Below are 65,101 nucleotides of genomic sequence, written 5' to 3'. Positions count from 1 at the left end.
AACTAAGATGCAATATTCAATTTCCTGAATTCTATTTCTAACACACACTTTCACTGCTTTCTGGTGTATTCCAGAACCAGAATATCTGAGTCTTTTGGAAATGGTTACTGTTTCTCCTTAATAACAACACTGTACATCTTAAGCCTACAACACTTTTATCCAGTATGAAAATATGACATGAATAACAAGTGCTGGGTGATCAGTAACTTAGTAAGTTAAATTCCTTTTGTTTTCTTTCTTTATTTAATGAGTGAACACAAACACGAGTTATGTGACTACAAAAAATTGACCAACAGGAACTTGAGGTATTGTGTAGGGCTGGGTGGCGATATTACATGGATTTTCCCCGGATATTGTCACTAATATAGCCAGTTTCATACACCGTTTCTCGTGATAACGTTTGTTTGTTTGTTTGTTTGTTTTTGAATTTCGCACAAAGCTACTCTAGGGCTATCTGTGCTATCCGTCCCTAATTTAGCAGTGTAAGACTAGAGGGAATGGCAGCTAGTCATCACCACCCACCGCCAACTCTTGAGATAATCTTTTATCAACGAATAGTGGGATTGATCGTCACATTATAACGCCCCCACGGCTGAAAGGACGAGCATGTTTGGCGCGACAGGGATGCGAGCCCGCGACCCTCAGATTACGAGTCGCACGCCTTAACACGCTTGGCCATGCCGGGCCTTTTTCCTGATAACAGCCACAATTCTGAAATCATCATCTCTATCTAGGAGGTGAGCTTCTGTAATGTTTCCACATATTAAATCCATCACACAAACTAGAATGAGTAACTTTAAACTGTTCTCTGTAAAATTTTAACAGAAACCGTTACTTGGTATAAAAATAATCCACAGTGAAACTTTACAGTGAAAATATCAAGGAGTTATAATTGTAGTAATGTGTTTGTAAGTGACGGTTTTGCGTGTGATGATAGTTTATTCAACTTCTTGTTGACTATAAGTGTCAATCATAAATCACGAGTGAATTAATTTATGGATCATGTTGGCGAAGCATGATTATAATTTATGTACTCGTCATCAGATATGAATGTTAAACCTACCATACTTATAATACTATATTATATAGCCAGTCCTTTGGAAAGTTTCAACAATTAGAAGGATACATAATAATAGTATTCAAATCACACTAATTCGGTCGTATCTATTGGACACAACGCGTTTCACTCAGTCCAGAGCTCATCAATAAAGTGCATTATTAAAAGATACAATATGACTAATATTAGTATATGATAATTGGATTTATTCGATTGTTACGAAAGCTACAGAATGGCCAGTTGTGTTCTTCATCTCAAGATCATCGAAACCTGGTTTCTAATGTCATGAGAATGAATACTTATTACTGAGCCACCAGTGGTGAGAGTGAAAGATGTTTTTTGTTTTTTATAGAAAGTGATGAAAATGATGTTCAACATAAGACAGTGTTTAAAATGATAGGATAAATACATTGAATAACGTGTCTTAAAACATAGACAATTGACAAATGAAGGTTTAATATCTTCTAGTTAATTATATCTACGGTGTTTTGAGTTTTTTTGTTGTTTTGGCTCAACACAGTAAATGTATATTAGTGTACGTTTTTAATCTATATATATATATATTTATAATGATAAAGTTCATGTTTATTTGCAATCAAACTTCTCAGAGCAAACTGTTGAACCAATGTCAACTAAAATTTGTATTTCAACATTATGATCTGACTGATTGAGCGTTGTATTGGTTTCTTTCTTCTCTTCGCTTATTTCTTTCTTACTTTTATGTATTCTGATAATGTACTTTGTCATGCAGTTTACTTCAAAGAAATACTTATGTATATATATGTATTTATATATTGCAAGGCCTAAAGCTGATATGCCATCGTTTGAATATTATCTTACTTCCATAAGGAACAAAATAATGAATTAGCCTTGCTGTAAGTAATAAAGTGACCCATGGTGGTTATGATGACGATGTCTGGAACGAATGTTTTGTGGTATTCATTTCGTCATCATCCAGACTAGCTGTGCTCCACACATTGGACACGTGTTTTCATTATAAGAGTGAAGGTGAAATCCTACTATTTGGTCTGACAAGAAATGGAACAGGGTGGCAATGTGAACTATCTGCCTCCGCTCTAGTCTGTTTCTTCAGATTTAGCGCATATTGCATTGATGTGGCTTTTTCAAAATCCAACAAATAAACAACAAGCAAGGTGGCATATTTTAAACGTGTTAATTACTTGTGTTAACAACATGTACCTCAACCACATCTGACAACTTTCTTTTTATATATTTTGTTACATTTGTTGGTTTTTGACTGTCAGAAGTTGGTTCAGAAAGGATAGAAAAGGATCACACGATTTTTCTTCGGTTTTTTTAAAAATATATTTATGTTCCATATAAAAAAATTCTAGTTCTTCTTTATTTGTAGTTATGCCCACCACATGTATTCTAGCGTTGGAAATTCGCAGTCATATCTTTGTGCCACTAGGAAGCAAGATAACTTTCTAAAGATATATTAATTTTTGTTAATTTTTAATATAAAATCCATGCCTTGTACCAGAAATACATAACTGTATGTTGTAAAAAGTTATATCCGGGTGTTAATGCTGGAAAAGAAGTTTGACGTTTTTATCTCTAAATATTATTTTGTTTCTTTGTTTGGAAATTCTCACAAAGTTACAAAAGGGATATCGGTGTATAGTTGCTCTTAATGTTGAACCTATAGATCTGGTTTACTTGTTTCTATTGTTACTCCTTTAATATATCGATGGTCCCAAAGTGTTACAAGCATTTTTGTAAGAACTCTGGTGAACAAACGCACATTTCCGTTTTATGAACCCTGAATATATTTTCTCAAAAACCGCAATACATATAAAACAAAATTATGCTAAAACTAAACATAAAAGCGCGTACTTTACAGATCAAAATCGGTAAAAACTCAATGTGTGATTCCGAGTTAACTACATTAACTTGCGTTTTTTCATGAGTACTGTTATACGTGTAAAATATAGAATATTGGCTTATTGTTAGGCTTTTAGTGCTAAACAATAGTTTGTCTCTGTTCTGTTGCTTTATAAAAGTGACAGTTAATTCCTTTATTCGCTCAAATGCTCAAACAAATATTTGGTAACGACGGATGATTTAGGCTAACTGCTCTCACTATGATCAAGTCTGAAATAGACGCAAACCCTACCGGTGTCTTAACTGGCCTCTGACTTTCCTACTTAACTATATGTAACGAGGCGTCCTGTTTTTAATGTGGATATCCTTCTGAGGTAAATTTTGTCAAATATACATCACATTTTTAAATTTACACAATTCTTTACTTATTTAAATATCGATTATAAATGAACTAAAATATTTTTTGTGTATTTTCATCCGAACTGTTACATTAGCGTTATCTCTTGCATAAAATGATTATATATATGACATTTTATTAATAAAAACATATTTTAGTCTTGAAAAAAATTCTTGTAATTTTAGATCAACGTTAAGCCGAAGTTCAATACTAAATGATGCCATTTACTATAAACAGTTTTATAATACTGTTGATTAATTATGACGTTGACATTTCTTTTCTATGTGGTTTTTCGCTAGTTTGCATAATAAAAATATTTTCTCACACATTTGCACACACACGTGGATACGTAATACCTTGGTGCACATCTTCAGTGTGGATACAACATTTCGGTGTCTACATTCTTTTTTCTTGGTGCTTACTCTTCTTTACTTTGTAGTTTTTCACTATATTTCTCATTGAAAAGATGTGCACACACGTAGATAGGTAATAATACCTCATGAGCCATTTAGCACGTGTGCAAAATTTTAAGTTTCTAGGTTCTTCGCTCTTGTAGTTATGGGGTGTCACACACAAACCCAAAGCCTCGGCCTTTTATTATTGTGGATCAGTTTGTTACCACATGATAACACTTTAATATATATGTTTTACACTTCATGAATCAAACACATGATTAATTAATTCATCAAAATCGATAATTTTACAACACATTCATACATATATTCAGTAAAACAAAATTAGCTCAAAGACAGTAAGATAGCAAATTAAAATATGAATGCCATGACAAGTTCTTTTACGCCCAGCGTGTGGACGACAAATCTTATAGGACTTGAGAAGTCCTAAAACATAATTAGAGGCGCTCACGCGCAAACTTGTCAGATATTCTTGGAATAAAAACAAGAAACAGCGAGATTGATGAACTGATGACGTAAGATAGAGAAATCGTAGAGTACTTTTCTAGTTTTTCTGTCACTCATAATTACGACTAATTATTAACAATTGTACTTTTATCGGAAACTTTAGCAATTGTTCATGAAGAAACTATTGCATAATATATATAAATTTAAAATATCATCACATTTTACATATTCTTCCAGAAATTAGCGTACACTGTGAAGATATAAATAATTTATTTTGTTTTTCAATTTTGTGCATAGATACAGACTAAGGGGAGGGCAGCTAGTTACCACCATCCACTGCCAACTGTTGATTTACTGTTTTAACAATACATAGTGAGCTTAACCGTCACATTATAACGGCCCAACGGATGAAAGGTAGAGCATGTTTGGTGTGACGAGCATTCGAACCCGAGGCCCTCGGATTACGAGTCGAGTGTCTTAACCATTTGGCCATGCAGGGCCGTCATGTAAGTGGAACTGCTTAACCTAAAGAATATTGTTATATTCTATTTACCAGACTGTGGAAAAGGAGTAAACATTTTTACAAAAAATAAAATATTTTTCCATACCCTCAATTAGTTCTCCTAAAATTATTCTAGTTTTTTTTCTATTCTAACCGTTTCGACAGCTTCAGCGATAATGGTCAATATACAGTTTCATTTTTACCATTTTCTACTCCCTTATTTCTTTCTCAATTCTTCTAGTTTTACTTCTCAGTATTTTCCCTTTTTCATTTTTTCTGACTCACAAGTTTTCCCAAATTTCTAAAGTATAAAAATTATTTCCATCCCTTTTGCACACTTATTATGAAGAATACTGATTGTGAACCTAAAGGATTTTGTTACTTATTGTAAGTTGTCTCTACTCTCTGCACCTTTGTGGTGTTAATACACTTCTAGCTCAATATGTAACTTACTTACTTTATATTCATGTGAATTACAAAGTTTCAAGTCAGTCATTGACACAGCGGTATTCCTGTTAAATTAATACTCAAGAAACCTGGTTTCGAAACGTATAGTGGGTAGTTATGTGCTTAACAACGAAGAAACAAAAGTTTTAGTTTTGTTGTGATCTTATTCGTGCGTAAGCCAAGAGAAGTGTTAACCTATCTTTACTTGCTTCTACTACATTTATACTTAGTCTACTTTTTAACGCTTTGAGAAACCCTTAATGGATAAAACGGTGCCACTTGTTTTTCCCCCAAAGCTTTTCATGGTTTACTTCAACATTCAATTCTTCCTTCTAGGTGTAAATTATGGTATTATTTTAAGCACTCACTACACTTTCCTTCCAATTTTGATTGATTGAAGTTGTTTTTCTAGCAATAAAGACTGAAGTAAAACATTTTAATGTTTTTTGTTGTTCTTGTTTTCTTTAAATTTTGAACTTTTTTCTGTTGAAAATTATCTTCATCCACATAGAAAACTCACCCTAACTTATATTTCATGACGTAAACTTTGTAAGATAATACTGTGGTCCAATACGCCCAGACACCCTTTTCAATTTTTTTAGGCCTTTTAAGAATTTTAAGGGATCCAAGGTCAAACAACCCAAAAACATATATTTTGGGCTCGTTCGCGGTCGTATTTACGGCACTAAAAATAAAAATTTACAATAATATAAATTTTGGTACGCCCAATGCATTGATATAGACAAAAAATTGGGTTTTTGATTTTGAGTCTTTTAAGGGTTAGAGCTCAAAAAAGGAATATGAAGTTTTTGTTCAGTTATCGGAAATATTTTGACAAGTTTGTGTGTGTGTGTGTGTGCTTTCTTATAGCAGAGCCACATTGGGACTATCTGCTGAGTCCAACAAGGAGGAATCGAATACCTGATTTTTGCGTTGTAAATCCGTAGACCTAGCGCTATGTCAGTGGAGGACTTTTTACAAGTTTTCCGTGAGATTTGATAAAATGATACTTTTCTACTGGTTCCACATAGTTACAAACAAAAATGGTGGATTTACTTATTTTTACCTATTGTAGGGGGTCAAAATGCCACAAAGAACATAATTTTAGAGTTGTTTGACGATTATTCCACCGTATTTTGGTCAACGTAAATGATATTTGGTACACATTTAATTTTCTAAAGTTCTAAACAGAAGTATTGGCAGCTTTCGACGTTACTGTTTTTCACGATTTTCCTGATCCTAAAACTGGCCAAGTTAGGTTTGCTCACGAAAGTTGACCTCTTTAAATTTATTTTTTTTCACACATGTAGAGTTCTCTCTTCACTTATTGTCCGTTTATAGTTACAACTTTAATGAGATAAAAGAAAGTTATTATCACCAAAAATTCTCCGTCGAGCGGTTTGGATGAAGTTCTTTGTATGATGTACTGAAATCCAGAACTCCGACTTGAGGCAGAACCGGAGCTATGTTCGTTCCTGGAGACGTTCAGAACGTTGAGGAGATCAACGTTAATAAACCTGGGGTTAAAAACTATCACTTAACACTCGCAAGTAAAGCAAGTTTAGCCACGTTCCTGTGACTTTACACATGCAGTGGTTCTCGAGACTTTCAACTGCAGCTTGATGTATTTTTTTTAAATTTGTTTTTGTGAGTTTTAATATATGCAAGCACATCATTAATGAAATATTAACAATCAAATCTTGAAAATAAACAGTTTGAACTGACTTGATTATTCTAGAAGAAGGATATTAAAAATACCGAGTTTTAATTAAGCGTTTAAAATGATTCACATGAACGCTCTCAGAGAAGTTGATGTTTACTTGAAAATTTACTATAGAAATACAACAAGGAAATTTTATATTGAAGTACAAAGAATTAATTTCGCGATCTTCCTACTCTCATATTAGTACTGATAGTCATATGAAATATGAGTGTATATTCTGATGACGATCCAAATCTACCAATAACATATTCTAATATATATTCTAATAACGATACATATTTATCAACGCTAGTATTGTAATGATGTTCATATGAAGTACAAGTGTATATTCTAATAACGATACATATCTACTAACGCTAGTATTGTAATGATGTTCATATGAAATACAAGTGTATATTCTGATGACGATTCAAATCTACCAATAACATATTCTAATGTATATTATAATAACGATACTTATCTATCAACGCTAGTATTGTAATGCTGTTCATATGAAGGACAAGTGTATATTCTAATAACGATACACATATATCAACGCTGGTATTGTAATGATGTTCATATGAAGTACAAGTGTATATTCTAATGAAGATCCAAATGTACCAATATAATATCATAATAACGATCTACGTAAAGTACCCATAATAATATTTTAGTGATGATCCAGCTGAAGTACTAATTTTGATATTTTAATAAAAATTTGGTTGAAGTTCTCTTGCTGGTCATTGGAGGAACCACTCTGAATACACGAGCTCCGTTCCACCCGCAAAGACCCATCAGGACATTATTTTGTAACGTATTACCGTTTGTAGGCAATGAATTACCTGCTCGCATTTCACATTGACTTTAATTGTAATTAAGCTCAAACTTAGTTTATATTGAATAGGTAAAACTCAGGTTGTGCAAAGGAGGCGATGATTACAAAATATAGAACCCGACTCTTCTGACACTTCCACAAGCTCATGGCTAACACAATATTCAAACACATGATAATGTCAACCAATCATTTAAGATAATGACAATATTTCCTTCTGTATAAATAAAGGCAAAGGAAGGCCTAGATGCACAGATACATTAACTAATTTCACCATGATGATATGCAGAAGTGGCTTAAATTAAAACCAAAAGCAGGTATATAAGCATCCTTAGCTTATTCTAGATGCTCAGAGTCATAAATCTCAAGTAAGACACCAACCTGTTGAAATTAGTGTAAGAGAGTATCAATGTAGCTAGGCAACAGGTATCATCCTTGAGATATGAACTGATGGCTTTATCATATCCTTATCCCAGCCCTTGAAAGATCACTATTGCTTTAAAAGTAATCAAAACATCGTCCTACAAAAGATCATTGCTAATATTCCAGAGAGGGCTGTAGCTGGATTGTCCTTTCAGATTGAATTATTTTTAGTCTCATTATTAAATGATTATAGCAACAGAAGAGAATTTGAAAATGATACATAGGAAGACTTGAAGTATGGTCTAGAAGATGCTTACAATAAATTCCAGCTGCCCATTTTGCTGATAAAATATTCAAAAATGTATCATGCAGCACATTTAAGATTGGTCGTTGTTGCACTATATACCAGAATATGTACCCTGAAACATGAAATCTGGACTGAGATCACTATCAGTGCCAGTATGCTTCAAAGATCACTAATATTGTCAGTCCTCTTCAACATCTGAACTATGGATCTAAAATTTGCTGACGACATTCTGGAATACAGCAGAGCCTCTAGCAAAGTTAGAATAGAACACTCGATACAACAATCTATTAGTAAGGTGAGCAAATGGTTCAGTGGCCCAGGAATAGTCACCAATCCTTCAAAAGTCACAGTTATGTTTTGGACACTCAGTAACAGACATACTGCTAAAGATAAACCATTAGCAACCATTGAAAGCAGTGGCATCCCTCTGAAAGAAACACTGAAGTACTTTAGAAAGAGTACTGATTGACTCTTTGACAGACAACTCATTTTCATCAGTAATATTAACACTGTGGTAACCAGAACTATTAAATTCATCAATGACTGAAAGATGCATCAGAAAACGGGAATGAAGAACATCAATAATTATTCTCTTCGTAGGTCCTATCTCTACTATGAATAATTAACATGAGTGCCACGCAGCTGAATAATGTTGAAAAGATAAAAGAAACGTCCGTTTAACAATGGTAATGTGATAATACTTCAACCACTCCCATCAGAACCTGATTATATCTCAAAAGCCTCAGCACCTACTTTAAGACGATTATCTTTAATTATAACCACATACTCCATATTCACTAACAACGTGAAAAATGGAAAACTAATGTGTATATTTTAATAATAATCTAACTTCGTTACAAGTGGGCCCGGCATGGCCAAGCGTGTTAAGGCGTGCGACTCGTAATCTGCGGGTCGCGCCAAACATGCTCGCTCTTTCAGCCGTGGGGGCGTTATAATGTGACGGTCAATCCCACTATTCGTTGGTAAAAGAGTAGCTCAAGAGTTGGCGGTGGGTGGTGGTGACTAGCTGCCTTCCCTCTAGCCTTACACTACTAAATTAGGGACGGCTAGCACAGATAACCCTCGAGTAGCTTTGTACGAAATTCAAAAACAAACAAACAAACAAATCGTTACAAGTGTGTATTTTCATAAGACATTCCTTTGGTATTAATGTATAGTTTTTAGTACATTTTATTTACTATCTAACTTCAGTACCAATGTGTATATTTCCATATAGACATTTCTTCAGTAATAAAGAATATATCTTAGTATATTCTTTAAAGATCTTACTGAATGCTTGTTTTACTATTCAGTGCATTACTTCTTAATGGAGAATAACAAGTAACAAACGTCGCAAGTTTGTCGTGGTTTGGTTAGTGTTCTCGTACACTGATTAATATTTAACAGAAAAAAAGTTTCTATAAAACGCAAGTACAGGATTGTTAAGTCAGGAATGGAGGAAGAGGTAAACAAACAAATGCAAGTGTGAGTGCAAACACAAAATTATTTATTTATCACATAAATACTGTGGTAGTTACCCAAACTGGCTAGGCCTTTTTTTGAAGGGGTGGGTGGGTGAGTGATGAAGCGCCAAATAATGGGCCGAAAACAAAAAAACAAAGACGCTGAAGTAATTTTAATTCTAGACAAATAAAAAGCCAATAAAAGTTGTGATATTTTATTAATTATATGATATAGCATGTTGAAATGAAATGTTATTGTTTTTATTACGGCTTTGGACGATTGTACTTCTTGTAATATTGTCATATGCTTTATATTACTGTCCCTCCAGTGGTACAGTGGGAGGTCTGCGGATTTACGACGCTAGAGAGCGGTTTTCGATACACGTGGTGAGCAGATTACAGATAGTTCATTGTGTAGCTTTGTGCTTAATTCAAAATAACTATAACGGAACAGTAAATTCATAAACGACAAAGTTCCAAATGCTTGGTCCGATGCATAATGGTGATTTAGGCACGAGCACTAACATTATTCAAATACCTAAATTATTTTAGGTTACTTTATTGGTGATTGAAGGGAACTTAACCTCCCGTCCCTCCATTAATGTCGTACATTTATTTTAGTGCCTACGCTTGTTTCCACATAGTTTACTTTTTATTAACTATGTATTGCTCAAATTCCGCCTGTTCTTGAACCCTGCAGCGAATTCTCTAAAATGAAAAGCAACAATATTTGTTTGAAGAAGGGTCGTGTGAACAAAGTCGAAATTTTTAGAAACGTGTGATTCTTTTTAAAAGTTACAGTCAGTGTGCTGCAGGCGTGTCTCTGGATGATGAGAAACCCACTTGAAATAAAATTGTATCTCAGAACGGCTGGTATTGGTATTAACACGTTTATTGATAAGCAGATAACTTCTATTAATCGGAAAACTACAGAATTGGACCAGCAACGTTAATTGGTTTCGAGCGTACCAACCGTTACAACCTTAAACGTTATTATACCTATGGGGACATTAATTATCTTTGCCGAAAGAAACGAATTAGTAAAGGTATGAGACCAGTTAAGACAAACGGTAACAATATCAACACAGAATAAATTTGTTCAGCGCGTGCTTGGATCGTCGATACAATATTCAGTTCGAAACCGGATATGCGACTCATTATTCTCTGTAAGTTTGTAACACTGTTGTACATAAACCATCTTTTGTAATAACTGTTAGTAATAACCGTAATTATAAAATGTATAATTTTGGTGTTTGTATATTAAAATATATTTACGTAAAGAAAATAAAAACGGAAATTGTGTGTATCAATTTTGTTTGCAAATAAAAGTTAATACATGTTAACTACTAAATTCAAATCGAGTTTGTGGTTTCTTATAGCAAAGCCACATCGGGCTATCTGCTGAGCCCACCGAGGGGAATTGAATCCCTAATTTTAGCATTGTAAATCCGAAGACATACCGCTGTACTAGCGGGGGGAGATTTCAAATCGAACCTCCTGTCATTTGAGAATGTAATAGAAACGTACATAATATAATAAATCGGAGAGGTTGGTTGGATGGTTGATTTGACGTTTTAAGGGGCAAGGCATCTAGGCTATCTGCACAAAACAACTTGTAAAAAAAATTCTTAAAATTCGTAAAAACTAGTCATTTTAAAACAAAACAAAGTCTAATTTTTTCATTGAAAACCTAAATAGCGTTAATTCCAATTTTTACAACTAGTTTACAGCAGTAAGAGAGAAAATAAAGTCATATAAATTTTAAAAGACATTCTGTAGCATAATTTTAATTATTATAACTTGCTAGGGTGACTAACAGGTTCAAACATCAGTGTTACTCATCTGAATTTGGCCTTTCCAGTCCTGGTGTCGAGTTATTTAACGACATGGCCATTTTCTAATTTTGTATGGAACTAATTTTACTTTAATTCGTAAAAAGGAATCATATTAAAACAAAACGGTCTAATTTTTGAATTAAATACTTAAAAACATTTGCAAGGTGGACAGTGTCACTTGACACTTTCCGGCATCAGGGATAAACCTCGGGACAAAAATGGTACCGCGATGAGTCATCCGAAATAAAATTATGATACGTAAGAATGCAAACTCTGGCATTGTTCTATTTTTTGTTGCTGTATCTACGTTACATTAGGTTTTCATAGATACATTATTGTTTCATTTCAAAACGTTCCTTAGGTTTGTTTCTATCATGAATAAGAACGGTTACTCAGAGCGTCGCCGTGACTGAAAAATGTAATAAAAACGTTTTATTGTATATAAGAGGATTTACACATCAATAAAAGAAATAATAAAAAAATTAAGGTTATTTTAAATTTCTCACAAAATCTGAACCATTGGTTAATAAATATCTCCAGTTCAACAACCACCACACGTGCAATATTATGTTTCATAGCAACGTAACGGAAATTCGAAAAAGAACACAATAATTCGAATAGTGGGAAACGTTTAAACCTCAAAAGTGTTAGCACAAGAAATTATCGATATTATATTAAGTGGAAGTAAACACAAAATAAACAAAATCATTTTAAAGTTTTTCGTTAAATACAAAATGGTTGTTATCTAAGTTGTGATATAATTAAGCCATGAATAAGACTCACTCCTCTTGAAAGAGTTTTTCCAAACAAATTTCGACGATTTAATCCAATGAAATGTTTGTGAATAAATAACTTCTATCAAAACTAACCACTAAACATTCATTACGAGGATGTATACCTTTAACAAATGAAAATGAGTCCAGGACAGTTAATTCATTAAATGTTAATGGATTAAAACAGCTACAAGGAATTTAGCTGTTTTATAACTACGGGTTCTGATTGCAAAAGGTGTAGGGCGTAAGGGATGATTCTGTTTATGAACATTAGGGAGGCCATACATTATACAAGATCGTGAGACATTGGTTGAACGCAGTGTCTGTAATTTTTTGTTATTTTGTTTTTTAAGTCATTTTGGAAGCGTTAAAGTTAAAGATTAACATCAGTATATTTTTCCTGTTAGTAACTTTACAAAGCTTCATAATTTTCGTATTTTGTACATGCTCATGACGAGCAGTTTACCATTCTTACATCTAAATATTAAACACACTAAATATATAAAGTTTAACCAGGTAACGATGTTCTTTAAATCAGTCTTTCTCCTGTTAAACTTTGGCGTGATACGACATTTTGTCAATGTATCTACTCGAGTCCTTCCAGCAAGCGTTTTTGACATTGATTGTAATTTGTAATATTACAGTTTAAAATTAAGGGATTTGGTATAAAAGTTTTAGTTTTACAAGTAGGTAGAAGACATATCTACATCCACGTTCTTAAGTTTGAAATCAGATTTCTTTAGTGAATGGAAAGATAACAATCTGAGAATTAATATACCACCCACAGATTTTCTGGTGAGAAAACGTAGTTTTATAAGAAAAAATTATAATTCTTGTAACCACAAAAACTAATAATACTTCATTGTTTCTAACTTGTAAAATGTTCATCACAGAGCTATACACACGGATATACATATATATAAAGACCATGCAACGTTTCCTTCTTGTATTTAGGTCGTCATGATCCTTTCAGTTTTATCTTTGGTGAAATTGGAAGAAAAATCTGTAACATGTGTATGTAATCATTGACGTAAAATATCTGAATATTGTCTTTTTGACATCATGATCTTATTGCTATTAGGTTTGTTCAAAGTCTTAATTACTTTGAGGTGAAAGGTACCGGCAGTTTAGGCAATAATAATGTTTATTGACAGATACGTATCATACATGTTTTTGTAATGTGTTTCGCGTGCACATATATGTACAAATACATTCCTTTATCAATAATATAAGCATGATATCCACAGAAGCAGTTAAACTTCAAAACTATTCCAAATACAAATCATAAAATTATCAAGTTACCAGAGAAATCAACATTTATTAATTTTTGTGGTGACACCTCATAATTTATTTTATACAAATATAAATCTCACAAATGTTTTCCTAACTTACATAGGATTATAGTACAACAAAAAGCACTGCGTATGAGAGGTCCTGCTTCTTAATATTATGGACAAAAGACATCAGATGTATAAAAACTTTTTATGTATATCTAAAGAGACGAAGACAAGTCACTAAGTGTTAACCTCCCGCTTATCGTTTCCTACATGATTAAAGTTGTAAATAATCTTTGGATTGTGATGAGGAAAATTAACTACTTAAATTATTTGAATATTTCTACAAGACCCTGGTGTGTCTACTAGATGTATTTGTGTGGTTTATTGAATTCTATAAAAACTCTTATATAAAATAGTTATGTAGTAAATAATTACTTTCTGTAAAATATTTAGGTCATGCAAACCTATCTTAATTTTATGTGTGTGATATTAACATTAACTCTCAGCTATGAAATTTTCAAAACATTTCATCGTAATGATTTTAAGAAACAATTAAATATACGTGTCTTTGTTGTAGATTTTAAATACTGATTTTATTTCTTCCTAAATAGTTTTCAATCGTTTCGATGATTGCATATTTTTAGAACTACAATTTTTTTTGTTTTCATTCGAAAAACAAAGGATACATTTTGACTCTAGACTATGCCATTCGGGGATACATGGTTTTAAGAAAGGAAAAGCATTGATGGCCAATTGAAACTTCGTATGGTCGAAAGTGAAATGACTTATCTAACAATACATCATCTTGTTCCATAAAAAAATATGTATTCTCCCATCATAATTCAGTCTCGTAATTCAAATAACATACAAAATGATAAATCATTATTTTCGAAATTTAAAAAAGTTTTGTAGTTGCTGCAGAAATTGTTCATAAATATCTTTTCTTCTAATATTGTATCATGGAGTGAGCTTGTACATCTCAGTGTAGTGCATATACCTGATAATATTGTATCATGGAGTGAGCTAGTACATCTCAGTGTAGTGCATATACCTGATAATATTGTAGCATAGAGTGAACTAGTACATCTCAGTGTAGTGCATATACCTGATAATATTGTATCATGGAGTGAGCTAGTACATCTCAGTGTAGTGCATATACCTGATAATATTGTATCATGGAGTGAGCTTGTACATCTCAGTGTAGTGCATATACCTGATAATATTGTATCATGGAGTGAGCTAGTACATCTCAGTGTAGTGCATATACCTGATAATATTGTATCATGGAGTGAGCTTGTACATCTCAGTGTAGTGCATATACCTGATAATATTGTATCATGGAGTGAGCTTGTACATCTCAGTGTAGTGCATACGAGGGCTGTTCAAAAAATACGCGGACTGACGTCATAAAATAAAATGTACTTTATTTAGAAGTTACAGGTCTGGGACCCCTTCAAAGTACTCTCCTCCCCAACGCACACACTTATCCCAACGGTGTGTCTACTTGTTGAAACAGTCCTGGTACGCTTCTTTTGTAATGTCCTCCAGCTCCTTCGTCGCATTTGCCTTAATCTCGGGAATCGTCTCAAATCTTCTTCCTTTCAAGGGTCTTTTGAGTTTGGGGAACAAGAAAATATCTCAAGGAGCAAGGTCAGGTGAGTAGGAGGGGTAGGGAAGAACAGTGATCGAGTGTTTGGCCAAAAACTCACGAGTTCTGAGGCACAAATTTCGCAGCAACGCGGTGCATCTTCAATTTTTCGGTCAAAATCTCGTAACAAGATCCAACTGATATCCCACACTCTTCAGCAAGCTCCTGACAGTCAGACGTCGATTTGCCCGCACCAGGGTGTTGATTTTGTCGACGTGTGGGTCGTCAGTTGACGTGGAAGGACGTCCAGGACGCTCATCATCTTCAATGGACTGTTGACCATTCTTAAAACGTTCATGCCACTTGAAACATGCCATACGCTTCATAGCAACATCACCGTAAGCCGTGTTAAGCATAGCAAAAGTTTCAGTCGCAGATTTTCCAAGTTTAACACAAAATTTCACAGCGAGTCGTTGCTCCTTCAGGTCATTCATTCTGAAATCCGTCAAACGAAAAAATCGCACTTCACTTAAAACCGCGTAGCTAATACACAAATGAAGATATCTGCAATCGGGAAATGGCGTCGTAATCAGCTGATCTGTGCAAACCTAGCGACACCAAGCGGATTCCCCTGGAACCAACTGGAGCCGCGCAATTCAAATAGTCCGCGTATTTGTTGAACAGACCTCGTATACCTGAAATCATATCCTTATTGAAATAAAACCCTCTATGATTTGAACAGGTAGAAAGAAAGAATGGAAAACTTACATGATGCGTTTTCATCAGTAGACTATGAAATTTGGAAGTTAAAGTATAGGCAATGGTATACATCACTACAACCGAGTTTGGGAAACAGGGATTGGCTAAAATCAATAAACACGCTCTTTTACTCAAGTTACAAGAGCAAATTGTGGCCATTTTATTTCAAACTATTGTGTTTTTCCTGCTCTGTGATTGAGGGTGCCATACAACACTCAAATAAATAAATAATGTACAACCATTACTAATTACGTTGGAATTGTACCTTAAATCAGAAGTAAAATAAAAATTCGTGACTTAAAAATTAGATGTTCAAACTGGAATAAAGTAAAAATAATTTAATAAATAAATATTAATATGAAGTTTTTAATGTTTGGAAATACAAATTAAAGTTTATTTTCCACGTTATTTCAATTCAGTAGTACAATTTTCCCCTCGAGGCTGTTTCTAGTTCTTAGGGCGTGAAAGAAATATATATTAATTTCTTATATGAGTATAAACAATACACAATCTATGGTAACTACACAAGGATGAATGTCTAGCTACTGCATCTTCTTTAACTACTGGAGGTGTTACTCATAAACCGCTCTTTCTATGCAGCACACTTTACCTTCCAATGTTTGACAAACATGTACAGATAACGACTTTAGAGGGTTCGTTCCAGCTATTCATTAATACAGAAGTTCACGAGAGATATCTGCAATTTAATTTCAATTTGTGAATACATGTTATAAAGGCCCTCTCGTGTTCATTTAAACGTGGGCTGAATGTGTTGTCTTGGTGAAACCATACCTTGTTTGGCATGCAGTGCATACAGACATGGTAGTTACTTATCATTGTTACTGTAACTTTCACCCATCATATATTACAAGAACATAAGTTTGCGACTTGTATCAAACCTGAAACATATTAACGGCAATAAAATTATGAAATGTGTGAACCTTGCTGTCGATACATATTTTCATTTGGTATGTGTCCCTTATTGTAGAACGTATAGCCCTTCCACGCTAATTTTCTCGTTTTTCTCGACATTTCAGTCGTTGATGCTTTAAACTGAGAAAAGATGATCGGATATATAGACTGTTACCATGATTTTAAAATAAAAATCCTTTGTTTAAAGGTACTTAAACAACAAAGATTAAAATAATTTTCCATCACTCATGGAAATATTGAATAAAAATTCCAATATCCAAAGTTTATTCTTGTTAGCTTGGTACATTCCAAATGTTTAATTAAATGTCACGAAGCGTATATGGTAGAGGTAAATAGTAAACATATTTAACACATTCAAAACAGGAGATAAATACTTGCACATCACCAGGAGATCTGCTCAAAGTTGTTGTTGTTGTCGATACTGAACGAAGATTTCCAGCTACTCGAGGGCTATCTGCGCTAACCGTTTCTATTCTAGTAGCGTAAGACTAGTCGTCGCCACCCACCGCCAACTCTTGGGCTATTCTTTTACCAACGAATAGTGCGATTGACCGTAGCATTATAACGCCCCCACGAATAAAAGGGGCGAGCATGTTTGGTGCGACCGGGATGCGAACACACGACCCTCAGATTACGAGTCGCACGCCTTAACCCACCTGGCCATGCCGGGCCATTAATACAAGCTATTCACTGGTTGGCTTAACTTTCAAACAGTATTTCAACAGAAATTATAAATTTAATATACCCTAACTTACGAATAAACTTACTTGCAGATTTATTTGCTGATTAGTCAATAGCACACTGACTGAAACTAAAAGGTTGAAGAATTGCTAAATTTTATACATTTGTATTTTAAAAGAAAGATGACGTTTTGAGCTCGCGAGCTTCGTTAGATCATACAGTTTTCAACAATGACGCATATAGTATTTGGAATGTCGGCGATTGTTCGATCTTTTATTTAATATATTTTGTTCGGCTTTCACTATACTTGTCTTTCAACTATTCTTACGTAATAGTTTCGATTTCAGTTGAATTTTCGAGTTTTTTTTCTCGAATTTGTAAATTGTAATATATTTTTGCAAGTTCAGAGCAGATCTACATATTGTTGTTACGGCTATTAAAATACAAAAATACAGCAACTATCTCTCTTCTAACAACAATTATTCATCTGATATTGTAGGCACGTCACGTTATTAAGGGTAAAGCCTTGGAAACAATAATTCTAATCAATCTGATGTACAAACGGCGTATTTGATAGTTTATGAATTAATATCGTATGAAAATGGTTTCATTTTTCAAAATACCTTCTGACAACATTTTTATTAAGACAAACCTGTGCTCAGTAGTTGTCATACAAAGTGTTATTACTATTATTTGTTACAATATTTTCTACATAGACGAATTTGGGTAAGTCAAGAATTGTATTTAAAAAATTAGTTTGATTACTTCACGTGAAAAGTATTTAATTGTGAGAAACAAGGAATTAAAGCAACAAAGATGATTATATTGTCTCTTTATTTGAATTGAATCCGTAATTCTGTACTAATATCCTTAAATTTGTTTGGCGATGGGTGGTGATGACTAGCTGCCTTTCCTCTAGTTTTACACTGCTAAATTAGGGACGGCTAGCACAGATAGCCCTCGAGTAGTTTTGCGCGAAATTCAAAAACTAACAATATTTTCCATTGTTTACATTTATCAGTATAGATTAACTTTTTTATCGATAGCTGGCAGCAAATTGTACCGTTTATTAAAATTTTAAAACAAAATTAAGAAAAATAAATAAAATAGCAAATTTACTAAAGACCTTTTAACATTGAAATATAATTGTTAAAGTGCAATTTATGGCTACTCATTTAGTTTTAGGCATATGTTAATTATTAATTGTATATTGCTTTACTTCGATAGAATATTTTAAATTTTCAATAGAATAAAAGGAACATTACACATAGCTTGTATTATTACATATGTAATAGGTTTAAAAAGCTTTCCAGTGGCACAGTAGAATATTTGCGTACTTACAACACAGGAAAACGGCTTTTGATACTCGTGGTGGATAGAACATAGCACAATGTGAAGCTTTGTGCGTAACTACAAACAAACAAACTGAAATTTACAAATGTGTCCACAACACTCTGTTAATAATTTTGTACACTTTATCGGAATTGTAGAGTATAGGACTTAGTTATTCATTCATCTATGACGTAATCTAATTCAAATTAAATTTACTCCTTTTCAGTTGATAAACGAAGCCCAAGAGCTGTTGCTAAGTGTTGTTCACAAGCTGCAGTATTCTTGTCAATCACTTGAAAAAACAACAACAATGGCTCATCCAATTAGCACTCTAACAGCTTTGCACGATATTAAAAAAGTATGCAAAAATATGACATGTTTCTTACTCTTGTTTTGTTCAAAACATAAAGTGTGCCCTTTCTGAGAAGTGAAAAATATATTTAGTGTTTAGTAAATGTATGTCATTATATTATTAACAGTTTAAAGTCTTCTTCATCGTAGTATAGTTATATATGATAAAAGACGATAAATTACAAAATTCCTGTGGTTCACTTTCTCTATCTAACATTTCACTGTTTTACTTGAGGTTACGTGCATAGCATATTTAAAGTACTTTAAACTATTTCATGTTAACATGAATGAAACTTATTCAACAACGTTTATACGTGATCAGAAAACATACAACGCCAAGGTTTTAATCAGTTCTCAAAAGAAAATGTAAAAAATTCCTTAATAGATTTAACAATAGCCCGTCTATTTATTACGCACATCTCAAATGAAAAACCATTCTCTACTAGATTACTCATGTGTCAAACGAGGGATTGAACATATATCTTTAATTTTATAATTCTACAAAGTTAAAGGTGACATACTAAGGTGTTAAAGCTTCGTATGAACTAATTTCCTGAAATAAGAATGGTTGCATTTAAGAACATATAATAATGTTGGAAAAAAACCGTGATTCATTAAATCAAATATTACAGTTGTTTCTCCTTCTTGAAAAGAAGTTTTTTAATAATGAGAGGATGATTCTGTAATTTTGTATTCCAAACAAATAATAATCTGTGTTTAAACTAATATTTTACAAACAAACAAAGTATAGCAGTACTTAAACTATAAGAACACAGAAATATTCCTAATAAAAACAAATCAATAATTTTATTTACACGAAATCGGAATCACTTTTTACCAGAAATTTGCGATTCTTATTAACCACTAGCTGCGAATGAAATATTATAAGAGGACAGGAGCAAATTTTTCTGACCACGAGGGGAGAACAAACCAAAACATTGGCTTAAGGGAATCTTTCATAAAACAAGAAAATACAGATTTCGACGCCAAACTATTGTGAAGGTGAAATACACTAAATCTCAATAATCATCCTTCTCATACTAGCAGTATTAACTCTGTATAGATAGTACTTTAAGGTATTCATATAAAACAACAATCGGAAATAATATTGATAGTGAGCTTAGTCTAAGCAATATAATGTTTTATTTGATAGAATAGATTAAATATTTAAAGATAATTTCAGAGAACTTACTCAGAGTTACAAATTGTTTCATCAGTAGTAGCGTATTCTTTTATGACATTTTATCACATTGTAACCCTGTACTTGTAGGAATTTGTTGGTTTTATATACTTTATACTACCAACTTATTTTTATGCATTACTCCATTCTACAGTATGTTTAAAATATTAATTATGACCCAATAAGTGTTTTGATTCACTACACGTTATTTAAATATACTATTTTTACTTAATTCCAAATATCATCAGTATATTATCACAAACATTGTAAAATGTTAGGAGTGGTCCACATATAGTGTCGTAGTGTCTATTATATGCGTGGTGTGTTTAAACATTTCTCTCCTACACTAACCAATTATCTGAGTGAAAATTTACGTATATGCATATATCATCATGCTAGTTAATTCTTGTGTATTAATAAGAAAGATAAACTGTCCAACATTACAAGAAATAAACGTGTAGTCCAGTCTATCATCTAGCTTAACTCTTTCCACGGAGTTCTGATTCTTTCAGAATATTTCAGCTATCGTTATTGATTTCAGATAATATGTAAATGTTTTACTGTTTTTTTAGAAAAAAAAATAACGTCTTCATTTTTTATCTCTTCGTCAGAGTAACAGTTTCGATTGAGTTCTCTGTGTAAATCGCTGGATAGGGAACCACTCGGCAACAATAACGCCAGCTGCTATACAAGAATGTATTATAAAGAATCCACTACCTTGGCTGACAGGTTGCGAATGTCTAAATCGGCGATTTTAAATATAACAACTAGACCATGCCATGACTTTGTTAATTTGCACAGAGCTTATTTGTGTACTTTTTAAAAATTACATTGATTTTTTTAAACTTTTGTTTTATTTAGATTATCTATTTTATTGGCAAACTGGATAATAACTTTTTGTTTTTATTTTCTTTTAATTAATTACTGTAGTATCTCACATTAATTCCCGTTTGGTGTTAGTAAGGTTTCGTGAGATCTACAAGGCCTAAACTTGGAGGTGTCCTTGCAGGTATACTTATCAATATTGTTTGTCCTCCTACCTATTTCTATTTTTCGCAATATAAGAAAATAGATGCTTCTTGGTTATTGTGTAACCAGCTATTCTTAATGCATATGTAATTTTAAATCAAAGAGCCCGACATTCTTTCTGACAGGAATTCTCTAGAAACTAAGACTTCGCAATTTTTTTCTCAACAAACAGCATTTTCTTGATGACAGAATGATGAATCGAAAAGTTGGTTGCTACGATCTATATTGAACAGATTCTGTTCATAATAGAGACTGAACCAAAATACTGATTACCATTAGCGATATCGGACAGGTTAACTTCATAACTGAAGACCAAACCAAAATATTGATCATATAGTAATGTTAAATCTCTTCATGACCTAGTTTATATAAACTACAATAATGAATGAGACCCAAACTAAAATACACATTAAAAAAAATTATACAGAATGTAACTTAGAAAAAATGTTTTATTTGATATCTGTCACTACAAAATATTTTTACAAACCTTTTCAGTTACCAATACCCGTCGCACCAAACATGCTCTCCCTTTCAGCCGTGGGGGCGTTATAATGTGACGATCAATCCTAATATTTGTTAGTAAAAGAGTAGCCTAAGAGTTAGCGTTGGGTGGTGATGACCGGGATGCGAACCTGCAACCCGCACATTACGAGTCGCACGCCTTAACACGCTTGGCCATGCCAGGCCGGAAGTTAGAAAGGGTAGTATTAGGGTTAAGAGTGGTGAAATTAATTGTAAAGTCCGTATTGACCAACACATTCAACTCCCTGGCTTATGTAAAAGAGGAACTATTTTGAGGGAAGAAAAGGAATAGGAAGTATTTGAATTATGAACTTAAATATGTTATAGGTGATTCCTTGACGCGGCAAGTGCATAGAATAATCTGTGGAATAAATAAGGAGAAAAAGAGTTAACTTATGCCACCCTGGGTCACAGGAGTAAGACATAACTGCCAGAACACGAGAGGACTGGCAATGATGCACTCTTTGTTTTATGCGTAGGGACTAACAACATGAGAAGTGCAAATAGTTGATAAGAGCATTTAAATATATTAAAATATCAGTCCTGTCGATCGTACAAACTCCAGATAGAAGCTTTATTTCAGCACTGAAACATTATACTATCGATAAATGTCGTACTTATTTTCTTCTGAGGAACAGGACAATGAAATTTACATCTTACCTGTTGTCGAAAAGGCCGTATTGTAAGTAATATAAATAATAAATATATGATATGCTAAATAAATCTCTTGAGTCACTATTTATTTTGGAATGATACCACTAACAGGGGACTTTCCCATATATGATAAGTAAATTTTGATTTAAAAAAACAAACGAACCCTTCAGAGAAGGCTTCATATCATGTTATTGTACGAGTGGTGTGAAGAAAGGTTTTATACTTCTTCACCAACACAATATCAGTATAGGAAATTTATGGATATGTGTGTATGAGCAACGGAATAGTGTATTATTTATATACATAAGGTATGCCACTGTCCAAGAAATAAACGTATGGACCGTTTAGACGTCCAGTTTACAGCTTTACGCCGAGATGTGCTTGTTTCGGAATTGATCAACTTTCGTTACTGATCTCGTAGAATATGTGAGATATATATATCTACTTATGTATAACAGTCGTTCTTAACCTGGGGGTCGTTTGAAGTTTCTTGGGGTGTCACAGAAGGTTTGGGAATTATTGGGAAATCACAGAGCAGTTTGTAGTTTTTGTGGCAAGTGAAAAACACGCTGAAGTACGGCAGTTGAATCGCGTCGAGATGCTTGTTGCGCAACCACCTGTCTAATTTTGAGTACAAATTTTCATATATTAGAACATTTTGAATTGCCTGTATTTGTTAACTATATAATATTAATACATCGAACTTAAAATTTAAATATCAAAATTTCCATCGTATTTGGTATGTTTTCTCATTATATACATATATATACTTAAAGCGTAAAATGTTTGGAAAGATAATTTGGCTTCTGAACCATTCGGTCTCAAGGGAATTCGTCCTCAAGATAATTAGGTCTTGAGATAATTGAATCTCAGGATATTTCTGCATTAATTCACTTGACCACCAAAAATTTGCCTGATAAACCTCAGCAATTAAAAAGAGAATTAATTTGTCCACAAGACTTGTATTAAATTACAAAGACAGATAAAATTTTACCATATTATATATATAATGTATATATATTGACTGACTTTTTATTTAATTTATAAAAATAAAAAAATATTTCGTAAATATATATATATATATTTCAAAAGTCTTTGACTGATTAGTGAAATATCGACTCCAACTCCTATAAAATTGTCTTGACTCCATGACTCCGACTCCGAAGCACAAACTTTTACTTCTGTGAAGTCAACTTTCACTTCAATATTTTATTAAATGCCACTTGTATATTTTTGACGTCACGACCTTTTTCTCATTGTTTTATATTTTTTATCTGAAACGAAATTTTATTTTCTTTGCAGATACACTTCTGATTTCTGTTCGCAATATGTCTGCAAAGAAGCGTACATACAATGAAGCCTTTCTCAAGATAGGTTTCACAAGTATATTTCAAAACTCTGTGGTCAAGCCGCAATGCGTCGTTTGCGGAAATGTTTTGAATCATGGAAGTATGAAACCAAGCAAACTGAAGGTGCATTTTGAGTCTCTTCACAGCCAACTGGTGGACAAAAGATTGGAATATTTCAAGCGAAAAGAAACTTCTCTAAAGACCATTCGCATGGCCTCCACTGGTCACTTCGCTAGTCAGAACAAAGCAGCGTTGGAGGCTTCATACAGAATTGCTCCAGAAATGGCGCAGACCAAGAAGCCTCATTCCATTGGTGAAGATCTGACTTAAGTCTTGCATTCTGGAAGTAACGAAGGCAATTCTTGGAGAACAGCAGGCACTTCAGTTGAGGGCAATTTCTCTATCGATTGATACAGTCAAAAGTCGGATCTCGGACATGAGTGAGGATATTCTGCTGCAAGTTGTGACTGCTGTGAAAAGTAGTCCTGTGTATTCATTGCAACTGGATGTGTCGATAGATGTTGCCTCGTGTTCCCAACTGATTGTTTATGTTCATTATCGTGACAGAGAAGTTATGAAGGAGGGGTACTTGTTCTCTGAGCCAGTGACCACAACAACTCGTGGAGAAGACATTTTCAAAATTCTAGAAACCTTTCTTCTTAAACATGAGCTGAGGTGGGAAGAACTTGTTGGTCTGTGTACAGATGGGGCTTCTTCTATGATTGGTTGCAAATCCGGCTTCAAAGCCTTCGTGAAGAATGTCGCTCCGCATGTCATGTTCACTCATTACATGATTCTTCGTTATGCTTTGGCGATGAAGACTCTCCCACTTGGACTTCAAGAAGTGCTCACAGACGTTGTGAAGGTTGTGGACTATATCCGAGGGAGTGCAATAACTTCAAGAGTTTTTAAAGTGCTTTGTGAAGAAATGGGCGCTGACTTCTCTGTTCTTCTGTTTCACACGGAGGTACGTGGCAAGGTTCTGAATCGGTGCTACAACTTCGAGAGGAAATAACAATGCTGTTGGAACAAGGTCGTATCTCGAAAGAGAATCTTCTTCATGAAAAGATGCAAGATGACCATTTCGTAACAAAGGTTGTCTACCTGGCTGATTTCTTCTTTGAGGTGAATTCCTTGAACATTTCACTCCAAGGAAATCTTGCAATGCTGCACACGGTTCGTGACAAAGTGGCAGCGTTCAAGTTTAAGATTCAACTTTATCAGAAACGAATTCAGGACGGTGACACAACGTCCTTCCCTCAGATGACAACTATCCTGGCTTCTATGCCAGAAGCTGAATGCAGTTTCCGTGAAGAGATCTCAGCTCATCTTCTGGCGGTGAATAACGCCACCGAAGGTTACTTCCCAGGATTTGATGACTGCTGTACTGAGGTGTGGATCTTCAGACCATTTTCAGTGAAGGAGAGTACCATCAGTGATACTGATGTTGCTGCCAAGGTAGAATTTCTTCAAATTCGTGAGGATACTCAGATGAAAGTCGATTTTTCTGAACAAGAGCTTCCTATATTTTGGGCAAAACTGAAGCACGACTATCCTCTTCTTTCGATGCGTGTACTGACTATGCTGATCCAGTCCCTCTCGATCTATCGCTACGAAGCTGGATTCTCAGCAATGATGGCTCTGAAAACAACGGCATGCAATTGTCGGCTTGTGATTGACGCCGACATGAGATGTTGTCTGTCGAGCACTGCTCCTCGCTTTGATGTACTTATAGCTGCGAAACAATATCAATCCTCACACTGAGTGAATAATTAGGTTTTGTATGATGTTCAGTAATTCCATGGATTTTGCATTTGTTTTGCACTTGTAACATTTCTCAAGGTCATTTATTTGTAACATTTTCAATAAATTAGGATCTTTATATAGTTTTTGTTTTATTCTACCTTCATGCAAAATTCATCATTAAAAAATTATTATAGGGGTCACGGTAATACCCTGGAGAGTCTCAGTGGGTAAAATGGTGAAAAAAGATTAAGAACCACTGATGTATGAAATAAAATACACACAGGATGTCATATTTCTCTTACTTACATGTTGTTTTTGAATCAGATTTTGTTTAAATATCTGTAATTCTTTTAAATAATCTTCTCTGTATCATTTTAATTTGAGTTGGTTTCAAAATGGTATATCTTTATAAAAAGTACTGCTGTTTATAGCTTACGTTATTCGTGAATTTAAGGATTTTTAACAGTAGGTGAAAATGATCGTTAAAATTTACCTCGTAACGACAGTTCGATCTTCACAAGTAAAGATGATGTAAATTGTATAGATAACCAAACTTACTGTTGAAAATAACTTTAATATAAAAATTTAATTTCTACCATTCGTACAAACGACAAGTCGAAATGAAATGCTCATGTCAAGTACTTGGACATCAAACCATTCCTAAATCTCAAACTAGTTTTCCACAATGAAATGGTGCAATGAACGTTACACGCTCAAGAAACTTGAGTTAATGTTGACACAAGTTTAACAACGCAAAGAGAAGGCCTCATTAACTGTTAGAGTAATTGCGTGATTAAACTTTTTTATGCTTATAAACGCATAATTTGCAGCACACCAGCCTATCGTTACGTTGAAAACGGTTTACACATCACGTGAACAAATCTACCCTTGTTGTGATAATGGTATAATATTTCAACCTTTCATATAACAATCCTTTTATTACTGACGCCCAATGTATGTCGATCTTTTTCCAGTTTCAGATGTTCACAATAACTGAAAATTCAAATGGTCGTGCACCCCTTAAATGAATGTACATAGTTCAAAGCTCACAAAGAGACCACGTGGTACGATGAAACTGAAATAAAAGTAGAAGCTTTACGCCACAAAAAACAGTACATGAGAAACAGCTGTTTTTAATTTTCACAACGTTTCGGGCTGTCTTTCCTGATAACGTTAATCTTTTTTTTTTTAAGACAAACAACTTTAGGAATTCGTGTTTGTTTAAAATTACTGAAAGAAAAACTTTTAGGCGCGAATCGTTCTAAACACTAAAGATATCTGTTTATTATCAGCCAGTATACATAGAACGTATTTAATAAATTTACTTTCACCTTCGTGACAAAGTTTACGTAAATACATAACATAAACTGTGTTTGTGTGTTTTTCTTATAGCAAAGCCACATCGGACTATCTGCTCAGCCCACCGAGGGGAATCGAACCCTTGATTTTAGTGTTGTAAATCCGGAAACATACCGCTGCACTAGCGGGTGGGCCAAACATAAAAAAATTAAGTTTTCTTAGGTTCTAATAAAAAGTTAACTAGCAAGCTAAACTCTGCAATAAACTTTTGAAAAAGAACCAAATTTAATTTAACAGTTATAAATATAAAATTTACAAACGAATAAAACATTTAATTGTATAAATAAAACAAGCCCTAAAACATATGTACTTCGATGTAATACTTGAATTATGTATATATATATATGTATATATAACACGTTTTTAAACTGTAGGACATAAAATCACATACGAAAGCCATTTCAGTATGTTGTAGTAATTAGAAAATTTGAACACTACGATAAGGCTTTAGAATGGAAAGTTAAATAGCTTAGAACTCGATTTGTCGTTTTTGCTGGTAAAGGAAAACGAAAATTCACCATTATCTTTGTGTGCTTGTGAAGAGACAAGTGAAGCGTTTCCACTTCCAAACAAATCCAGCACCAAGGATGACTGGTTTGAGGAACCAAAAATATCAAACTTCTTGGTTGTTTCTGAACTTCCGAAATAAAAAAAACAAAGATGGGTTTGGTGAAGATGGGAAAAAGGAAGTCGAAGGTGTGTCTTCATAGTTCTGGTGTCGAAACATCGCAGCTCTGAATTTATCTGGCTCATTAGGCGACTCAGCATCATTCCAGGTCTGTTTTGTTGAGAAGATATTGGTGACTCTGTTACAGCGCTGCTTCGTTTTTGTGGAAAGGTGGCTTTATTTGTAACAAAAAGGGTTTCTTTTGCAGTAGTTTGGTTTAATGATTGACAATCAGTGACGAAGTGCGATCCTGAAAGTTTCTTCTTGTGCTGTTGAAACACTTCCTAATTTATCGGAGGAACGTTGGTAACTTTATTCAAACCTATCAGATGGTTTGAAATCCAACTGACGAACTTCTGTTTGAAACTGGTTAATTCCAGCTAAACTGTTAAAAAATGAAGATGGAACTTTTTGAATGTTTTGTGTTTTACATTTTTCATCCTGTTGAACCATGTTTCTACTCTTGTATACAAAACCTGGTGACTTTTTCAACTGATTCAAGATTTCCTGGCGTTTCATAAAATTTAAAGAAGAGTGAGGACTCGATGTCATGTCTCCTTTTGCTTTACTAACTTGTTCTTCATTATCTTGAGTTTCATGTATCATATCAGCTGTATTCTTTGTACATTTAGGTGTTTCAAAATTGTTAGAATTTAAAAATGGTGTGAGGTAGGTGTTGATTATTTTAGAAATGTTATCTTTATTTTCACACGATTCACTTAATCTGACTTCATCTTCATCCACCTTGGAGCTTGAGAACCTCCCATCAGAAACTTCCTTGAACTCCTGTTCTTGTGGAAGGCTTTTTATGGAATAGGTTTTCGTCTTGGACTCCTGTAATAGAGGTAACTGTGGAATAAATAGCTGAAAAATGTTATCTTTAGTAAGCTTTGGTTTGTTTACACGTGGAGTGTATGACAACGACTGACACTGTTTTGTTGCTGTTGTATCAATACATTTCCCGTTGTCGATGAAGATTGCCCTATCTCTTTCTCTTCATTTATGGCCTTTAATTCGCAGTCTTTAGCGAATTCCATTTGGCCAATTAAATTGTCTTTAACTATTTCCATATGAAAGGGTTCGTTATTTGTAACGATTTTCATTCGGGAAGATGGTCTTAGAACCTTATAATTTTCTCGAGTGTGTTTATGTGAATTAATGACCTTAGTAATATTTCCAACTTCCTGTTTAGTTAATGCAATGTCAGCCAAACACTTGTTTGTTTCTACTTTAATTGAAGCTAACGTTAAAACAAAATTTTCAAGATGTTGGAAAACGTTTTCACTGTTTCTTTTAGCTCGTTCGCATTTCATACGAAAAAGATCGGCCTGACTTTGTCTCAGCTCAGATTGGTAGATTTTAAGTTGCTCTTCCACTTTCGCTAATTCCTTTTTTTCTCAGCTAATTTTTGTGCCAGTGGGTGTCTTTCATATCTCACATAATACTCATTCCATTTCAGCCGATAATGATCCACATTTGTTTTCATGTTTGCAGTCTCTTCAACGTATTTCGATTTTTGTCTTTCAAGTTTATCTTTTAAACTGTTAACGTGGTTCCCGAAGAAATTCGTTTGATCTTCGAAATGCTTCGCAAGTTTCTCTTGATTGATAAAAGTTTTGCGTTTGTCGTATCTTCATATAGTTGAGAGATGGACTGTTGTAGTTCCGCTGTTTCGTGGTTTAGTTTTCGTATTCTTTTCTTAATATTTCTTGTTTCTGTATTTCCTGTTGAAGTTTCATTCTTATTTGTCTAGTAGAATCGGTAACAGCCGTTTCAAACGACGAAAGACATGTCTCAATGTCGGTAGACATTTTTTATATCTTTACAAGATAGCCTATATGGTTAACACTAGAGGAAACTGAAAAATAATAGAGTAAAATATCTTATTCTTTTCAAACCAGAATAATTAACAAGATACAATTTTTGTTTTTACATGACAATATTGAATTACCAGAGGAATGGTGCAAGTTTAAATATCACTAGCACATTTACTGTACAAGTAACCTCATTACTTCACTGGCACGACTTTTAACATTTTGTACAAATGCAAGAATACATAGTTTTCTTACTTTTAAATTTAGAAACTTTATGATTGTTTATTCATCAGTTGTTTTCAATTGTCTTTGTTTTCTGATTAATTGTTGTATTTATCAATGTAGTCTTGTCTCTTGTGAGGTGAACTTACCAAAACAGTAAATGAAGTTTCTACCTGTCAGATATTGAATTATTTAATATTATTTAAAATATAAATAATTCATTATAGTCTTCATTTAAGTAAAACTACTTTCTTATTGTTTCGATTCAGAATTAATAAAGTGACTAAAGAGTCTCTGTGTGTGCGTTTTCTTATAACAAAGCCACATTGGGCTATCTGCTAAGCCCTTTCTTACAACAAAGCTACATTGGGCTATCTGCTGAGCCCTTTCTTATAACAAATTGTAAATCCGTACACATGCAGCTGTACTAACGGGAGGCGAGAGTCTAGGATAAAACTAAGTATCATTGTATTTCCTACAGTTTACTTAATATATATGGTGACACAAACTATCAAAAATTGTTCCTCAAGGTACAAGTAATTTGAACATTTCTGTAGAAAAACAATAAAAAATACATTTTCAGAGCATATAAACCAACTTTGTATGATGAAAAAAAGTTTATTTTGTTTGAATTTATATGAAAGATGTGTTAGTACGTCTTAATAAGACCCATTCACTGAAATTGTTTGATTCTGTGGTACAAAAGTAAGAAAAAAGACTGTAAACAGTTAAATATTACTAATGCAATTCAATAATGGTATAATAACTTGAATTAGCTATGTGTGGGGTTAAGTCATAGTTTTGACAATGTGATCAATATTTTTATCCTAACACCATACACCAAAACTTAATTTTCGTTGTTTTCTTCCTGAGTAGCCAAAGTACTGTTTTACAGTATTATACAAAGTGAACTAAAAGTTGGGTTGTTGCAACTTTTCTAAGTTTCCAAGCTTGGTTGAATGGCATCTTCCTCGGATATTGACAAACGTGGCCCTCAGAAATGGGTTCCCAAATCTTCAGATTTGATTTCTATGAATTTATTTTAGGGGGTGTGGACAGCGTAAAAATAGGAGATCAGGGACACACAACACCTGAAACAAAAAATTCATGACGAGTGTCGGACTGCTGACAATGACAACATTCAATAGAGAATTGAAATACCGTCTACAAACTTGTTTCGAATTATAAAGACAGCATGTGGAACACATTCTGTAAATTTGATTGAAATGTTCATGGTTCCAGACTTGTTAGACACTATATATATACAGTTTAATCCTATTTAAAAAGTTAACTCGTGATAATAAGGTTGTAAAATATTTAAGTATTAGTATTATGCAACCAGTTAAATCATGATAACAAGGGTGTAAAATACGTAACTTCAATTACAAGCATTATATAAGCAGTTAAATCATGATGACAGGATTGAAAAAAATGCGACTTCGGTTAAAAGCTTTATATAAACAGTTAAATAATTATAAAAAAGGATTAAAATTTGTGACTTCAAGTAACAAAATATGTAACACGTGGATATTATGTTTAATAGTTTTTAGATATTCAAAGTATTACTCAATGTTTTACCTGAACTGGGCGTGGTAGCGGATAAAATATAACATCAAACAATCAGTTGTTAATAGTCACTAAGGGATCCGATGTCGATGTGTATGTAGTTTGATCTTATTAAAAAATATATGTTGAACATTCTAATAAATGATTTTTTCTTTAGTATCTTTGTGGATGAATGTATGTATAGAGTAACTACCTTTTCTTACTGTCATGCAACTAAGAAAACTCAGTGAAAATTTCTAATTCGTGCATTTTGGTTCAGATAGTTTATTGTACAGCTTAACGCTTAACAACAAAAACATGCATAATTAGTTGGAACTTTTGTTCTTCAATACACAGATGGCCCCTTTTAATCGAAATTATCTAATGTTTGATCATTCGAGGCATTTAATGTAACACAAACCAACCTAACGTAAAGCGTTTGAGATAATATGATATATAGTAATTCCCTCTTAATGTCAATATATGTATTAAATTAGCTCGTATTCGTTCTGTTGTTTTTAAATATAGGGCGAGCATGGATACAATTTCATTTTTGATTGCCATTTCTCACAACAGCGTTTGGATGCTAGGTTTCAGGGGCGTAGATTTTTTAACCCTATGGGGGGATGATTTTTGGAACCACTTATGTGGACTGTTCAATTTGCAAAATGGTAATCTCTGATTACGTGAACCTGAAAGCTGTAAACATGCAGTCACAGAGTAATCTTGTTGCCACGATACTTGCATATATACTTCGGTGTACTGACTGATACGAACGATCGCTTAGATCGAAAAGCTTAGAAGCACGCCTATATTAAAGATGTACATTTCGGCTACTGAAAAAGCCTACATCTAGGACTAATTATGTAATTCCCATGGTAAGAACATGGGAATCACAAGAACAAACACACAATTTGTAGGCCTGTGATGCAATAAAAGAAATCAACAGACCAAACTGTAGGGGGGGGGGATGATTGTATGCACCATACCTCCCACTTAAAATGAAGGGGGTGTATACCCCATCCCCCAGGATCTATGCCCCTGGTAGGATAGGATTTGGCGGTAAATCGTCACATTATTAACAGTCAAAACTCAAAGTAGACCTAGTTTATACTTATATATATATTTAATCGTAAAACTATGCATATTCCTTCTCTTATCATAATTTGCATAAAATCATAATTCTAACTAATTAAAAAAAGCTAATGTTATATTGCTACTGCTAGCATTGGTTACAATGTAGCCTAATGATCTGGGAACCTTTTTTCGTTAATTCGCTGAAACTTTCTTTTAATACTAAGTATATATATATATATACTCTTCAAAAAAGAAACGCAAAAGGCAAAATATGAGACAAATTGTTAACAAGTTTATTCCGGGTAGTTCTAAATGACATGTGTGAAACTTTGCACATTCACTGCTGAACACCCAAAGTCTGCAAAGGCGAAGTCCACGCTCACTAGTTGAAGTTTAACGTCACTCAACGTCAATAATGAGTATGCCCCCTGTGAGCATCAGTAACTGCTTGGCATCTCCTGCCCATGGAAGCGATGAGATGACGAATCACATCCTGTGAAATGGCTGTCCATTCAGCCTGCAAAGCTGCTGCAAGCTGAGGTAGCGTCTGCGGTTGAGGTTGTCGCCGTCGCAGACGTCGGTCCAACTCGTCCTAAAGATGTTCGATGGGGTTTAAATCTGGTGATCTGGAGGGCCAGGGAAGAACGTTGATGTTGTGGTGTCTCAAGAATACAGTGGTGAGTCGGGCTGTGTGAGGACGGGCGTTGTCATTTTGAAAAACGTCGTTGACGTTCACCATGATAGGTTGCACATGGGGCCGAAGAATCTCGTCGACGTATCGTTGAGTCGTAAGATTCCCTCGAATGTGCAAAAGGTCTGTTCTGGCATTGTAGGCGATGGCAGCCCACATCATGACGCTGCTACCACCAAATCTGTCAACATCCTGCACACGAGGTCTGCCAGATCGTGGACGGTCACGAGTTGATCCATGTTGTTGGTGACGATTCCATAGCCTTGTGATGGTGCTTGGGTGGACATTCACAGCTCTGGCAACATCTGATCGAGATTCGCCTGATTCCAAGCGACCAATGGCGTTGTTGCGTTGTGCTTCAGTCAGTCTTGGCGTAACTGTATTGTGTGTCGGTGGCTTAACACTGAGCTACGGAAACCGAGAACCCGTCACTTTTATAGGAATTTTGCACATGTTGCACTTGCAGAACATGCAGATCTCTCAAACAACTTTATTGGACACGCATGCGTTTTGGCGAAAAATCCGATGTTTTCCTCCGTTTTCAAAGTGCACAACTTTTATTGTCATTTTGGTCTGACAATCAGTGCCTTAACACGTGTAACATCATATACTCTGAGCTTGTAACGTTATTACATATATTTCTCTTTAAAATAAAAAAAATATCCCTTTTGCGTTTCTTGTTTTGAAGAGTATATATATATATATATATATTCACTTTAACGTAACCTTTATTGTAATAAATTTAGGCTATTTACTTCTAGTCTTCAGGCGTAACCTAAACCATAACATAATGTAATTGAGCATACTTTAGCCTTTTTATGCCTAGTACAATAAACATACCGTTGTATATTTAGAACCATGAAATACACCATTAGAGTTATTTTTCATAGCCATTATGTTTAGAAATATTTCTTAAGTTAGATTTCAGGATATTTCATAAATATATTTCTTAAAATTAAGTTGCAAACGTGTATGAATAATATGCATACTACCTTACTAAGAGTCGAAGCCAAAGCCTACTAAATATATTTCCAAATGTGAATGTCACATAAATTTGTATAGAAATATATATATATATTCTTGAAGTGTTTTGTTTTCTTGTGTTTTGTTAACTCTGAATACCAAGCAATCGTCATGATCATTTTTAGTCGTTTGGTAAAATGTGATACCTAAAATTCGAAGGATTTTGAGTTGATTTAATCTAAATACGTCAACTGTATTATGATGTTTTTTATTAACTTGTTGCTGAAAATCAAAGTGATCAAAAGTACTATTTCCATAGCAAAATATTTTTTCACCGAAAAATGACATTTAAAGTAAATTACGTTTTGATTTGTTTGTTTTTTTTAATTTCGCGCAAAGCTACTCGAGGGCTATTTGCGCTAATCGTCCCTAATTTAGCAGACTAGAGGGAAGACAGCTAGTCATCACCACCCATCGCCACCTCTCGAACTACTATTTTACCAACGAATAGTCGGATTGACCGTCACATTATACTTCTCCACGACTGAAAGGGTGAGCATGTTTAGTGTAACGGTGATTTGAACCCGTGACCCTCAAATTACAAGTTGAGTACCTTAACCTACCATAAGAAGAATAATTAGAACTTCTCTATGTTTTGGTTGAAATATTTTAAACATGTTCTACGCTTATTTTCTATATTATATAAAAATATCATGATCGACTACCTCAATTATTTAATAATCAGATAAAAGGAAGAGAAACAAAATAACATGACGAACACCACATTGAACTTTCAGCTGTCTAAGGTTTTTTATAGCTTGAATAATAGAAATCCTGCCCCCCCCCCCCTATTGGAAAGAAACCCGTGCAGAACTGTTCGAGAAATGGCACAAGGATTGGGTGCTGGCATTTCCATAATTTTTAATCAGCTATTTGGTACATTGGATCTTTTACGATAACAGAAAGCGATTTACACAATAACTCAACAATGACGAGGCTCCAAAACACATCCCAAAGTCAAAGTTGCACCAACAGAAGATTATGGTCACTGTATGGTGGTCCGTAGCCGGTATTATTACACCTTGCTTAACCATGGCCAGAATATCACTGCAGTAGTTTACTGTCAAGAATTGGAAGAAATGCATCGAAAGTTGCATGAAAAAAATGCCAGCATTAGTCAATCGAAGAGGACCAACCTTGCTTCATGATAATGCTCGGCCACACGTTGCTCAAATGACGCTGCAACTGCTCCAGAAAATGGGCTGCGAAACATTGCCTATCCTCCTTATTTCACTGATGTGTCGTCCACCGGTTCCCACTTTTTTGAAGCATTTGGACAACTTTTTACAGGGAAAGATTCAAGAACAGAACATCATCAGAAAATGGCTGTGAAGAATGTTTTAGTTCTAGGATTTCAGTGTTTTATCGTCATGGCATAAATAACCGTGTTTCTTGTTGGCAAGTGTGTATAGATTCACTATGTTCCAATTTTAATTAATAACATTGCTATACAGTTAAAATTTTAAATCTGCGATTATTTTCAAATACCCTAATACAAACACAGAAACATATTCTCGTTCAACTTGCCGGAATATCTGAACCATGTGGAACTCAACGAAATTATTAAAAATTCTAATTGTAAACCGGTAATTAACGAAATATATCGAGTGAACGATTTATATGCCCAAATTTATTGATTATTTGTAATTAAGCACAAAGCTACATAATGTGATATCTCTGCTCTACCCATCACGTATATCGAAAGATGGTTTCTAGCAGTGTGAATCCGCAAGGATACTTCCGTGCCACTAAAGTGTGGGTACGTTTTCTTCGAAGGCGAAAGAACTACATATTGTTTCATTCACGACACTATTACCCTAAGTATTTAATTTTCAGACATTATGAATAAAAATTTAATTTAAATTTCCTTATATATAAAAAACAACAAAAACAAAGTGGGTAAAAATGAGGAATTTCTATGTAGTAAAATTGTTTAAGTAAACTGTTACTTATCTACAATGCTCACTGTCATGTTTACGTTATTACATTTTGTGGCAGCTTAAGAAATTACATGAACCAAAAGTTTAAAAATGTATATTTCAATGTATTTCTCAAAATAACCTTAAAATAGATAGCCCTTTGTGGCTTTGCTATACGAAAAACACACAAACACACTTAACATAGATATTTTTATCATTTGTTTTTGTTTTTTATCTTCTTGAAGTCTTAATTAAATTATTTATAGTTTACTTTTGATTACCCATATAGGTTTCCACATAAATATTATTATTATTACGACGTATAGACCTAAAAGTACCAATCGAGGTTTAAAGTCTCAACTTTATTTTTGAGCAGTTACAAATTCTCGTGACTTATCACATGAAAGTGGAACACCCACCTAACGATTAGTCTTAAAATTAATAGCAGGATGCTTGACGTAATATTTCTAAAAAAGAAACAACAAAAATGTTCATTGAATAAATTAGCTTAAACATCTAAATGATTCATGTTTAGGTAATAATGAAACTTACCTGAATTAGATTTTCTAGTTTTAATAATTCTATTTTCTAACAATTTTGTAAATACAAAAGTCAAATATTTTTAAAGATACAGATTGTAAAACTATTAATTATTTCCAGTATTAATAATATATATTTTATATTATATTGTGTTTTGTTTTACAGTTTTCAACTTCCGTAAGTAAAATAAAACTAAGTATTGAATAAGTAGCCGAGATCAAGCTTTCTTTAGATAACAAGTGATATTTTGATATGAACAGTTACACTAGTTGATGTATAAATATATATTTATATATATTGCCAATTTATTCGGTCTTATATAACTAATGTTTTGAAGCTGCCAAATGTTATTGTACAGAAAATTAGTTTTATGAAATACAGGCAAGTAGTGGTTGCAAAGCTAGAAACAATAACTCCAAACACTGATGTTTCTTCTAATTTTAAAGTAAGATTCCAGTGTGAGAATACGTTTTAAAACTATAGATTAGACTTCTTTTCATACATTAAATTAACCATCAACTAACCGTCATGATCCATGTTTGGATCCATATTGATCCATATTGTCTCTCTGACGCCTCTCTTCATTCTCGATCCTAACATCATGTCATCATCATCATCATTATAATTGCTATCCATAGTGTTATGCCAAAGCTGTAGACATGGAAGATATTACAACGTAACACAAGCATCACCAAATAAATATTTAACGTGTATCTTATGGAAAAACAAAATTTGAAAGAGCCTCTATATAGAATAACAAAATCAACACGACACAGACTTATTGTAGAAAGAGTAAAGATTAACGTGACTTACTAATAATAAGCTAGGACTAACGTGACTTACTAATAATGAGCTAGGACTAACAAGACTTATTAATAATGAGTTAGGAATGACGTAACTTACTAATATTAAGCTAGGATTACGTAACTTACTAATGATAAGCTAGGACTAAGAGACTTACTAATAAGATTTTTCCTTTTAGTGAAACATGTTTTTGGAAAAATTATGTGAAGTTTTTAATCAACACGAAGTTTGATAAAATTTAGCTTTGTTTTGAAACCTCAAAGTAAGAGAATCGTGTAACAGAGAAAGAAAAATAGTGTAATTAAGAGTAGTGGATAATGTGATAGAAATTATAAAGTTTGATGTGTTCTGTGGCAAAGTAAGTGTGGAATATTAGACTTTAGTGTAATGCGAAACTAACCATGGTTTGATGGAAATTTCGCGCAAAGCTACATAAAGGTTATCTGTGCTAGCAGTCCGTTATTTACAACTGATAGCCTGAAAGAAAGGCAGCTAGTCAATAGTAAGAAGCACAAGTTATTTGGCAGCTCTAACCTAATAGCAGGATATGACCATCACTCTTATAAACCATAGAATTTCCCAAAGTGCAAAGCTCCTTTTTACGACACTGACCCTTAAATTCATAGTACAGCACGCTAACCATCGACGCACGATCAGCCCACGGACTCAGAGGAAAGTCTGCTTGCGTACGAGGGTAAAAATGGAGTTTCGATACTTGTGGTGGACAGAGCACTCATAGCCCAGTACGTAGCTATGTGCTTAACTACAAGAAACAACAATGCTGAAACTATAGATAGTAAATAACGTTATTCTCCGAAAATTACGAATTTCATTTTTCACATTTCTTTTATGTTTATAAATTTGAACTATAAGTGAATTTTCGTTGCATAAAGTACAAGACAGTTTACTATAAAAATAAACATTAGGTACAAAAACTTCAACAAGTATAAATTTCTAAGCTAAAATAAAATATTGTTCTTACCATGTTAAGGATCATGCACTTCTTAAACTGTAAAAAATAAGGAAATAAAAAATATGAGAATAATGCATACAAATACCAAAATATACATTTTATAGTAATATTTCATATTGTTTTGGAAGTTACATATAATTAACATTAAGATAACATATTTCTTTGTTTTTTTCTAAATTATCTTTGTAATTGAACAACAATTTTATGACAATAGTTTCTACCTTCCAACTCTTGTCGAAGTACTGATTAATGTGTGAAATTTAGGCTTAAGTAAACATTTTTTTTTGCTCTCTCACTCTTTAAACAAGTTGTACATGTTTTGTACTATCAGTTTCGAAACCATTCTGGGAAGGATGATTAGAGACATAAGCTTAAACAGAATGTCATCATCCAGTAGAGTTTATGTGAAAACTAAAATATTTATATGAGCATATTATATATTACTCTTAAAGTAGTATAAACCTCATCAAGCGTTGAAATATAAATATATTTTACTATATTTTGAAATTTGCCTTTAAATCCCATTAGTTTTTTAAACTGAGTTTTGTAAACAGTACAAAACAAGTTGGTAATTTAAGAATTCATACCAGCTTATTATTGGTTAGGAAAACGTCATTCCAGGTCGTCTTTGTTAATTTGTTGTATAAACCTCAACCCTTATTTGATAGTTCATTCCTCCAAAAAATAATTTAAATAATGACAGTGATTGACAGTGATAGTTTTGTTTCTTTATGTAGCAAAATAAAAAAGGAGTATTAACTTTGAGGACATAGTTTATTGTATTTTTAAAGAGTCAGGTTTATTTTTAAGTTGAAAGAAAAGCTAAATAAGGCATTTGTATGCGCACAAAGTCAAACAAATCCACTTAACAGTTTGACTTAACAAGTCATCGAAAAGTTCCAAAATAGTTCCAGCACGAACAAAGTTCCAAAGTATAGGCTATTCGAATTACAAAACCAGTTCAACATGAAAATAAGTTTGTGCAATCACCTACCCGGTTGCCCCACGCTAGTACAGCGGTATGTCTCCAGATTTACAACCCTAAAATCAGGGGTTCGATTCCCCTTGGTGGGCTCCGAAGATAGTCCGATATGGCTTTGCTATAAGGAAACACACACACTTACCTAGCGGTTTAAAAAACACAACAGATCAGCTTCTAAAATTATGAGACTTATAAGTACTATGATGAGCGTTTTAAAGCCTTCTTGTTCATACGGTCCTAACAGTTAGCAAGAATTTTTTTATTTCTAGGCTTACTGTTTTTAATCAAGTTTAACTTGAGAGCATTAACATTTAGAAAACCTTCCCAGCATAACAACATATATTTACAAAATAACGCATTACACAGTAAATTGTCAAAAAGACAGTATAACTTGCTTGCCTTTTACTCCTTCTGACAATCCGTACAGACGCTGTTCAGAAATTGCAGGTCATCCATCTGGGGGAAGATTTCCTCCCGACACATATTCTTTATGTTTTTTACCTAAAGAAGAGAATAACGAATATTCTAAAAGTTGTTGGTAATTAGAACATTTCTTTCATGTGAATGTTTTGAATTATGTGTCACAAGACGCTCTTTAACTGAAAAGACATTGTGTAGGCAAACAATAGAGTATTGTATGATACTGTTTTACTGGAAGAGTGTATGTGAACATGTGTGGAAAAAACACACCTAATATTTAATATCTGAATCCCCTTTTTGTTTAATAAAGCATTTATGATATTTGAGGAAAATAACACGTATGTTCAACATTTGAAAGTTCATATGACTTATGTAATCCTCTCTTAAATGATAAATTAGTTGTGATGTACAGAAAAACACCGGATAAATAAATGGGAATAGAAATAAATTAAATTTAAAAATAACTTCTGCAACGATAAAACTAAACAAACCATTTCAGATGTGCTATTCATAATACATTGATGTCTGTTGAGGTTTATATTGTCTGCAACACCAGGGCCTGAAATTAAAAAAAACAAAACAAAATATAACGGATAACTTACACAAAATGCACAGTACTTTCGTTCCAATACAGTCTCTAAGCCTTATATAAAATAAGCAAAGAACACCAGAGAATGAATAATAAATTTGTTAAGGGAAAAGCTACACAATGTGGTAGCTGTTCTGAAATCATCACTGATACAGTTGCTTGGTTTTTAGCATTATAAATTTTCAAACTTATCGCTGGACCACAAGGGTGAATAAAACAGTTTGTATCGAGTTTGAGTTCATTGTTCTTAATTTAGCAATTGATATAAAACAGCACGAAAACAGTCAACAATAACAACAACAAAAGCTAGACTGCCAGTTTTATTGTTGATTAATATCTTATCTTAAAAGCAAATGAACGACTTGGGTTGTGTATGTGTTTTCTTACAGCAAAGCGACATCGGGCTATCTGCTGAGTCCACCGAGGGCGACTTGGGAAGAAAAGTGTAAAAGAAAAATCCCCGCATGAAATTGACTTACAAAAAAAAGCTCTAAAGAGAACCAACGACAGTTCAGAATAATTATATTTAAGAAAATTTAGTCTTTAAATAGATTAGTTATTCATAAAACCGCCATTTCAGTTATTCTACACGTACTTTCTTACTGAATTATTTTGAGTTTTAAACAAAGTGTCGTTAATCGTAAAATTGTCATTTTGTCTACTTACATCTACTTTTTTATCCGGATAATTGTGATCTGTAAAAACAGTTTCGTTAATCGGTTAAACTCTTACATCATCTCTTACCACACATTCCTTCCTCGAACATAACATAACCTCTTGTATTATATGCGGAAAGGTGTAAACTCCGCTGTGAAGTGAGAAGACGAAAGCTAAAAGAATGTAGTTTATCATCATCTTGATTGTTATTTGTAGTGTTTCAAATACGCTTCGAGTCGTTATATATAACTGAACGTAGCCTCGTTTTCATTCAAGTGTGCTTTCTGAGTGGCTTAGTTTGATACACCTTCCATGAATAGATTTCCTACACTTAGTTTTCAACTTCATCCAAGGTCACCTCTCAAACACATCCCACCTATAGAATCACAAAGTCGAGTAGAATCATGAAAGTTACACTGGTTTCAATGGAAAATTAGCTTCGACAAAGGACGTATGCCTCTGTTGGCTTTCTCAATGAATGTAAACATTATGATAGAAATCTAAAAGAAACTAAATTTCGATCTCATAAAGTATTGCGTCATGTCATAGTTTTTACTATGAATATCAATACAGTTCTGGTCCAGTAATCATGATAAAGAATAGGTTCCGTCACACAAATTCTCAGCTTTCTTATTTTTCTACCTGCGATAAAACGCAGTTTTCTGTCAGAAACCTGGTAAACTAAAATATTCCTTGAAGAATTGGGATGGATACCATAAAAAAAAAAGGTTACCCAATTAAAATTTTCACGAACGTGAAATTCACTTATTACTTTGTTTTACAAATAACTGATATCACTTTAAAGATAACTCGAATTGGCCCGGCATGGCCAGGTGGGTTAAGGCGTGCGACTCGTAATCTGAGGGTCGTGGGTTCGCATCCCCGTCGCACCAAACATGCTCGCCTATTCAGCCGTGGGGGCGTTATAATGTGACGGTCAATCCCACTCTTCGTTGGTAAAAGAATAGCCCAAGAGTTGGCGGTGGATGGTGATGACTAGCTGCCTTCCCTTTAGTCTTACACTGTTATATTAGGGACGGCTAGCGCAGATAGCCCTCGAGTAGCTTTGCGCGAAATTCTAAAACAAAAATAACTCGAACTTCTCACTTACAAATATCTAGCTTTATTATTTTCATTAGTTTTAATAATTAAAGTGTTTCAATTGCTCTAAGGATTTTGCAAGTTAGAAATTTAACTTTTGGACATCTTTCAAGTCTGAACTAATGAAACTTTTTTAAAGTAAGTTTTTGTGGAGGCTTCTACTAAAGGAAAGTTTAAAGTTGTGGTTAAATTAGATACAGAATTACACATTTGTAAATGCTGCCACTTGGAGATATAAATATGTACTCATCTCTTTTGTATTATGTTGCAAAGACACTTAATATACTTTTGTGAATTAGGCCATACTAAGTGTTTTAGTTGTTATTTCTCCCCAGTCTTACTCTCGTAGGGCCCGGCATGGCCAAGCGCGTAAGGTGCGCGACTCATAATCCGTGGGTCGCGGGTTCGCGCCCGCGTCGCGCTAAACATGCTCGCCCTCCCAGCCGTGGGGGCGTTATAATTTGACGGTCAATCCCACTTTTCGTTGGTAAAAGAGTAGCCCAAGAGTTGGCGGTGGGTGGTGATGACTAGCTGCCTTCCCTCTAGTCTTACACTGCTAAATTAGGGACGGCTAGCACAGATAGCCCTCGAGTAGCTTTGTGCGAAATTCCAAAAAAACAAAACTTATCTATGCAATTTTTTTCTAAACCAGATCGTCCAATTATTCAAACACGTAATAAAATTTTACTTCAAAAGCTGAGTTAAAAAAAATTTATTAACATTCTGTGAACATTGATAACTACTTTGATGCACTCAGGACTTTTTCAAGCTAACTTTATTTTATTAGCTGTAACGTTAAAATATTTGAAGGCGATTTGTATGTTTTATGTTTTAAACAGAATCACGTCTTTACAAGCGAATAAAACCTTATGAAAGATCAGACTAGGTCGCAATGTTTACTTCACTTCCAGATTAAAAAAAAAAAAAATCATCTTTACAAAGTTTGTCAGTGTTTCGTTTATTCCATACATCTAAAAACTAAGACTCTCGAGTGTCAAATATGTGCTGTGTCACAACCGTGAGCGAATCCCTCAAGCATGTGGATGGCAAACCAAGGGAGAAATGTTTAGTTTTATTACCTAATTTAATGCAGATATGGTTGCTAATTTAGAATATTTATATTATTTCAAGTAAAAACTTCAAACGAACGATACCTTGCTTCCATTAGAATGATTCGCAAACTTTGAATAAGTTTTCGTTTGATTTTTAATTTCGTGCAAAACTCCAAGAGAGATATCTGAGCTAGCAGTTCATAATTTAGTAGTGTAAGACTAAATGGAAGGCAGCTAGTCATCACCACCCATCGCTAACTCTTGGCCTACTCTTTTACCAACAAATAGTGGGATTGACCACCGCTTTAGAATGCCCCACGCCTGAAAGGGCGAACATGTTTGGTGCGACGGGGATTCGAACCCGCGACCCTCAGATGACCAGTCGAGCGCCTTAACCACCTGGCCATATGTTTCCGTAATTGTGACTAGAAAATAAATTAAAGCAGTGGTGTAGGTTAATCAGTTATTTAATAATGAAGTAGATCACCTAGAAATTAAATAAACAAAAAAAGAGAGAAAGAAATACGTAAGAAACTGAAACGTTTCCAATAAGTACATTTGAGTAATACTCTTTAGACCAAGAAGGAAGCACTGTCTTGTGAGAACAGTGATTTTATTAAACATTTACAGTAAATAAGGTGTTTTAGAAACTTGAGTACGTTTCTATAATTACGAGAAGAAAATAGATACAAAAATAGTTGTTTAAATTAATTTTTTAAAGAAGGACGAAATGAGTTGTTTCATAATGTAAAAAAACTGAAATACACGAAACAGTGGAAAGAAATCCGTATCGTCATTGTAAGTTAAGTTGACAGTTGATATCAAAATTATCTTTTTGGTATAGATACTACTTTAAAATATCTAAATAACGTAATTTTAGCAAATATTTAAGCCCGCAGAATGTTTACAGAATTCTTTGTTTGTTTGGAAGTAAGAGCAAAGCTACACCATGGACTATTTGTGATCTACCTATTACGGGTATTGAAAACCGGTTTTTAGTGTCGTAAGTCCGCAGACATGCCGCTGAGCAACTGGGGGACATTTTGTTATGGTAAGCTATTTCAGCATATTCTTCTTCACCCCTCATTACATCAGTTCTACTGTTCTAGAGGTGAGAGTCCGCAGACATACCGCAGTAAATATAATGTTAGTAAACTGACTTAGAGTTTAAAAATCATCTTGATAGTACAAGTACGTTGTTTTTAAATGTATGTTATTTCCCCGGTAATCCTACATTTATACAGAAATGTAAATAATATGTATCATTAATGTTACTAATTCATTTCTGTGAATCATTTAGTCAACCAAGCTGTTTAAAATATTAAGTAAAGTATCCGAAACCAAGTGATTTATCAACAGTCACCTAGAAATATCTGTTTCAATGAAATCCAAACCTCATCAATAAATTGTGACCATTAAAAAAGATAAAAGAAAACAAGAGTTGTGGTGAATATTTTATGGATGGTGTTTTTGATCATATAACTATATTTTTATTGAAATTTCTAGAATATTTAAAATTGGTGCCATTCACTTATTGTTGCGAATTATTCATCCAACAAGCTGTTTAAAATGATAAAAACTTGAAACCTAATTTACCACTTGTCATTGAGTTACACTAATTACAAAGAATTCCACTTATCATTATCAAAGTTGTATGTTTAATTACATTTTTCTTTAAATTCTTTTTACTTTTGTGTAATTTGAGCTTGTATGGGTTTTAAAATGGATTCATGCTATCAAATGAGTAATTGTTACATGATGCTACAAGCCATATCCTTAAACAATCTTGGTATTTTCAAAAACAGAGATTAAAAATTTCTGAGAAATATTTTCTCTATCGTGACTCTGGAAACTTTTAAAAGTAAAGATATCGTAACTTCTAGAAGTGGGGTGAATGATTCTCGTGTTATCAATTTGTACCTAATTCTTCTGCTTTTTGATTAGTATTCTTCTTCTGTTTGTTTCTACTGTCCTCTCACGGGTGTTGATACATAATCGACGTAGGCAATGTCTTTCCTAGCTGTGTTGAATTTCGTTTACTATTTTTTTAATGGCTTTAGTGAATTCATTGATAACTGTTTTTCTGATTTCTTCCTAGTTAACAACAGCTAACTTCATACTTCAAAGTATTAATAGCGATTGTTTGAAGCATGGCCAGGTGGTTAAGGCACTCAACTCGTAATCTGAGGGTCGAGGATTCGAATCCCCTTCACACCAAACATGGTCGCTCTTTCAGCTCTGGGGGCGTTATAATGTTACCGTCAACTCAACTATTCGTTGGTAAAAGAGTAGCGCAAGAGTTAGTGGTAATGACTAGTCTTACACAGAGAAATAATAAAAACAACAAAAGTTTGGTCGTGGCCTCCGATAATGTTTTCGTGCATTTGGAAATTGGATATGCGAGGTATTAATTCATAGAGAAAACATTTTCAAGTCTGGTATAAAGTAATGTATTATAATTATAAATGAGCGTGAAATGTTACTGTTAGATTTACACTGAATTTATTTTTTGTTTTAATCATGTAAGATGGAGGATTTTATTAGTACTTATTTGAATGATGGCCGTTTCAGGGTAGTGGAAGATAATTAATATAAGCAGCATAGAAAAAATGGCTATTCCTCTTTTTGTTTGGAGACAATGTTGAAGTTAGGATACTATTATCGTTTAGTAATGTTTCACTAAACTTTTATTTTGGTCACTTGTATTTTTATTACAGCAGGTTAAATCTTTTCTATTTATATTAATGTCAGGTTATCATTTGCATTTAACTTCGTATAAGTGATGATAACGAGCAACTTCAATTCTAGTTAATTTTTAAGGGTTTCTATTTAATTTCTTTAGCTTTGGAAGATGTTTTTAATGGAGGGATACACCCACCTGATAAGAGCTTTTATCTCGCTCTTACCAGTTTCACACAAACTGTTAAAATAGTTATCTTTGGTTTGCGTTTTGGCATTATAATTGTGCTTGTTTTGTTTTGTTTTTTACAAATGCACAACTTCATGCTCTATTGAAAATTACGTTATTAAATTAAAGAAAGCTGCGTTCTTAAGATAGCATGTCATCTGTAAATTTAAAATACTAATACATATTTTTTTTGCAATATGCTTCACTTTACACTGATCTTTCCCACATAAAGTGAGTAACCCAGTACAGTAGTTGGCTAGGACGATATGAACCTATTGGATCACTTCACCGACATTCAAGAAATCAATCTTCAATCTCAGTTATTAAGTTATATGAAGTATTGACGGTACTTGTGAAAATATCTGAATTTCAACTGTAAATATAAAGTACTAGATGTACTTCATTCTATTACTGTGCTCTACAGCTGACGAGTTAGATGGTGGTGTAATTATTAAAAAAACACCTACTCTTGTCATATTGAGAATATTAATGAACAATTCAAAATGAGAAATATATTTTTGGTTTGCAGTTTTAATACTTTCGTATTAGAGGATTTGTAAAGGAAAAATAATAAATTTGTTTACAATGTATAATTTCAAATATTTGCTGAAGATTATGTATTTAACATTTCTTGTACGCTTATGTGTTCGTCATAACATGTGATATATTTTAACACCATTAAAACAACGTAAAATCAAGAATAATTGGCCTTAAAATTATTATATGAAAGAAACAAGCTATTTTTATTATAAGACTAAATAAGACAGGATAAAGAATCATGATGAGAGTAAACAGATTATGTGGGGAAAGTGACAAATTATTATAAAATAACTAAAGTAAATCTGTAAGAAGATGAAAAGAATGGAGAAGATTATCAGAACTATTACAAACAAAACACAGTTAACAAAAAAGAAACCTGAGAAATATTCAGAAATAAGGACAGGCTTAAGAAGAACATGAGAGATGTCGATAAGTGAGGAAACGTGCAACAGGAATCTGAGACAAGTAGCAGGGAAAGAGTAAGGGTAATACGTATAAATAAAAATATACAAAACTGAAAATTCAGGTCAGGCCGAGAACCAATTTTTCAAAGTAATTTTATTTAAAAACTGAGAAATTCCCTCACTCTACACTTTTATAAAGTCAAATATTACACTTTAAAAATACACAATCTGTTTTACCAATATCAGCATGAATTTTAAAAAACCATTTAAACCCTAATAAGTGAGACATCTTTAAGGTGTCCCCATTCTAAACACTATTCACATGAAATATGTACATACACAATAAAATCAAAACCAAGGTTCCTTGTTTCTCATATTAAGTTCACGTTTTCAAGTGCCACACTCAAGGCTTACAAAGGACTTCTGGAGACTGTAGGTGGAGAAGAATCAAAGGAGTTGAACTGTCTTCTACCTTATCTGTCTTTTGTTTTCTCACAGTTTGGTTCAACAGAGGGAATATCACTGACATCAAGAGGATTTTGAAAGGTTTTGTGGCTAATCACACCAGAAGGTGTGCTAATTGCCCTCTTCAAAACTGAAGAAATAACACTTTTCTTTGGAGTATGATGGTTTGGAGTTTGAGAGCGTTCTTCAATTCTGCTCCTATTCCTTACTTCACACTAATTTCTTGTAGTTTTGTTTGAGCTGCCTCAACATCCATTCTGTCTAACAAAACAACTGGAAAACTGGCCAGCTTTACTCTGTTTAGTGCATTTTCTTGTCTACCACATAGATTTGGAGAATCGTTTTCATCACATGTGTTTCTTGAACATTTTGCTCTTGATAACCGTCTTTGGGAAGAAACTAGCTTTGCTGCTTCCACAGCTTTCTTAACCAAATTCATTAAGTTACTTTTTGGTGTGTGAATTCTGGAAACAGTGTATGAGGTGGCTACCTCGGCAGGATTAATGACTTGCTGAGGTGTGTTACCTTTCTCAGATGCTCTCTTCGAGTTTCTCTGCCTTAAAGCATTTTCAATGTTCCTTTTTTCTTGTTTTTCCTCCTCTTGCTGTTGTTCAAAGCAACGAAGATCGAATTCAATCTTCAGTGTTAACTTCGACAGCAGTGCTCCACCATGTAGTACCATCTGATTTGACTTGAAATACACAATCAGAGAAGCCTTTCTCAAACGCCAACATCTTGTATCAATATTTTTTGACATTGAGAAGGCCTATGACACAACATGGAGGTATGGCGTTTTGTGAGACCTCCATACATATGGGTTACATGGCCATTTACCCATGTTTATTTAAAAAATTTTAATGGACAGGAGATTCCAAGTTCGTGTGGGTTCGACACTTTCCCATTCTTTTATACAAGAACTTGGTGTCCCTCAAGGCTGTGTTTTGAGTGTCACACTTTTCAGTATAAAGATAAATACCATCACTGAACAACTCCCTCTCACTATTGCGAATGGGCTGTATGTCGACGACTTTCACATCTCATGTCAGTCGTCGAACATGAGATATATTGAGCGGCAACTACAAACTGCCCTCAATCGTGTACTGAAGTGGACTATGGCGAACGGCTTTAATTTCTCTCTCTCTAAAACCGTATGCATGCACTATTGCCGCCAACAGGGTATTCACCCTGATCCTGAACTTCATATCGGTGAAGTTTCGTTGCCGGTGGTCCCTCAGACCAAGTTCTTGGGGCTTATCTTTGACCGTAAGCTGACCTTTATACCACACTTAAAGCAGCTACGGGTCAAATGCACAAGAGCACTGAACATCCTCCGTGTCCTCTCTTCTACCAGTTGGGGAGCAGATTGGTGTTCAATGTTAAAGGTATATCGTGCTTTTATTCGATCAAAACTCGACTATGGATCAATGGTCTATGGCTCTGCCAGACCCTCGGTCTTAAAGATGCTGTTCCCCATTCATCACCAAGGACTTCGACTCTGCACTGAGGCCTTCCGTACCTCTCCAGTTCAAAGCTTATACGTTGAATCTCATGAACTTTCTCTGCACCTTCGCCGTTTGCAACTATCTTTACAATATTCTTCGAAACTTCGTTCCTTAACAAAGCATCCCACCTGGAGATGTGTTTTCCTTCCTCGGTGGGCCGTACTTTTTCAGAACAGACGATCTGCCATTGCTCCGTTTGGCCTTCGCATCCGGGCGCAATTGGATGAATTGGGTCTGTCCTTGGATAACATTGCAGATTCCACAGGTCAGCCCATCCCACCATGGCTTATTACAGCTCCCAAATGTGACCTTTCTTTCAGTCACCTGAAAAAGGCAGATACTCCAGATTGGAAGTACCGTCTTTTATTTTATGAACATCTTTCAAACAATCATTCCGTTCCCATTTATACAGATGGTTCCAAATCAGGTAATTCAGTGGGCTCTGCTATGGTTTGCTGTGGTTCGGTAGTTGCGCGCAAAATCCCCGCTACAGCTTCTGTGTTCACTGCTGAACTGTATGCCATATCTCTTGCCCTGGATCATATTGCAGCTAAGCAGTACTCCAACTGCACTCTTTATGCTGACTCACTTAGTTCTCTACTGGCCCTGGAATCGCTACACGTTGGCTCACACCCTGTTCTCACTGATATTCAAAACCGACTGGCCCATTTCTCATCAACTGCTACTTCTATTCAGTTTTTTCTGGATACCAGGCCACGTTGGTATTCGTAGGAACGAGCTTGCAGACATGGCAGCTAAATCTATCTGCTCCGTCACTATCACCACTGTCTTGTATTCAAGGCTCGGCTCCGTGCCAGCTGGCAGTCCAATTGGAGTGAGCAACGCGACAACAAGCTTTTTCAAATAAAACCCCATATTGGGCGTTGGCCATCTAGCTTTCGTAAAGTTCGGAGGGAGGAAGTTGTTCTAACTAGACTATGCATTAGTCACAGTTTTTTAACTCATCGTTTTTTTTTATCTGGAACTGATGCACCAATGTGTAGTTTGTGTAACACTCAAATCACTATCAGCCACATTTTACTTTCTTGCCATCGTTACACTTCTCAACGACGGCAATATTTTAAACATGTTTTTTCCCAGGGTTTATCTGTAACATTGGACAATGTTATTGGTGATGGTGACACTGTCCACCTTGATAAAGTTTTTCGTTTTTTAATGGTCATTAATCTTTTTAATCTCATTTAAGTGTTGCATATTTATTCATTACACCTTTTTAATTGTGGCTCCTTTTTTACAGTTTCATTCTCTCCAGTTCAATTTGACATTGGAAAATGACCAGAACATTAAATAACTCGACACCAGAACTGGAAGGGCCAACTTCAGATGACTAACGCTGCTGTTTGAACTATCCGTTTGAACTACTCGTTAGTCGTCCTGGCGAGTTATTATTGCACTTTTTGCTGCATGTCATTTAACACTTTTACTACTTTACCTTTTAGTACTGGCCATAATGACTCATAACTCGGAACCAGGACTGGAAAGACCAACTTCAGGTGACTGACGGTGGTTCTTATACTTACCTGTTAGTCTTCCTGGCGGGTTATGATCATTAACATTCTGCTACAGGAAATCCTTTACAACTTTGTAGTCGTTATTACACTTTTGCTGCATGTCATTTAACACTTTTATTACTTTACCTTTTCGTACTAGCCATCATAGCACATGACCCGGAACCAGGACTGGAAAGGCCAACTTCAGGTGACTGACAGTGGTTCTTGTACTTACCTGTTAGTCTTCCTGGCGGGTTATGATCATTACCATTATGCTGGAGTAAGTACTTTACAACTTCTCTTACTCTGCTTTCTCTCTTAACATTGGTTTTATACTTTTTCTGTTTTTCAATGATGTTTTGTTTTACCTTCATTTCCTTTTATGTATTTTACTACATTTGCTTTATTTTTACCTTTTAACCGGACGTTTGACGCAGATAGCCTAGCTGCTTTGTGCCATAAAACACTAAATCAATCAATCAATTAAACTAATCTTAATAATGACTCTAATCTTTAATAATAAAGTGTCGTTTAATTTCATAAACTAAAACCTAAAGTCTGTCAAAGTGAAGCAGTGTTACAATAACATTTAAGCTTTTTTGCTATCTTCCTACTAGTGGTGGTGCTAGTGCATTTCTAATGTCAAAACACAACAAACATATTACCCATTTCTTATATTACAGCTCAACATATTACCTGTTTCTAGTATTACAGCCTAACAAACACATTACCTCTTTCTAATGTGACAGCTCAACACATTACATGTTTCTTATGTCACAACACATTGCTTGTTTCTTATATCGTAGATTAACACATTGTTTGTTTCTAATATCCCAGCTTAGCACATCGCCTGTTTCTTATGAAAGAACTCAGCACATTGTTTCTAATATCACAACTTAACATGTTGCTTGTCTCTAATATCAGATGCTGACAGATTACTGTTTTGGTTAGTATAATGACAGACTAGTCTTCCGATTATAACAGTGACTCATTAGTGTTCTGGTTAGTACATTGACAAAATACTGTTCTGGTTACCACACAGACACCCCACGAAGTGGTGAGGGGACTTCCCAGAGAAGGTTCTGTACTTTCAATTTACCTCCTCTGGGATCTAAACATCCACCAAGGTGTTCACAGTGTGTGACAACCTGTGAAAAGGAGGAGAGGATCCTGGTGGTTGAGGGTCCAACTTCAATAAACCACTTTGGCCTTGAATTTCTGTACATATTGGCCTTGGAGTGCCCCCAAGGTCATTCAGCTGGTTCACTTGGGCTAGGGTCAACAGAGTACCAGTGTTGGACATTCTCAATGGGTGTTGTGGACAATATGTCTCTGATTTGATTGATTCTTACCATCCCATGTGTTTTTCCTTACAGGAATTGTTTCTAAAACCTGCTGATGCAATCATTCTTCAGTAGTTTTCTTTGTACATAAATGACAGGTTGTGTGATGGATGAGTGCGTGAAGTGGTGGCACTGCAGGTTGATCATCATGTACCCACCTTGTCTTTGCCACTTGATACACCCTTGGATGTTGTAGCCATCTATGTTTCCTTCGGTCATACCATCACTATTTATTCTCTCTACCTGACTGCTGAAGAGACCTATGATCAGTCACACCTTGATGCCCTCTTTGAGCAGTTACCGTCTCCCTTTTTAACCTTGGACGATTTTAATGGACATAATCCCCTCTGGGGTGGTGTTGATACTGCTGGGAGGAGTTGTTCCATAAACCATATACAGATCACAACCTATCTCATTTGTACTTATATGTGTCACTACCCTTCACATTACTAGGTGTAACTGTACTTACATGTGTCATTACACTTTAGGTATAATTTTACTTGCATGTGTCACTACACTTCACACTACTAGATGTAACTGTTCTTGCAGTAGTTACTACACTTTACACTACTAGGTGTAACTGTTCTTGCAGTAGTTACTACACTTTACACTACTAGGTGTAACTGTACTTGCATGTGTCACTACACTTTACACTACTAGGTGTAACTGTACTTGCATGTGTCACTACATTTTATTAATTTAAGCATAGAAACTTTCTGTAGAAGTTTTAATACAGTGTAATTTTTAAATCATGTTACATCAGTATTATCATTAATTCAGTAAATGTTCCTAATATTACAACATTAAATTCTTTATTATTACTGTATTGTTTGATGTGAAAACTCAAAATATGTGCAAATCAATAAACATAGCTCTTAGAACTGATTGGACAAGATTACTATATAACATAGTTATTAGAATTAATTGGACCAGATCACTGTATAACATAGCTGTTAGAACTGATTGGACCAGATCACTATATAACATAGCTGTTAGAACTGATTGGATCAGATCACTATATAACATAGCTGTTAGAACTGATTGGACCAGATCACTATATAACATAGCTGTTCGAACTGATTGGATCAGATCACTATATAACATAGCTGTTAGAACTGATTGGATCAGATCACTATATAACATAGCTGTTAGAACTGATTGGACCAGATCACTATGTAACATAGCTGTTAGAACTAATTGGCCCAGATCACTATGTAACATAGCTGTTAGAACTGATTGGACCAGATCACTATATAACATAGCTGTTAGAACTGATTGGATCAGATCACTATATAACATAGCTGTTAGAACTGATTGGACCAGATCACTATATAACATAGCTGTTAGAACTGAAATGAATGATGGCATCTTTTACTTGTGTTCCAAAATCATTTTTACTCATTCTTTACGTTGTCGACATACAAATTCAGTAGTCTTTAAATAAACTAATAAGAACCAGCATATAACATTGTTTCATTCACTATTATAAACTGTGCTTGTTTCTTTAGGTCAGTTACTTAGAGACAAACTTTCAACTCAGGAAGAAGAGTTTGTTTGGAAGATTACTGAACAACCTTTGGGTTTGATTATTCTTGGACAGAATTGTTGGGCTAAAGCATCTGTGGTGAATGAATTGTTTGGACAGCCCCTTCTACCAATGCTGTTTCCAACACAAGACCATGAGGAGAAATCTCTTAGCTGGAGAATGGTATGTATAGTTAGATATACAGATTCTCTTCTGGGTCAGTAATTCGTTATGTCCACTTGTAAACTGTAGCCTTTAGATATAAATACAGATTCTCTTCTGGGTCAGTTGTTCAGTATGTCCACTTGTAAACTAACCTTTTGATATATATGTACAGATTCTCTTCTGGGTCAGTTGTTCAGTATGTCCACTTTAACTATAACCTTTAGATATACATAGAGAATCAGAAGATTCTCTTCTGAGTCAGTAGTTCATTATTTGAGTGGGTAAGAATTTGATTTTAAAAGTGCTTTACTAACAAATAGCTAGAGTTTAACCATTTAGTTACCTGGGTATTAGTCTGGTGGTTGTAAGTTGTCGTACCAGTTGTAATCAGTTTGTTGATGTTATTCTGATTTCTTTAAGTCCACTTTTCCTACGGTAGCCAGACACAGATTACTCTGGCTTTAGCCAACAGCTATGAACTTGTAGATCACTTAGTTGACCAACCCTTGAATACTGTTCCTACAGCCAACCTTGAAATGCAGGTGAAAAAAACATTAAGTCAGTATAAGTAGGAAGTTATGTATATCTTGTGAGTAAACATTCTTCATGTAATATTGACAGTGTTGGTATATTTTACCATAATATTTGAATTATAAAGTGCACTTTATGCATGCAGTACTTTTTTCAAGTCAGTATTACCAAGAAATAAAAGAACAAACTTTTTGTTAAATCATGTCCATAGCATAGCTTTGTCAAGTTATTTGTCGGCTTACATGAAAATGTTTCACACATATTCCATGTGTTTTTTTCATAGCAGTTATTTCTTTCTAAAAACAATGTTATGTTGTAATTGGAAAATTACAGTATAATAAAACTGAAAACTGCTGTTATTTATTTTACTGCTGTTCCTAAAAGTTGTTTTTTACCAGTTTATAAAATAATATAGACAAATCAACCAAGAGAACAGAAAATGTTTTAAAAACAAGTGGGAAAAGGAAGCCTGATAGAATAATATATATGTGTTTGTTTATATGTTGTTTTGTTCTTCAACTATCTGTTTTTACTTGTGTTTGTATACTGAAGTATTAATGTTCAGATTTATTTGTTACAGAATGAAGATCCTGACATAAATACAGTTGTGTTACAAATCCATCTTTGACATGCTCTTTTATGAGATGATGTTCACGTGGTAGTCTCTCCATCCACTCATAACACCCAGTTTTGCGAAGTGTATGATAAATGTTGCGAAGGACTGACTCCAGTCATAATTTACTGTTTTAAGGAAGACATGTTAGCAGAAAAAGTACAGTTTATTTTTAATTTCACTTTTTGTTTTTATATAATATATTTTAATGGTACAGTGTTTCACAAAATTCATTGTGTAATGGACTAAAGTCTGAGATGCTAACTAGTTTTCTCTGCACCTTTAAAAATTAATTAACAAAACAATAGCAGTTAATATGTCTAAAAATTGTGATTGAAAATGGAATATTTGTTATTAATTGAACAATAACACTATGTAACACAAATTTTGTTCCTGGATAGTGTGTTATTTCTTAATTCCTTATGTTGTAAAAGTATAGAAAATGGCCATTATTCCTTTCAAACTTTGCTTTTGTGACCTGAATACTAAAAACAGGCAAATTTGCACATTTTCATATACATAAGGTCTGAATGAAACAATATATAAATCAAGATTTACATGTATTTATACTAAAGTTATACAAAAATGTTTAGAAGTAAATAGTTTTACGAGATTTGTGACTATAATGTAAATCACTTTCACGTATCAGCCCCAAATATAGTTTCCCATCACATTTTTCATCATACCCTCCCAGGTCACAAAAGCAAAGCTTGAAGAGAAAAATAGGCCTTTTCCATTTACTTTAGGCATAAGCAATTGGGAAATAACACTTTCTGTCCAGGAATAAGAAAAAGTAAAAGTTTTGTTACATTATGTAATCAGAAGCAATGCTTTTTTGTTAGTTTGAAGAATAGTTATTTGTTCTATTAGTGTTTATCATTTAATAATATAATTATTTTTTACTCTACTAATTTCTAAAACAGTGATTTTCGTAAAGTATTTGTTTGATGTGTTAAAGTGGTAAATATGTTATCATTAAATTAAATTAAATACAGTGACCAAAATTTTGATTTCTTTTCAGTTGAGAAAGAGTGTGTATCTTTCCCCATTTTTCTTTTTTTCAGTTAAGTTGAACAACTTGCTGTTTAGTTCTATTCACCTTGTATTTTGGAGTTTAGATTACGAAGGAAACACTCATTTCTAGGAACTGGATGATCTTATTACCCTAAAAAGATTGCACCAACACATCCAGTGTTTTTTGTTTACTCTCAACCTTCGCCAACATGCGAGTTAAATGAATCTGAACAACATGCCAGAAGTGCTTTGTTATGTACTCATTCACAGTTTCACAAGGAATCTCGGCTTGCTTCTCCAAAGAAAGGAAGTTCAGTATATCAGCAGCTCTGTGGATTAGGTTACCTTTCTTATGTGCTAGTGCAATCAAAATGGTAACATCAAAAATGGCTTAGTGAACCATATGAAGTGGAAAGCAAACTAGTAGTCAATTTTGAAAATTTTCCAAGGTAAGTTCACAATTTTCCATCACATCCTGAATGTTTCCAGGAGAGATACAAGATAAGAAACGGAAAAGTATAGAACCATTTTTATTACACAGGGTGATTCAACATTATCTTTCCTATTTTAAACTTTTTGAGGTGGATTCCTATTATGTGATGATGGGAACTCCCAGGGAAGGTTCTGTATTATATTTAGTTATTTTCTCTAGGATCTAAACATCAACTCATATGTTTGCTATGTTTAGCAAGCCATGAAGGGGAGGAGAGAGATTATATTAGTTGAGTGGTGTCTGGGATGCTGCAAAACACCTTTTCGGCCTTGAATTCTGTAGCTAGATGGCCCTTCAGGGTCAATTGGCTGCCCTCTTGAGCTAGGGTCAACTGAGTACCAGTGTTGAACATTCTCAATGTGTGTTATGGACATTGTGTCTGATGCTGACTTTTGGGTATAGTGCTCACAAAGCCTTGGCATTGCTGTAGTAGCCTTGTTTGGTATTCTAGTCTGTCCCCTTACAGGACTTCATGATGGATGGGTTCAGTGGGCATTGAATCTCCAAAATTCTCAAAAAAATAACAACTAATTGGAAAATGCCAAAGTCTTGAAGACTGACCAACAATCTTCAACCAATTCTGAGCATTCACCTCATTTTTTTATATTGCATTCCTTATTCCTTTTCAGACAAAACTTTAGGGCAGATGCCTCCCTATTTCATTCTAAAGATATTTGAAAGGCCTGCCAGTTTTTCAAAGTCAATTAAGAAGGTATGGTCTTGGGACATTTTTGTGGAAACATCTACACCAAAACATAGGAAACTTCTACTGAAATCAAAGGCCATTGGGGATATACCTGTTGAGATTATTCCCTATGCTACTTAGAAATTCTCATGAGGAGTCATTGTTGAGATGGATTTGAAGAACATCCCCCAGTCAGATATTCTGTCTGGTTTCTCCAGCCAAGCAGGTTCTGAAATGCAACCTATCTTCACTCATAAAACAAAAAAAAAAGAATTATGTTACTTATAAATCCTCCTATTTTGACTTTTACATTGCCATGTTTACCTGCCAATGATATATATATATGTTTCCAGTGTCAGCAGTTTGGTCATTCAAAGTCTTGTTATGGATCTGTGACTTGTGCTCATTGTGGTTGCAAAGACCATGACCACCTGCAAATGTGAAGTGGTCCCATCCTTCTCACTGTTGTTCTTTCCCTAAATGGATGTAGAAGAAAGAGCATTTGGAAATTGTTAGCATTTCTTACCTTGAGGTTCAGAAGTTATTGTTTCTTACTCAGTCTCAGACATATGTTGCTGCTACAGAGGGAGTGCAGATGAACCTTTCTGTGCCTCCTTCAGTGTTTATCTTACACCATTTAAAAAATCTTTGCATTCTGTGGATATAAGAACATGAGATTTATTGAGAGGCAGTTTCATACAACCCTCAATCGTTTATTAAAGTGAACCACAGAAAATGATTTTAACTTTCTTTCTCCAAAACTATTTGCATGCACTTTTGTTACTGTTGAGGTATAACTCCAACCCTGAGCTTCATTTTGGGGGTGATGTTCTTCTCATGGTTCCTGTGACAAAGTTCTTGGGGCTTACCTTTATTTCTCACTTAAAGCAGTTATGTGCCAAGTGTATGAAGGCACTGAACATCTACTGTGTTTTCTCTTTCACCTCTTGGGGAGCAGATAGATATTTTGTGCTCAAGATCTATCATGCCCTCATTTAATCCAAACTGGACTATGGAATCTCTGTTTAGGGTTCTGCCAGGACGTTAACCTTGAAGATGTTGGACCCCATTCACCATCTGGGGGGCTTCAGCTCTCCACAAGGGAGGGGGGAATTTTTGCACTCCTCCAGTCCAGAGTTTGTACATATAGTCCTATGAATCACTCTTCTTCACCTCCACTGTTTGCATTGTTCTTGTAAACTTCGATACTTGCCACAGCATCCCACCTGGGGTTGTGTCTTCCTTTCTGAGTAAGTTATGTTTTATTGGAATAGACAGTCTGCCATTCTTTCTTTTGGCCTTCGTATCCAGGTGCAGTTGGCTGAATTGTGTCTGTTCTTTTATGACGTTGCTGTCTCCACTGATCAGCCCATCCCACTAGGCCCTAGGCTTATTACCATCCCCACCTGTAACCTTTCTTTGAGTCACCTGAGAAAGGCAAACACTCCTGAATGGAAGTATTGTCTTCAACTTGCCAAACATCTTTAAACCCATTCTTCTGTTTCCATTTCTATGAATGGTTCAAAATCAGATAACTCTTGGGGGCTATGCTGTGGTTTGTTGTGGTTCAGTGGTTGCTCATAGGATCCCTTCTACAGTTTCTGTGTTCACTGCCAATTTGTGTCATTTTTCTTGTTTTGGATCATGCAGAATTTATGCAGTACTCTGATTGTACAATTTACACTGGCTTTCTTAGTTTGCTACTGGCCCTATAATCACTTCACATTTATTCTTACCCTGTACTTGTCAATGTTCAAAAATGACTGGCCAATTTTTTTTTATCTTCTGTTTCCATCCAGTTTTCTCAATACCTGGGCATGTTGTTATTTCCAGTACTGAACTCACCAATACTGCAGCTCATCCTGTCTGCTGTAGTGGTGTCCAGTTATGCCTATCCCATATTTAAAGGCTCAGCTTTACGCCATTTGGCAGTCAATCTGGAGTGAACAACATCACAACACACTTTTCCAGATCAAACCTCCTGTTGCTCTTTAGCGATCTTGTTTCTAGTAACTAATATTACTCTATGAAATTGCATCTGTGCAAGAAAAGCCTCAATGCATTGATTGGTTTGCAAAGGCCAAGCCAATGACTGTGGTGCAGTGTAATTACAGGTGTCATTATGTGAAAGAAGTATAGGGGGTATGTTAAGGACATCATGTATACCTATAAATAAACATCAGATAGCTAAAGAGTGGTATAACAGTTGCCATTGTTACTGTAACTGTGGACATGTTACAGTGAATATGGACCGAAATTAAATATTAGTTAGAAGTACTAACAAACGGTGAACATTTGGAAGCCTAGACACATAAGTAAAAAGTGTTTGAATTGGACTACAATGTATTGAAAACAGCATGGTTGTATTTCCTTGGTTAGTTTTTGAACTTCTAGAAAATAATGTTGCACCTCCCTATATTACAGATTCAGCTTTATCCTAGTTAATCTTACATTATTATTTTAACTTAATATCCAGCTAATGAAGAATTATTATTGCATTATTTATTGACCAATTTTTAATGTCTAGATTGTAAAGAATGGGTGTTATTAAAATAATAGGTAAATAAGCTATACGGTTTAAAGAAGTTTACAAATTGATACATTATACTAGTTTTAATGTTTCACGTATATTCTTCAGTCTAGTGATTGACTGAAAATGGCAATTGACATGTAGAGATGACATATAAATGTGGTATTGTTCTGTTAGTGCAAATATACACATTATTGTAAATGATTTTCATTGTTCTCATGTTATATTTTTCTGTAGTTTGCTGACTTACAGTAAAACAGTTTCTTGGTTATTATTGATACTTTAAAAAGTTCAAGAATTAAAGTTAAATAATTTTTATTTTGGTGTGTTTATTGTAACTAGTATTTATTTTAGGTTTTTACTTTGTATGTTACAGACCCATCAATATTTTATTATTGTAGCTTGATACTTCTGAATGCATACTTTCTCTGTGTATTTTTTTAAGTGAAACAAGGACTGAGTAATGTTATGTTTGTGCATTTCAGCATTCTATTATTTACTCATCGCGTGTTACAATTATTACTTGCTAAAGTTTCTACATTACTGAATGAATTCCACAACTGCTGTCTACGGATGTTCATCCTCACTGCATTTGACATGACAAGAGACATGATGATGACACTGAAACGTATGGAGTACATCCATCAGAGAGAGGCTGAACTTTATACTTCTTTACTGACCATAACTAATAAAAAGCAAGAGGATATTAAACATCTTATTGTGAGCACTATTATAGGAATGAGGGATGAACTGTTGGAGGAGGCAGCCAATCACCAGTTTCAAGGTTAGTAAAATTTACAGCCTCAGCAAAAGAAGTAATCCAAGTTTTTAAGAAATAAAATTATCTTGAAAACCATTTGAATATTATTAATTATTTTAATGAGAATTTAAAAAAATAGGCTAAAAGTAATTGAGTAACTACATCTTTCACCAAAAAGGTAAGTCATTGAGTAAAATGTGAGTTCAGGTTCATAACTGATATATAATGGTCATTACTTCTGTCAGGTTGTAAACTGATTTTCAATATTCACTGATTTAGTTAGCTATCATTTCAGAGGAATTAGAATTGTTACAATAGTGAAGACCTTTGGTGAGGATACATATTCAGTATTAAAGTATCTGGTTTATAATCAGTAGTTTATCTTGTATAATTTTGTAGTGAATGAACAATAACTGTAACATCACAAGTGGTAGTTAGCTGGAAGAGTTATTGCCATTTTCTATAGTTAATATTACAAACTTAATCCTTTTCTAAGGAAAAAGAATCATAAAGATACAACCATTTTCTTATTCATTTTTTATACTTTTTCCGTGCATGGAATGTTCACTGGTCTTACAATGTTAAATATTGGGTTCCAATGAGCATGGTGGCCCCAGCACAGATATCTTTGTGTTTAGCAAAAAACAAAACATGAAATGTTTAAAGTTTAGAATTTTTCTTCAGGATTATGTCTGTCAGAGAAAAGAGAGTCACTGTTACTACGAGAGATTTAAATTTGTAAAATGGAGATTCAAAACCTACTTCTCAACAAACTAAAAAGCTCAGTGGCTGCAAGGCTGATTGGATCTGTTGATTGTCTCCAAGACAGTTTTGTAGGTTTGTAATTGTCATGAATTTTCTCGTGAATAATATTGTACTCTCAGATCTATGTACAGTACTAAAAGATATATTTAACTCATTAATGTGAAGTACCTTTTAACAAATAACTTCAATACTAAAAGGTAAATTTAGCTCATTAATGTGAAGTATCTTTTAACAGATAATTTCAACATTAAAAGGTATATTTAACTCATTAATGTGAAGTACCTTTTAACAGATTAGGTTTTCTTTTTTAGCAACCACACTGTAATAACTACTGATCTATTAGGTTTTTATTAATAAAGTTCTTAAGTATATTCCTATAACTCTTGTACATTCATACCAAAATATCTGTAAAATCACATCTGTTAGAGGTGTACATAAAAAAAAAAGATCCACCCTTTGGAAGTCTCAAGTATTGGGATTTTAATTCATTTCTATCAAGACTTCTTGAACACACGTTTTTCTAACATCATGAATAGTAAGTACATAGTATTTACATAAAACACACTGTTTTTTCATGAATGAACATAAAAACAATGATTGAAATGGACCAGTTTGAAGTGATTCATTGTTTTGAGTGTGATTCAAGTGTTACATATATTTCTATTAGAACCTAAAAGCAATTTAAAGTGTCATTTTGATGTACCTTTTTCTGGGGCAACCTCTAGCTATGTTACAACTACTTTCTGAACCTTTTTTTGTGTGTCTTACTTTCTCTCTAAAGTAATAGCTGTTTAATTTTTGTGTTAGCTTTTCTTTATTGTGGTCTTCATGTTTGAATGCTAGTCCTACTAAAACTGTTTTAAGCTTCACACTACTGTGTCCAGGATGTTGTTTTTTTATAAACAATTTTTATACTTCATCATTCAAGGGTCGTTGCTTCTGTTTGAATATATATTGTTTTACATTCACATGTCTAAGAAAAAGTAAAAACAAACTTAATGTCACCAAAGATATTTAAATGAAGTTTTACTTCTACCAAACCGTGTCAATAATATATCTAGCAATATAAATGTTTTAGTTCATCAACTATTTTTATTATTTCAAATGTTATTTGTAATAAAGTTCAAATTTTATTTATTTTTTCTCTAAAGTCAATTACTTATGCACGCGACTAAATAATTATACTGTTTTCAATGTTTTAAATGTAGATGTTTGCTAGAGGGTACATGTGAAAAATTCTTGGAGCCAGTAGAGGTACAACTGTAGAAAATTAGTGTAACAAGTAGAGGCACCTGCAGAAAATTTCTGTAGCAAGTAGAGAGGCACGTGTAGAAAATTCATGAAGCAAGTAGAAGCACACATGGGAAATTCTTGTAGCAAGTACAGGCACATATGCAAGTAAAGTGAATCACTGAGTAATGAATGAGCATATACTGAGAAATTAGTGAGTGACTTAGTTCAGTGTCAGAGAAATTACTGAGTAGGTCAGTTCATTTACTGAGAAATGATAACTGTTTTTTAGTGCAAGCTATCATGTATGTTTAATTGATTGCTTAGCAAGAAAATCCTGGAAGTAAATTGGCACAACTTTTGTATAAGTTTATAAGTATCAGTAGCTTTAGGTAAATGTTAAGAAATAAACAAATGAAGTTGTTATTGTCACTGGACCAGACCTGGAATTATTTGTACCAAATAATCCAATAGAATCCATCCAATGATGGATTAAATGATGGATTCTATTGGATGGAATAGAATAAAGTTAGCTTTAGTTTTGAAACCATCAGTAATTCATGTATTTCGTCAAAGGTATATTTAACTCATTAATGTGAAGTACCTTTTAACAGGTTAGGTTTTCTTTTTTTTTAATAACTACTGATCTGTTAGGTTTTTATTAATAATGTTAAGTATTTTCCCATAACTCTTATACATTTTTACCAAAATATCTGTAAAAACACATCCTGATTATAAATGTTTTTATAATTTCAAAATTTACCATCATTTTGTAAATTTGAAATTAACAAGAAGTTTTCAGCTTCATAGTTCTTAATATGTTATGAACTTTTAGATCTAAATTAAAAGTACAAGTGTATAGTAAAAAACAGACAAGACATTAATTCAGTGTTCTCCCTTTATTTAGTATTTTAAACTTTGGGAGTCCCATAAAAGATAAGTGAAAATGACACATACCTAGCTACCAGAAAAGGCTTGTTGATTGATTATCATGCTGTGGTTTTCCTATACATGTTGGTTTTTAACCACATTTCTTTTCAAGTTCCAGTATTTTTTGATTATTGTTAGCTAAACTCTAAACCCTATTGGAACTTTTGCTAGCTAATCACCATTAATTTTGAACTCTGTGAGGTTAACTTTAATGAATTATGTCTTACAACCAAAACCAAAAAGTACTATTTTCTTACATGTTTATTATTGTTGTTAATGATATTTTGTAGAATTTAATAGAATTCTATGTATTCAATATTCATGACACAGTCAACTTCTCTATTGTATCCGGGTCTCAAAAATGTTGTATATAAAATCATATTTGTATATTATAGCTAGTTCATTGTCGTAGTGATTTTCGTTTTTTCTCTGGTGTTTTTAACAGGCACATTAACCTATTCTGTTTGCAGGCAGCTGGTGTTCATGATAAAATATTTGAGCTTGCTCATTTACTGAACTAGTCCATGTTTGGCTCAGAACATCCACACATTGGGTGTTATTGGATCTTAAAATCCACTGAAATAGATTTTTCTCAAAATGGAAGCAACACTGTAGTGTAACAAGATTTATATTTGCTACAGATATGAGTTTGTATCACTTTCTTTCCTTCAGAAATTAAATGTTAGACTTTGTGAGATGATGCTAATTTTGATAAACAAGTTTATGAAATGTGTCATCACTAACTTTTGTTTCAGTTAAATCTGATATAGTGAGAATATTCCATGTTGAAAATCTGGTTTACACAAGTCAAATGAATTTTCAATGTACAATAAATATGAGGCATCTCATCCAAGTATAAGTGAACTACTACCTTTGAAGTTTTTTACATAAAAACTATTTTTTTACTATAGAATTTATTTTAATTGGTTTTAACTAAATGACATAAAATAATTGTGTGTGAATATGATGTTTGAATTGCTTGAAAATGTTCAGAACAAGTTAATATTGTAAAGCATTTCTATGCAATATTTGTAAAGATAACTTCTGTTTCCACCATGGATGCACCAAGAAATTGGGAAGAGCATATGTGTGGATGTACAATAAATTGGGAAGAGTGTATCTCTGGATGTACAATAAATTGGGAAGAGTGTATCTCTGGATGTACAATAAATTGGGAAAGGTGTATCTCTGAATGTAAAATAAATTAGGAAGAGTTTATCTGGAAGTACAATACATTGGGAAGGATATAGAAGCCTTATGTTTGGTTACTGCATAATTTAACTTTACTAGATCAAATTTGAAAAATAAGTGAAGTCATTCATGTTTAGGATGAAGTGTAAAGCACATAGAATCAACTGTATTCTTATACAGAGGGCAGTTACTCAACTTATACAGAATATGTAAGGATATTAAAACACATCGTTGATATAATACAATATGTGATCAAATGGAAAATAACTATGACGTTAATACTGATAAGACTGAATTCCATTAAGGCACTATGGTATGGCTTACAATATTGCATGAGAGAATGAAATACTGAGTTTAAAAGATGCTGGAAAGATTCATATTTTGTACAGAAATGAGTCTATGGTATGGTTTACAGAAGCACAAGCTATAAAGGCTATCCACTGTGATTGCCTTTAGAAATACATAGGTGAGAGAATGGTCAGTTGGGTAACTCCAAATGAATTTAATGAGCAAGCCGACCTACCTGTTAAGAAGTCCACAGTCTCTGTCAAGACCTCCTTTAGAGGAATGGATTTGTTCCTTACTTACTTGAAAGAACTTCTCCACTGACAGGACAGCCAATGATGATAAGGGACATTTACATACCATAAGCCTTGGAGAGTAAAACCACAAAAATAAAATAAAAGGTGAATAAACAGTTTGGTGCAGTACTTTAGTTTTTTTATTAGGATTATTCAAGGAACTTCACAATCTATGATGGGAGAAGTGTTGTTGTAG

General features: G+C 33.9%; 3 protein-coding genes across 3 annotated transcripts; all 3 read left to right on the top strand.

The window, feature by feature from the left end:
- Positions 1-24,017: 24,017 nt before the first annotated feature.
- On the top strand, positions 24,018-24,368 carry LOC143251720 (protein FAM200B-like). The gene has a single exon (XM_076502963.1). It carries the CDS (start codon positions 24,018-24,020, stop codon positions 24,366-24,368), a length of 351 nt encoding a protein of 116 aa, XP_076359078.1.
- Positions 24,369-24,474: 106 nt separating this feature from the next.
- LOC143251719 (protein FAM200C-like) lies at positions 24,475-25,053 on the top strand. Its single transcript, XM_076502962.1, has one exon. It carries the CDS (start codon positions 24,475-24,477, stop codon positions 25,051-25,053), a length of 579 nt encoding a protein of 192 aa, XP_076359077.1.
- A 2-nt stretch (positions 25,054-25,055) lies between these two features.
- On the top strand, positions 25,056-25,802 carry LOC143251718 (protein FAM200C-like). The gene has a single exon (XM_076502961.1). The coding sequence runs from the start codon at positions 25,056-25,058 to the stop codon at positions 25,800-25,802; it is 747 nt and encodes a 248-aa protein (XP_076359076.1).
- The last annotated feature ends 39,299 nt before the right edge of the window (positions 25,803-65,101 follow it).

The sequence above is a fragment of the Tachypleus tridentatus genome, chromosome 6 (assembly GCF_004210375.1).
Source record: "Tachypleus tridentatus isolate NWPU-2018 chromosome 6, ASM421037v1, whole genome shotgun sequence".
In the NCBI taxonomy this organism is placed as follows: domain Eukaryota; kingdom Metazoa; phylum Arthropoda; class Merostomata; order Xiphosura; family Limulidae; genus Tachypleus; species Tachypleus tridentatus.
The sequence above is the reverse complement of the archived record's forward strand: the minus strand, read 5'-3'. Positions and strand labels throughout refer to the sequence as shown.

What these genes read in the sequence shown, in the direction of transcription:
- LOC143251720 (XM_076502963.1), top strand. Translation starts at nt 24,018, where the DNA reads ATGTCTGCAAAGAAGCGTACATACAATGAAGCCTTTCTCAAGATAGGT.
- LOC143251719 (XM_076502962.1), top strand. Translation starts at nt 24,475, where the DNA reads ATGAGTGAGGATATTCTGCTGCAAGTTGTGACTGCTGTGAAAAGTAGT.
- LOC143251718 (XM_076502961.1), top strand. Translation starts at nt 25,056, where the DNA reads ATGCTGTTGGAACAAGGTCGTATCTCGAAAGAGAATCTTCTTCATGAA.